This window comes from Corylus avellana, chromosome 10 (genome assembly GCF_965113065.1).
Source record: "Corylus avellana chromosome 10, dhCorAvel1.hap1.2, whole genome shotgun sequence".
Classification (NCBI taxonomy): domain Eukaryota; kingdom Viridiplantae; phylum Streptophyta; class Magnoliopsida; order Fagales; family Betulaceae; genus Corylus; species Corylus avellana.
The window spans coordinates 15,094,837-15,166,925 of NC_142499.1; the positions used below are offsets into that span (position 1 = coordinate 15,094,837).

At 36.9% G+C, this 72,089-nt stretch overlaps 4 protein-coding genes, 1 non-coding gene and 2 pseudogenes across 5 annotated transcripts in view; 4 read left to right on the forward strand and 3 right to left on the reverse strand.

The window, feature by feature from the left end:
• The first annotated feature begins 3,258 nt into the window (after positions 1 to 3,258).
• Positions 3,259 to 19,042, forward strand: LOC132191425 (uncharacterized). The gene is made up of 20 exons (XM_059606438.2): positions 3,259 to 4,538; positions 4,840 to 5,043; positions 6,259 to 6,363; positions 7,741 to 7,806; positions 7,893 to 8,057; positions 8,221 to 8,295; positions 8,433 to 8,584; positions 10,730 to 10,865; positions 11,004 to 11,073; positions 11,156 to 11,283; positions 11,428 to 11,484; positions 14,742 to 14,927; positions 15,044 to 15,136; positions 16,312 to 16,397; positions 16,481 to 16,547; positions 16,632 to 16,698; positions 16,768 to 16,904; positions 18,011 to 18,102; positions 18,193 to 18,259; positions 18,381 to 19,042. The coding sequence occupies exons 1-20, from the start codon at positions 3,330 to 3,332 to the stop codon at positions 18,543 to 18,545; spliced, it is 3,327 nt and encodes a 1,108-aa protein (XP_059462421.2). The 5' UTR covers positions 3,259 to 3,329; the 3' UTR covers positions 18,546 to 19,042.
• A 5,458-nt stretch (positions 19,043 to 24,500) lies between these two features.
• LOC132162049 (ethylene-responsive transcription factor ERN1-like) lies at positions 24,501 to 25,552 on the forward strand. Its single transcript, XM_059572297.2, has one exon. The coding sequence runs from the start codon at positions 24,608 to 24,610 to the stop codon at positions 25,430 to 25,432; it is 825 nt and encodes a 274-aa protein (XP_059428280.1). The 5' UTR covers positions 24,501 to 24,607; the 3' UTR covers positions 25,433 to 25,552.
• Positions 25,553 to 33,125: 7,573 nt separating this feature from the next.
• LOC148583390 (glutathione S-transferase T3-like) lies at positions 33,126 to 34,200 on the forward strand (annotated as a pseudogene).
• Positions 34,201 to 39,962: 5,762 nt separating this feature from the next.
• Positions 39,963 to 41,070, reverse strand: LOC148583391 (uncharacterized; annotated as a pseudogene).
• A 13,467-nt stretch (positions 41,071 to 54,537) lies between these two features.
• Positions 54,538 to 59,679, reverse strand: LOC132192162 (tubulin alpha-3 chain). Its single transcript, XM_059607415.2, has 5 exons — positions 59,479 to 59,679; positions 57,687 to 57,901; positions 57,393 to 57,592; positions 56,410 to 56,918; positions 54,538 to 55,056 (listed from the first exon to the last, which is right to left on the reverse strand). Exons 1-5 carry the CDS (start codon positions 59,589 to 59,591, stop codon positions 54,744 to 54,746), a joined length of 1,350 nt encoding a protein of 449 aa, XP_059463398.1. The 5' UTR covers positions 59,592 to 59,679; the 3' UTR covers positions 54,538 to 54,743.
• On the reverse strand, positions 55,645 to 55,747 carry LOC132162690 (small nucleolar RNA snoR109). The gene has a single exon (XR_009438267.1). It is a non-coding gene; the product is annotated as a small nucleolar RNA snoR109 (small nucleolar RNA).
• Positions 59,680 to 71,041: 11,362 nt separating the features above from the next.
• The window catches only part of CSD3 (copper/zinc superoxide dismutase 3), an 8,362-nt gene continuing 7,314 nt past the window's right edge, over positions 71,042 to 72,089 (forward strand). Inside the window, exons 1-4 of the mRNA XM_059607416.2 lie at positions 71,042 to 71,220; positions 71,300 to 71,401; positions 71,547 to 71,642; positions 71,737 to 71,768. Of these exons, the coding sequence (XP_059463399.2) occupies positions 71,139 to 71,220; positions 71,300 to 71,401; positions 71,547 to 71,642; positions 71,737 to 71,768 (312 nt within the window). The 5' untranslated portion in view covers positions 71,042 to 71,138. The remainder of the gene's footprint in view (positions 71,221 to 71,299; positions 71,402 to 71,546; positions 71,643 to 71,736; positions 71,769 to 72,089) is intronic.

Here is a 72,089-nt window from a genome sequence, read left to right on the forward strand (position 1 = left end):
CACTATTAGCCCGACTGAGTCTGACCTCGGGTGGCCTACGCTACTAGTGTTGTATGTCCTGTAATGACCAACCATTTGGTAATGGCTACGCCAGTCACGAAAACCACTATATCCAAGGCCCACACATACACACACTTGACCATAAAGTTAACCTGTATAGTAAGCCCATGGCTGTTATCCCGCACGTATCGGTACCATGTCATACGATGTAATTAATCTTATCCGTCTTTTACATGCATAGTTTTACAAGCCTCATTATTATCTTATTAATCAACATACGTTTTCACAAAAAAGAGTTCATAGTAGTTCAAAAATGTATTTCATGAGAGTTGCAAAATATGCATGTTTGATATATATAAAATAATTATGCAATGCGGAAAAAATAACAATAAGTATCCATGTGAGTTTGTACTCACCTAGGTTGTAAGGCTCCTCCATAAAATCTCCTTGAGGCTTCATAACCTTGAATACTGAGAAAAAACCTATCATTAGTTTTAAACCCAAGCTAAAACAAACCTAGAACATAAAAACAGGAGTTATCGGACACCTGGCCAAAGTGGCGTTCCCTGGAACGCTTGGGGTCGTACGTCCGGGCTCATGGTCATACATCCGGCCAGAAGGTCTGAAATTTCCAAAATGTCCATACAGCTGTACCTAGTGACCCAAAACCCAATTTAACCCTCTAACTAAGTTACCTAAACTTAGTTAATTATTTGAGTCACTATACCCATGGCCTAGGGGTGGCTTACACGGGCCACCCCCAACCAGATTTGAGAGTGGCCCAACGGCCACCCCAGGGTGGCCGGGGGTGGCCGCGTGCCACCCCCGTGGGTCAGGGGTTGGCAGAGAGCCACCCCTGACCACTTCTGAGGATGGCTCGTTGGCCACCCCCTATTTTTTTATTTTTATTTTTTAAAAAACTTAATTTATAATTTTTATATATTTATATTTTTTGTTTGAATTTTTTATTCGGGAGTATTTTTGTCTTTTAATGAGATTTAATGTCTAAAAGAGAATATTTCATCCAATTTAAGGAGTTTGACTAACAGAATGATGGTTTTGGGAAGAAAATGATAGTCTGATAAGGTCGGATAGTAAGGTTGACAGTTCATAGAGAGATATTAAAATAGTGTGATAGTTCATGGGAAAAAAAAGTAATCACCCCTTTTTGTTGTGTTTGAGAAAGAGATGAAAAAAAAAGTTGATAGGAAAGTAGCAGGCGCGGTCTTCAAAGAAAAGGGAAAAAAATTCTTCAGAAGAGGGTTATTTATTTTTTTTAATGTGTGTTGTTGCTACCTTGTGCTCTCAATTCTATACAGGGCATCTCAACCGGGCTTCAATTTTAGACCAAGAAGGGAATTTCAAGTACAAGATTTTCAAGACCTTGAGGACAAGGTCCTCTTAAATGGGAAATGAATGTTACAAGAATAGAATTTTATTCGAAGAAGTTATTAATGTAAGAATATATTAAAATATATTATATGGTATGATATTTTATTTATATTAGAATATATGTTATGATAAGATATTTACCTTATATAATAATTATTTTTTAGAGGAATCGTTGTAATTGATGGTAATCATATATATTAGGATTACATTGTCATTGCATTCTAATATATTACGGTTTTTTGGGTTCCATATTATATTTGTTGTTTGCATAATTATATATGATTAAAAATGTCTTGATTTACCCCTTTTGCTACTAATTTGAATTAGAATAAATTGATTGGACCAAATTACATTGACTAATATGTGATGTCTCAACCTTGTCTAGAGTTCCCAACTTTGGAAGCCACTCAAGAGGACAAAGAGCGATATGAGTGCTGGAACAAGTCTAATGAGATGCCAAAGTGATATATCTTTACACCATTGTTACTAGGCAAGACACAGTAAGGAGTCTACTTAATGTTAAAATCTGAAGGAATTCCAATACACGAACATTGTCTAAACATGATTGCATGTTTGAATGTAGTGGAGGCCTTGGATGCTAGCTGAGATTGATGCAGAATCTCAGGTGGATATGGGGGGCAACTAGTGATATACTAAATAATTACCTTAAGCCCACTCAAGTAGCCCTTACATGGAAAATCAACGGGCCATTAGATCACATAATTACTCTCACATGGAAGCTTAATCAAATAACTCTTAGAATTTTTTTCACACGGAAACTATATACTCCCATCAATTGCCAAACCACCATTAATGTGACCTACAAGGAAAAACACACTCTAAGTATCAATGCTACCATATTGAATGATGTGCCTCTCCCTTAAAAGGCTCACTACCCCCAAAGCCAAAGCCAATTACATACATTATTTCTCTCATTGTCTTTTTATTCAATTTCATCTCATAAAGCTTTTACTGACTTAAGATTTAGAGGTTTTTTATTAACCCCGCTTACTTAAGATTCAGAGGTTTTTCATTAACCCCACTTACTTAAGATTCAGAAGTTTTCCATTAACCTCCTTTCGATTGGCGTAACTTTAGTGACTTTTTCTTTATTTTGCAGAAAGCTCTTCATCAGTTTGATCATCTAAAAATGTATTTAAAAAAAAAAAAAAAAAACTTTTATCATAACAAGCAATGATAAAACGATAAAAATAGAACTTCAAGTGCTTCGTATAGCCTTCACATAAAAGGACAAATGTAGGGTTTATTGTCTCTAACAATTCAGATTGCACAACCAAGTAAGAGAGTTATACACATGTTTTTTCTTTTGTAAAGCTGTCTGAAATGCATGCAATTCGAATAAATTGTAGCTAAGCTTTGTTCAGAATTTCCTTCAAAAAGAAAAATAGGCCCTTTGGTTATTTTCGTACCAAAAATCCCTCGAGTTGTCTTTGACCACGTCATGTTCTAGAATTTCTGATCAAGTATTCTTAGATGCTTTACGGAATAAATTCTCTCCAATCTGAAACATTATTTTGATATTAAATAATTTAATTTTCTTTTCTATGCAAATAATTTAAATTATATAATATAATAATAATTTTTATTTATTTATTTTTTATAATTTAGTATTTTATTATTTTAATATCTATTGAGGACTAGAGTAAGACGATTTGGCATTTCTCCTGTCCACGTGGCGTATATTCATTCGCCAACGATGGGCCAGTCCCTGCAAGAACCGCATCCAAGTTCCACCCTTCCAACCATTTAAAAACCTCCTCAACAAGATCAAACCCTCTTTAGTGTCTCCTTCTCTCTCTTTCTCTCTCCCTCTCTCCCGCCTCCCCAACCAAAAGAAAATCCCCCCCCCCTCCCCTTCTAGGCCTCTAATCCTAAAACCCTAAAACTCGCTCCTGAATCTCCCCCACTATCATCCGATGGCGGCCGATCCGACTCCGCACCAACTGGCCCTCCTCCTGGGGCCCGACGCTTCCCATTTCGAAACCCTAATCTCCCACCTTATGTCCTCCACCAACGAGCAGCGCGCCCAGGCCGAGTCCCTCTTCAACCTCTGCAAGCAGAACCAGCCGGACTCCCTCTCCCTCCAGCTCGCTCGCCTCCTTCAGTCCTCACCCCGCCCCGAGTCCCGCACCATGTCAGCCATCCTCCTCCGCCGCCAATTAACCGATCTCTGGCCCCGCCTCGCCGACTCCACTCGCTCCTCCCTCAAGTCCGTCCTCCTCTCCTCCCTCCAGACCGAGCAGGTCAAGTCCATCTCCAAAAAGCTCTGCGACGCCGTTTCCGAACTCGCCTCCGCCCTTTTGCCCGAGGACGCCTGGCCCGAGCTCCTCCCCTTCATGTTCCAGTGCGTCACTTCGGATAATCTCAACCTTCAGGAATTGGCTCTGCTAATTTTCGCGCAATTGGCGCATTATATCGGAGAAACCCTCGCACCGCACCTGACCACGCTCCATGGCGTGTTCTTGAATTGCTTGGGCTCGCCGCGAAGTTCGGATGTCAGGATTGCGGCGCTAGGCGCGGCCATCAATTTCGTGCAGTGCTTGTCGAGCTCTTCAGACAGGGACAGGTTCCAGGACTTGTTGCCGTTGATGATGCGGACTTTGACCGAGGCCTTGAATTGCAATCAGGAGGCGACGGCTCAGGAGGCCTTGGAGCTTCTGATCGAGTTAGCCGGGACGGAGCCGAGATTCTTGCGTAGGCAGCTGGTGGACGTGGTCGGGTCTATGTTGCAGATTGCGGAGGCGGATAGTTTGGAGGAGAGCACGAGGCATTTGGCGATTGAGTTCGTGATAACGTTGGCGGAGGCGAGGGAGCGTGCCCCGGGGATGATGAGGAAGTTGCCGCAGTTTATACGGAGGCTGTTCGCGGTGCTGATGAATATGCTCTTGGATGTGGAGGATGATCCGTCCTGGCACAATGCGGAGAGCGAGGACGAGGACGCCGGGGAAACCAGCAATTACGCCTTTGGCCAGGAGTGTTTGGACAGGCTGTCCATTTCCTTGGGTGGTAATACCATTGTGCCCGTCGCTTCCGAGACTTTCCAGCCTTTCTTGGCCGCTCCGGAATGGCAAAAGCATCATGCCGCCCTCATTGCGCTTGCACAAATCGCGGAGGGTTGCTCGAAGGTATAGAGCATTGCTTGTGAGTTTTGATAGATGTTTTGCCCAATATGTTGGGAGTAACTTGGAGTGCGGGTTAGTGTGGGCAATAGGTTTCGGGAAATGTATTTACTTGTTACTTATGTGTCGAGGAACAGTTGCTGATTCAAGTATTTTTATTTGACTGGAAACAATGTTCTGGTATTTGTTATTGCATTTTATGTAGTTCCGTTACAGTTTTCATTGGTTTTGGTTTTGCTATGTTGACCGAAAGACTTGATTTGTCTTGAAGTGTGGTGTTCTCATGGTCTCTCTTTTTTTGACGCAGGTAATGATAAAAAACTTGGAACAAGTACTATCAATGGTTTTGAAATCATTCCAACATCCGCATCCCCGTGTGCGGTGGGCAGCGATAAATGCAATTGGGCAATTGTCCACGGACTTGGGCCCAGAGTTGCAAGTTCATTATCATGCTCAAGTGCTCCCTGCATTAGCTGGAGCTATGGATGATTTCCACAATCCCCGAGTTCAGGTTTGTGATATAAGGAGTATATCCTATTTTTTGTTGTTTCCTCTCTCTCCCTCTCTCTCCCTTCTAATTTCTTTTTTTTTCCCCTGCAAATAAAGATGGATGGTCTTTCCTTTTCTTTTTTCTTTTTTTTTTTTGCCATTGTTTCGGTATATACCGCATCCCTTTCAAAAGGATTGTCATTCACGTTTTGCTAACTTAAAATTGAGGGAGGATGGTTTGCATTGATGTTTAAATTTGGTGAATGGATCATTATTCATGTAATAGTTAATTATATACTTTTGTTTTTATGACAGGAAACACTCTTTCAATTCACCTTGTTGTATTTATATATTGACTTTTTTAAAATGATTGGACTTATGTAAGTACCATACGCTCACTGACATGAAAAAAAGGCGTCCCCTAGTACTGGGGTTCTGAGCTTGCTTCTTACATGTTTCCCTAATAAGATGGGGTGGGATGACTAACATAGGATTTCAGTTTAATGTTAGTTCTAAATCTTCTCAGCTACAATTACTTTACAATTCAATTGCTTAATAAATCGCAAGGTGACATTTGATGCTTATTCTAATTGGCTTCCATGGGAGAAACACAGAATGGTTTTTGTTTATTGGGTTTGATGTAAATTGGTAGTGAAGAAAAGCTGATTCCATTTCTCACATGTTTATTCAGACCAGCTTATAAATATAAAACGTAGTTCTTTTGTTGTAAAGTTACATATGCAACTGATGGATCTTGAATTTACCACCTCACAATCTACCTTATTTTTATGAGCGGAGGATGTGATATTTGAACCATAGCCCGTTGGCAATGTAAGTTTAAAAGTTGTACAATAAAGTAATGCGTATATTGGACTTTGGTATGGAAGCCAAACCTTGAGTAATTGTAGAAAAATAAATTTGTTAACTGTCGAATGTTTGCCTCCTGATATTTTTATTAGTTGCTTTAAGTTTCTTTTGGCCCCTTGGTTGTGTAATGTATGCATCTTCATATAAAAGTGTTCCAATAACTCTCATGCTTTCTTAATACTCTTTCTTTGGGCTGCTGCCTCATATTGTAGTTTTTCGAATATTCATGCTATTTAGATTTCTTCTCCACTATTTGTTAGGCTTCTCTCTTGTATACTTGTTATATACTTGGGTTGGGCCTTTGCACTTTTTAATGAATTTGCTGTTACTTATTAAATAAAAAAATAACTGTCATTTCTGGTTGTCACAGGCCCATGCTGCTTCAGCAGTGCTCAATTTCAGTGAGAATTGCACCCCAGATATCTTAACACCATATTTGGATGTTATTGTCACCAAACTTCTTGTCCTCCTCCAGGTATATGATCATCCTCGTCATCAACCTATGCTGAGCATGTGTTCGCTTGTCCATATAGTACTGTTTGATTACAGTATTCAAAAATGTGTATATAGAACTCTGAACATATCTACTGAAGATGTTCTGGGACTGTTTGATTTTTTTTTTCTTTATTTTTTTACTCATATAAATAGAAAAAAAATTATTTACAAGGGAAAAAGGTGGGTGTAGCCCTAACAAGGAGGTACACAAGAACACTGGGAAAAAATTTCTAGTCAAAAAGAAAAATTGGGTGCAGGGAAAACAAGTTAGAACGAAACAACATCTAAAAATGCAGAGAGTATACAATTATTGGACTTCATTATATTATTATTATTATTATTATTATTATTATTATGCCAAGCATAAAATTATGGGACTTGTTGAAAATGCGACACACTTAAACTGGCAAATCAATTCATTATGTGAGGATGACCAAACTGATAAATGAACTGTTTCTTTCTTCATCATCATTTCAGTTAGGTGTTTTCTTTTGTATACTTCCTATGTATGTAGGGGCCCTTACGCTTTTAATAAATTTTTCGATTACTTATATTAAAAAAAAAGATAAGCAAGTTGGTCCAGATGGCCTAACTGCTGAGCAGCTTTAATTTTTATTTTTTTTCAGCTGTAATCCTTGAACACTTCTACTCAGAAACTAGATATTTACAAGCCTCTTTTGTCCCTGAGAGAGAACTTAAGAAATGACACATTTTCATTGATGTATACTATCTTAACTACATAAAAGTACAATGATGACTCAAAAAGGGGGTTTGAGAGGGAACTTGCCTGGATACATTTTTTACTAACTTGATTATATGTGATTGCAATGGAAACAGGAGAGAAAGTTGTGGCAGAGAGGATGGGGTATCATACCCTGCTTTTGGATATAATCTTGGGGACTATGTTGCATTAATTGTTTAAGCGTGCCTTTTTGTAGTAGAACTAAAGCACTAGTTATTGGAAATTAAAGGCTTTTTAAGGTGGTTGATATTAGGTGTTAGTTTAGGATGTTTGAAAGAAAGTGAGGAAAATGAAAGAATTGTGGGACAGAGAAATGATGAAGAGCAAGACTGGTGGAGGTGAGCGATAAGCTATTTTTTTAGCTGTGGTGCAAAGTATGCATGCTGTGTTCATAGTGTGCACACACACACACCCATAAGTCCTGTAGCTTTATAATATAACATTAGGTGTTTGAACTGTCCTTCATAAGCTTATTCTTTATCTTGCCATGGTGATATCCTGGGCTTTGCTTCTTTGTTTTTCTTATGGGAATTCTTATTTTCTTTGGTTAGAGGAGTTGTCATTTTCCCCTCTTTATTGAGCTTATATCTTTTGTGTTATTTGTATGCTTTCCAGAATGGGAAGCAGATGGTGCAAGAGGGTGCTTTGACAGCTTTAGCATCAGTCGCTGATTCGTCACAAGTAATTTAGTTACTCATACTCTACATAAATAGTCTCAATTTCATTTTAGAATCCATCATTTTAAAATGTTATTGTTGTTATAACAGGAGCAATTTCAAAAGTATTATGATGCAGTAATGCCTTACTTGAAAGCTATTTTGGTGAATGCGAATGACAAGTCTAATCGTATGCTTCGTGCCAAATCTATGGAGTGCATTAGTTTGGTTGGAATGGCTGTTGGGAAGGATAAGTTTAGGGATGATGCTAAGCAGGTGACAATTTATAACATTTTCGAGCCTTTGACTCTTTGATTGTTTTTGCTAACCATATACATGACTTATCAAGGGGTAGTGACCTTTTCTTTTCTTTGATTGATGCCACCCTCCTCCCTGAAATATTTTACTATGTCCTTACTGATTTTTTTCCTCTTATAAGGTTATGGATGTCTTGATGTCATTGCAAGGATCTGAAATGGAGTCGGATGATCCAACTACAAGCTACATGTTACAAGTATGTTCTTTCCATTTGAGGGAATAATGTGGAAGTCTACGTAAAAGATATCGTGCACTTTTATCTTGTTGATAAAGGTTTTATTTTACTTCTTGTTAAAAACTGGTGGAAAAACCAACTGCGTAATTATATTTCAGGCATGGGCCAGACTTTGCAAGTGCCTTGGGCAGGATTTTCTTCCTTACATGAATGTTGTTATGCCCCCATTGCTTCAATCGGCTCAACTTAAGCCTGATGTCACGATTACGTCTGCGGATTCAGATGCTGATATTGATGAAGATGATGACAGGTTTCCTTTTAGTTATAGTGTCATTAAATTTTAATATCCGGTTGTTTCTAATTTTGTGAGATTTATGTCCATATGATTTAATCTCCTTTAATATTTATCTGAATATTTTCTTTTTTCTCGTCTAAATTATATTCTTGGAGTGGAGATAAAGTTCATCATGCAGGTTTTATGTTTTATATGATATTAGGCTAGATAGAGGCACCCTCAACATTTTCATTAAAATGATTTGGGTGACACACATACACGCATGTACATACAGACGTCTATCTGAACTCTATACTGTCATTTTCCAGATTCCAAACCTTGCACCTACGCTTTGTTTTGGAGAAACCATTAAGTGGAATAACTGGCCTTGACTTAGATGGGGGGGGGGGGGGGGGGGGGGGGGGTTGTGGAGAAGACCATAAAATAGGAAAATAAAATTACCAAATTCATTTTGAGCACTCATGTATTGCTTTCATTGTTTAGGTCTTGTTCTTCTCAAAGAAGAGCACCAACTCTTAGGCTCAGTTTGTTAAACACCAACCCCTCCCTAAATACTATTCATTTCATTTTAAAAAAAAATCAACATTAAAACATTCACACTTTTTATCTCACATCATTTACTTTTTACTACTATTCAAATAAAAATTTTACTACAAAACAAAATTTTTTCACTTTTCAATACCACTTTTTCACTTTTCAATACAACCTTTTGACTTTTCTATACCAATCATTATTCTTTTTTTTTTTTTTTTTTTTTTTTTTTTACAAAAAGTGTGAACAATGCCTTGTTGTTTGACAACCACCATCTTAATGCGGCATTTGGTTTGGGGAATCAAACATTGCCTCGACATCCACATTTTCAGGAATATGATTTCTGAGAATTTGGATTCTTGGGAATGTGATTAAATCCATGTTTAAGAATGATTAGGAATTTGGTAGGATTCCTAGGAATATGAATTCTCATTGTTGGTTTACTCTTAGGTATCTTGTAGGAATTATTTATACTTTTCAAAATATCCCTATGTTTCTCACTTCAAGTGTATAAAGTTGTTTGAGATAAAAGTATTTAACAATTAAACAAAAAATGATAAGGGGAAAAAGCTATATATAAACTGTGGTTTTTCTTTTATTTCTCAATATATAAACTGTCTATACCGTTTGATTTATTTTTTTTATTTTTTTATTTTTTATTGATAATGAAATAAAACCTATTTTTGATGAATGATAATCAAATAAAATCTATTCATTTTTGTTTGAGGGGAATAAAATAGTTCACGACTTTTATGTACTTATTTTAATTAATTTTATTTATTTTTCATCTAAAACCAAATAAAACCTGTTATTTCCCTTTTTTTGTGTGGAATAAAATAGTTCCTTACTATTTTATGTGCTCTTTGTATATTTTGTAGGGGTTTCTCTTGTATATATTTTTGCACTAGGGTTGCGCCCTTCTGCACTTTTTCAATAATATTCGCATTAATTATCCAAAAAATAAATAAAATAGTTCGTACTTTTATACAAATTTGATTTATTTTTCCTCTAACCAAATAAAACCTGTTCATTTTTCGTATTTGTGAAATAAAATAGTTATTCACTTTTATGAACAAAATTTACAAATGGTCAGAGTCAAACTCAAAAAAAGTAGCATTAGAAAAATAACCATAACAAAATTTTCATGTTGTCTAACTTTTCTTAAGCATAACAATATCCAGTAAACAAAAAGAAAACCAAATTGTAGTATAAAAGAGTTAAATTTTTTTTGTAAGGTGATTGAGAAAGCGAGAATGTTTAGCGTGCGCACAGGTGTTTACCACGCTTTATGAATAATAAAATATGGGCTTTCTGTCTTTTAGATAAAAAAATAAATTCCCAAGGCCACGGGAATGTGGATTCCCACCTCTTAAGAAGGGGAATCTACATTCCCAGTAAAAAGCAGTTAAGGGTGAGTCCAGATTCTCTAGGGCATATGGATTCCCTACAGTAAAATACTAAAATGCAACCAAACGGAATTTTTAGGATTCTTAGGAATCCTAAAAGGTAATCCCCATCCAAATGACACATGCATGAAAAAAGAAAAAAAGAAAGGTGTCCTCAAAGAAAGATGATGCTTATGTTAGATACCATTGTTCTTACGAATATTTGCCTTGTTTCTTATTGCAGCATTGAAACGATTACTCTTGGGGATAAAAGGATAGGAATCAAGACTAGTGTCCTGGAGGAAAAAGCCACAGCTTGTAACATGCTATGTTGCTATGCTGATGAGTTGAAGGAAGGATTTTTCCCATGGATTGAGCAGGTTTATCTTCAAAATTTTGAGGATTTTTTTTTTTTTTTTTTAATCTTTTGATATGCATAACTTATAAAAACACTCTTTTTGGGGTTTCCTTTCAAGGATTTCAATAAACATTATACTGAATGTGAATAAGTAATATAGGTTGCTCCTACTTTGGTTCCCCTTCTTAAATTTTATTTCCACGAAGAGGTCAGGAAAGCAGCTGTTTCAGGTATGAATATGAACTTTGCTATTTCTGTTTACCTTGGGTGAGTTATGCAGAATTTTACTGAAATTCTTGATGTTGTCTATAGCCATGCCGGAGCTGTTGCGTTCAGCTAAATTAGCTATAGAAAAGGGGCAATCCAATGGTTGTAATGAGTCCTACATAAAGCAGTTATCTGATTACATCATACCAGCATTGGTGGAAGCTTTACACAAGGTTAAACCTCTGTTCTGGTTGTTGGCGGTTTAATGTCGTTTAAACCTTTTCTTTTTTAATTTTCTGGTATCAGTTTGTTTAAACTCAACACATAGCATTTATGCTTGTATATTCTGATTTATTGGAAGTGTGGCTAACTTTCAGGAGCCAGAAGTAGAGATTTGTGCAAGCATGATGGATGCTTTGAATGAATGCATACAGGTATGTACATCCATTTATGAGGTTGGAGTACATGTTTGTACAAAAAAAAGTATTCTTTTCTCTTTTTTCACCCTAGATGTTTTATATCCTGTGAAAGGTCCAATGTGTCTACTTGCAAATTGAACTATTGTAGATCCCAATGAGATTATTCCTGTGACATGTGACTAGGAAAAAAAAAAGAAAAAGAAGAGGTGATTAATTTTGCTAGTGATAGTTTTTAGAACTTCTTGCTTTTCCATGATGCATAAATTTGAGAATGTGATTTCGGCATTCCATGGACCCCATGTCAAACTATTTCTCTTATCCGAAAATAATCTTTCAATGTTGTTGCCACTTCATGATATCTAATCATGGACCTCGATTCTTTTGGTTTCTTGTGCCAAGCCTCATCACTTTCTCCACAGTATCATAGGTATTGAGTTCTGATGTTCTTCAATTCTTTATTTTAAAGTTTTTTGGTCAAGGGATGGCATTCACAAAATGGTTCTTTGGTCATGGAGGCCCTGTTTGTTTCGGTGTGTTAAATGTTTTCTATCAGTAAATATTTTTAGCTGAAAACATTTGAAGGAAAATTGGTTATTTTCCAGTGTTTGGTTGCAAACATGAAAATGATCTGGAAAACATTTTCAATTGTTTGGTTGGAACCTGAAAATGCTCTATAAACACCACCATAAATCACCATCACTGTCACCCCACACCCCCAAAATCAGCATACACAACAAGGGTTTTGGTAGAGAGGCGGGAGTGGACCATGGGGACGGCGTAATCAGAAGGGAGAGAGGGATTAGAGAGAGCAATATGGAGCTTGAGCTTGTCCATGACAGTGGTGAATACCTGGTAGGGGAGCCCATATAGAGACTCTCATTGGGCGTCACAGAGATGCACCTTGAGGGCCAAATGTGCTGTGTAGAGAGCCCGAAAGGCCGATACAGAGAAATCTGCATCAAGGATGACTAGAGCCGAGCAGGAGGACAAGGGGGAGAGTGGTTGGGAGAGAGGAGGGTGAAGGGTTTTTGGGTGAGACGAGGCGAGGAAGGAAAGCACATTGGCTATGGTGAAGAAGAGGAGGCACAGTGGAGGAGGGTGGAAGCAGCGAGATTGTGGAGCTGGAGGAGCCGCAGAGTGGTGAGGGAGAGGATGGGGTGTGCGGTGAGGGAGAAGGGTGGAAAAAATTTTGGGTGTAAAACATTTTACTCCCCATTAACCTTGTTTTCCTTGTTCAACCATTTTTTTTTTTAACCCAAGATTTCAGCTGTCCCAAATACCTAAAGTGGGGAAAACTTTTTCTGAAAAAGGATTTACGCAGAATCAAATGGGGCTAAGAGAGTTCTCTTTCCCTGTGGTCATGGAAATTTTGCTTCTGGCTGGTACCTTTAAAAAATATTTAAAAAAGGTAGGTGGACTTTTTGATTACTTATTTACTGTTTAAGTGGCTGGCTACCTAAGACGGAACTTTCAATGGAGTTCAGATGCCTGTGAAAGCTCCATATTTGATGAAAGAAAATGATATTGAGAACTATAGAATGACCCATTATTACGGAAGAAATTCATAACATGATTTAAATGATGCTGAGAAGTGTGTCCTTGATGTTTGTCGCGGCTATATGTACATTATGCTAAGTACAATGGTCATAGGACCGCATATTTCTTAAACAACTATTCGCAAAGACCCATATACTTGGGTTATGATTCTTGATGTATGAAAAAAAACAATGGTCATAGGGACCCCATATTTCTTAAACTACTACTCGCAAAGACCCATACACCTGGGTTGTGTTTCTTGATGTATTTGGGTAAGTGTTTTATGTTTTTGGTTAGAAAAAAATGTTTTGATGTGACAGAAGGTGAGAAGCATTTTTAGGAGTGTATTATGGTGGGGTCCACATTTGAGAAAATGTTTTCTATGGAGTACACCTGTTTATTTTTAGAAAACCTAAACAAATGTGGACCGACTATTTATATAAAAAAAAATTAAAAAGAAAAAAAGTGGTTGTGTGGCCACCCTCAGTGGAGGAGAGGGGTGGCTGCGCTCCTCTACTTAGGGTGGTCACACCACCACTAATTCTTTTTTTTTTTTTTTTTTTTAATTTTTAAAATTTATTTATTTATTTAATTTATTTTTTAATATTTTTAAATAATAAGTTAGCTCCCACCTCTACTAAGGTTAAGCACCTGGTTTGTCAAAATAGTTCTACAAGTAAGAATATAGTTTTATAAAAGGTGTTTTGTATTTTGAGGAGTGTTTTGTGTTTTGACTTGTTTGTTAATGTATTTGTTTTGAGAGGAAAACTCAAACTGCAAGTAGAAAACAAGTACGCTGACACTTGACACACATAGCATTAGTAGTTAGACTGTGTTTTTTTTTTTTTTTTTTTTTATAAGTAGTAGAGACTGTGTTCTCACTAAGATCTTAAGTTTAGTTATGGTGGTGACTTAGCGAGAGGAAATTACTTTGAGAAGGCGTACAGATTTATGGTTACAGTCAGTTAACCTGTAGTTGCTGATCTGATTATTTGAACTATGTTGTTTCTCTGTTTTGGTTTTAATATTTGAATTGTACCTATTATAAATACTTGTTATACTTGGTAAATAGCATTGATCTTCTTAGAGACTAAGCAAAAATATGCAGAGGTTCCTTGTATTATCTCCATGTGAGCATTAATGTTATGTGTCATTATTATCCTTTTCACTTTGATTTTGTACTTCACATCTCTATCACTAAATTCACTATCTTCTCCATATGGATCAAAAACATTACCATGATCACACCACTGTTTTGGCACCTGCAACATTGAGATCTAGCTCCAAACTAATTGTGACCTACTCTACTATTGAAACACTAATTCCAAAATTTGAACCATTCCTAATGTTGTGTCCTTGTAGTTTGCACTGTACTTGAGAAAGCTCAGTGTAATATACCCCATTTATTTGTGGGACATGATTAACAGATAAGCAAATGATTAGTAAATTTGTTTCCTAAGCATTCTTTTACTGCTACTTTTCACTTTTGTTGGCTATTGCATCACAGGGTCTGGATACATCTTTACTTATCAAAAAATTGTTTTTAGACTCGATTCACTTTTTTTTTTTTTTTGGTTAGAGAGGGGTGATTTGGTGGTATTTTGCTGACTTAAAGTCTTTATTTTCCAATAATTGAATAGTAAAATTTGTTCTTGTCCTTGAGTTTCATGGTTTCATTCTGCCTTATAATTTGAGGATTTCTAAATATATGTTAATTTAGGGTTATTTTCTCTCAGATTTCTGGACCCCTTTTAGATGTTAGCCAAGTAAGGTGCATAGTGGATGAGATTAAACAGGTAATCACAGCCAGCTCTTCCCGAAAACAACAAAGATCAGAGCGGGCCAAAGCCGAGGACTTTGATGCAGAGGAGGGGGAACTGCTCAAGGAAGAAAATGAGCAAGAAGAAGAAGTTTTTAATCAAGTATGTTAGCTGAGCATATATTTCATGGCAGCTGGGTTATGAGTTGATGCTCTAATTGATTTGGATGACCATTAAGTTATTATTTTTGTTTGATTTATATTTCTTTCTTGATCAAGGTTGGTGATTGCTTGGGAACTTTGCTTAAAACTTTCAAGGCGTCTTTCTTGCCTTTCTTTGACGAGCTTGCATCCTATGTAACACCAATGTTGGTGAGTTGTCTTTCTCAATTTTACATTTGAGTCTTTTCCTTTCTTATTTCTTATTTTTTATTATTTCGTTACTCTTCTTATATATAAGTTCTTTCTATCTTAGTTAAGGCTTTCTTGTTTCCTTAAGGCTTTGTTTATTTTGATGTAAAACTTTTTGACCTAAAATGCTCAGCTGAAAACATTTTCTGGGAAAACTACTGATTTTTTGGTGTTCGACTGTCACCTTGAGAACATTTTCCACTTCGGTTCACACTGAAAATGTTTTCCTACAAATATTTTCTGTCAGTGGAGGTGGCTCTAGCAGGGATTGGTGCTGCTGGGAGAAGGTGTGGTGTTTGGGATGTGTAAAATGGTTTAAAAAAATGTAAACCATTTTACTGAACATGATGGGGTGTTTTATGATTGACCAAAAATGTTTTGCAGTTGACCAAGTTTTCCAAGCAAAGCCAAACATCAGAAAATGCTGGAGATGTTTTACGGAAAACGTTTTACGTCTCAAAATAAACGGAGCCTAAATGTTAATGCAAGGCTTTTGGGTTTTAGCTGTTTTAATGCATGGAGGATGTATATTTCTTACATGCGGTATTTGGCCTTTTCACCTTGGGTTTAACGTTTTACGTCTCAAAATAAACGGTGCCTAAATGTTAATGCAAGGCTTTTGGGCTTTAGCTGTTTTAATGCATGGAGGATGTATATAGAAACATGCGGTATTTGGCCTTTTCACCATGGGTTTAAAGCAGAACCTTTTGTTTCCTTCGTTTTAATTTCTAATTCCTGATATATGTTTTTGGGCAAGGGTGTCGTTAAGCACTTGGTTCCTATGGTTGTGCTTGCATCCTTATTCCTGCACTAATACCCCTTTGTCTCCTCCTGGGGCTGTGTTGCAACTTGACCTGCAGGGGGGGTTGGCAGCCTCTTAATCAAAAGTGGAATTGAGAAACTACATTTTCTTTCATGCTACCGGCTACCATTCATAGAGCTTTTTTATATTATTATTATTATTATTTAATTTTGTAAAACTAAAGGAAGCAGAAGAAAGAAAACAAAGCTAAATTGTGTTTGTAAAGTTGGCTTTTTATTTTTTATTTTTAAAGTGAGTACTATGGAAATTCATGGCTGCCTTAAGACAGGCACTTGGGTTTTGACCTTTCTTATTAAACTTGTTGATCAAGCAGGGGAAAGATAAAACAGCAGAAGAGAGGAGAATTGCCATTTGTATATTCGATGATGTTGTGGAGTATTGCCATGAAGCAGCCTTAAAGTAAACGTTCTTTTCTGTTTTATTGAAATTGTTATTGGCAGCAGGTTCCTTTTTTGTATTTATTGAACTTCTTGTTTGAACAGATATTATGATTCTTATCTTCCTTTCCTATTGGAAGCCTGCAATGATGAGAGTCCAGATGTTCGTCAGGTTTGCCACTTTGATTAGAACTGCTTTATTGTGCTGTTCCAGTAATCATGGGTCTAATTTAAGATAAACTCAATTCCTTTTCAGGCAGCTGTTTATGGGATTGGTGTTTGTGCGGAGTTTGGTGGATCTGTCTTCAAACCTCTTGTTGGAGGTACGTTGCTTTACTTGCCTCTCTCCTTGGAGTTGTTGCCTTAATACATGTTCTTTTGTCTTTTTGCAGAGGCTCTTACAAGGTTGAATGTTGTAATACGGCACCCTAATGCACTGCATGCAGACAATGTAATGGCATATGACAATGCTGTTTCATCTCTTGGGAAAATATGCCAGTTCCATCGTGAAAGTATAGATGCTACACAGGTACATAGCATTTTATTGTGGCTTGTTTTTGCTGCACCTTCTTCAGTGTCATCAGTAATTTACTGAATCTAGATTGCCATTTCTTGTCATTGATAGTAGACCCTTTTTTGTCATTTTTCCCTTCAAAGGAGTGCTCTTGTTTTGGTCTTAATTCCTGCCAGCATGTTATTATGCAGGGTTAAGATTAAGTGTGACGTCCCACATTGCCTAGGTGTGGAAAAGATCATGTGTACAACACTCCGCCCTAAATGATATGATATTGTCCGCTTTGGGCTAAGCCTGCACGGATTTATTATTGGGTTTACCCCAAAATGTCTCATACTATTTAGAGAGAGCATATTCCAGATAAACACATCATCTTTTTCACATCCAGGCAATGTGGGATGTCACATTAAGCGAATAATTTTCTTGCTTGGGATTGTGTATAAGGTATACTTGCAGATTGCCCTTTTTGTATAGTCTGTCATCACCTCATTAGGAACGAATTAATTCATTGACAATTTCATCACCTCACCACCGATGAGTGAACTCATTGACCATGTTGGTTTTATGAAGGAAATATGATTTTTCTTGCTTCTCTTCCCAAGCAAACCTCTAATGCCATTATTTTGTCATATCTGAATTAATGTATTGCATTGCTGGTATAAGATCCACAAACCCCAAACAATTTAGCAGAAAACTTCTGCCATTACATTATTTCTCTAGGAGTTCTAGATGACCCAATAATAGATGATTTGTGCATCTGGTTACTGAAACAAGCTTTTCATTTTTGTGGAGCTTCAGCATGATCAAAGTATTTTGATTATTTGCTGGACAAGATTGAAATAAGTGCTAGTATAAGAAATGGTCCTAACTAAAAGTTGCTACTCATCATCTGATGCTCTATGTCAGGAGTTGATAGTAGGATCCCTGACATGGACAAGGTTCATTTTTGGAAAGCAATATTGAGCGTAGGGTCTTGTCCTGTTTGATAAAATCAGAGATTGGGTTGTTTCCCCTATGGAGTTTGCTTTCCATATCCAATACTTTTGTTTCTGTTTTCATAATGAGTTAGACAGTGGATGCATTGGCCCTACTATTGTTCTAATGTGTTTGATGTTTGGCAGGTGGTCCCTGCCTGGTTAAGCTGCTTGCCTATAAAAGGTGATTTGATTGAGGCCAAGGTTGTGCATGAACAGCTTTGTGCAATGGTTGAAAGGTAGAGATCTGGAATTTTTAGAACATGTTGACTTGGGTGATTCATTTTTCAGTGCACAGATGTACTGAAAAAACAATTGCATCTTCGCAGGTCAGATAGAGAACTTTTAGGGCCAAACAATCAATATCTTCCTAAAATAGTTGCAGTCTTTGCTGAGGTATAATCTTCCTGTATTCTGATGCCCATTTACTATAATCCACTGCCACAAGATTTTAGGTTTTAGTTTCTCTTGTTGTTTTACCTTTTTTGTTAACTTATTGGGAGAGTTGGTGGTGTAGGTTTTATGTGCAGGTAAAGATCTAGCAACAGAGCAAACTGCCAGTCGGATGATTAATCTGTTGAGGCAGCTTCAACAAACTTTACCACCCTCTACCCTAGCGTCAACCTGGTCATCCTTGCAGCCTCAGCAGCAGCTTGCACTGCAGTCCATCCTCTCGTCTTAGCTTCTTTTTAAATTTTGTGGGCGTGTCTTCGTTCGTCTTTTGAAGCTGCTGACCGACCAGTCATTTTAATTCATTTTCTGGATTGGTGAGCATGTCATTGGTCCTCTTCGGGGAAGCTGCTGCGTGAATTCAGTTCATGTCTGTGTATGTAGAAGAAGCAGCTGCGTCTGGTTGGTGTCCTTCAATTACCCATTCTTTTCCATATTGTATTCCATAATTTGTTTCGCGTGGTCCGTCACCAAGGCGATGTTTTTTGGTTAGTTGAAAGTTTTAAGGTGAGGAATAGAGAATTTTTGGTATAGAATATGTATACTAGCAGTGGTATTGATAAGTCAGTCCAAAAGGAACGAAAAGAAAGTAACAGAGATTTATGTAAAGATACCAACTTATGGCTTTTTATTGGTTGAGGCGTGTCATTGAATCAAACTTTTGGCAGTTTTGGTGCTTTGGATTTTCGCTGAATGTGGAAAAAAGGTCCAGTATTTCTTGTTTCAGTTGTTCCATGGATATGATATCATTAATGATTTGCTCTTCTCTGCTTTTGTGTTTAGGGTGTGCTTTTTCATCCTTTTGGGCGTGGACTGGTTCAAGTCGCAGATTAAGCTAACTAACTATGCTGGTGGTAGACTAAGCTAACTAACTACTATGTTGGTGGTTGGCACAAAATGCCAAACTGATAATCTAATCTAATCATCTTTGCCTTGTTAAACAATATTCTATTATTATTGCAAGTTTAAGAAAATTAGCATATGCAATATTTTTCTTTCAAAATTGTGCCCATATGACCAGACATCAATTAACCCAACATATTAATAGCTCAGAGCCTCAAGATGCCCAAAATTGGAAATATGAGTAAAAATTGCTCATGTTCTCTTTCTTTTGGCTGTGGTTTTGTGTATTGTGTACTATAGCGTCTATATATGAGTCATTTCTACAAGAAAGCTGGATAATACTATACTTGAAATGGTGTAAAATTATGAAGGGTTAAATATATTTAACTCGCATCAACTACCAGTCATCTGCATTAAAGCTCCACAAATTGATAGGTGTGACAATTAGATACGTAACGTTACCATTTTGTGACAAATATGCCACTCTGTTAAACTTTGCTGTAAGATTAGAAGGAAAAGTGGTCACTTGCCTCTAACGTAACCACTTTGACCAAAAACTTATTATTATTCCTTGACGTCTATCGGGTGAAATACCAAAAATTCTCATCGATTTATCACGTGCTTGTAACTGTTTTAATTGATCGAAAAGTCAAAATCACCCTTAAATATGAAATTAATGGACGCAAATGCCAATAAACATGGAAAAATGTTTCATGATCACTCTTATCCATGGGTGAACTTTGATCATCAAACTTCACCTCCACGACTTTTAGGGCCCCAAATTAATTAACTTGGAATGCTTCCCCATGATCAGAATTTATGCAATAGAAAGACTAATGACATATGAGTTTGTCTCTTTTCTCTCTCATATATTTTCAACAACTATACTCTTGTTACTCAAATATACAAACCAATCGTCCCCAAGAGGTAGCTCAATCGGCTGGGACCACGCCTAATGAAGCGGAGGTTACTAGTTCGAATCCCCCCTCCCCCCTCTTGTGCGGACATGTCAAAAAAAAAAAAAAAAATATACAAACCAATCATTTATGACTAATAACTTCATGTTTACAAGACAATGCCATGCTTATTGGAGTAGGGTCCTCTCAATTCCAAATGAAATTGAGAATATTTAGTTAAGAGGTTTCTTAATTCTCTTTTGGTTGGTTCGGGGCCATTGTTTGGGTAGCCCACCCATTTTTAGTTTAATTATTATCATGTAACCCCTTTCCCAAGTTGTATTAAAAAAAACAAAGGTTTTTAAGGGTGTAAAATTGTCATTTTGTGCCGTGCATAGAAAAGAAAAAGAGTGGTATTGTGACAGTGAGAGAGAAATAGAAGCTTGTCCTTTTATTTTCTCTTTCATTTTTATTTTTATTTCTACTTTTTTGTGGAAAGAATCTCTTTTGTGTAAATGTGAGATTTGAGTGTCTTAATACTTTGAGTGTTTTTTTTTTTTTTTTTTTTTTTTTTTAAACAGTTCAATCTCATTCATTGACAAACGAGTATAAAGTTCAAACAATACAGAGCAAAGCTCAGAAGCAACCATAGTCGAAGCTATGAGGTTACAAACGTAAAAGATGACATATTACATTCTACACTCAAACAAAATCCTCTAACCTATGACTAATTTTTAAATTAAACAGCAGATTTGTGCCAAACAGACTCAAACCAATGTATAAGTAGCTTTTGTTCCTGGGCATTGAGGGCAGAGAACTCCAAGCCAAAACTCATCCTCCTCGACCCAAAAGCTAGAATAACGTTCACATCCACAACCCAAAGGTTTAGATCAAATCAACTACCCGAAGGGTATCAGGCGGGCAGATCGAGATCGAGAGAGAGGACCGAGCATCATTTTAAGAAAAAACAAAACTGATACAGGGAAACAAAACAAGACAGAAAGAACAAAAAAAAGGAAAGCCTGACACAATTACAAAGAAATAACCAACAGAAAAAAGCACACTAAGAGGACAACAGCAACCAGAAAGAAGAGCCGATCACGTGCTCCCCGGAAACCGAAAATGGAAGGGGGAGTTGGAAGCACATCGCGGTGGGGGGTGTGAGAAAAAAGGCAGAGGACAGTGGGCGGCGGAGCAGGCGTGGAGGAGATTGGCGGCACACTCAAATGGAGGGAGAAGTTTGAGTGAAACCCCATGAACATCACCCATAAAGAGTACCTAAACAAGCAGAAACAACAAAAGCAAAAACAGAAAGAAATAAACACAAACTCTAGCAAAAAACAAAAAAATGAGACAATACAAGAAAATAAAACAAAGAAACAAGAAACCCAAAACATAAATCATGTTGAGGAGGAAGGTTGCCGGGGGAAAATGGCCGTAACACGAAGAACTTGGACGAAGCCGAAGAGGACAGGCGGAAGGACGAGCGATGATGTGAGTTTGGCAAGGACAGTAGATCGGGCAAAGAACGGTCGATCCAAAAGCCTAGAGCAAAAAAATAGGACCAAAGGAGGGGGAAGAGGTGAAGAGGAAGGGAAAGGAAAAATCGCCCAAAGAATTAGGGGTATTAGGTAAATAGGCTACCTCGTAAGAAAAAGAGGGCGATGGGATGGGAGGGGAGGGGAGAGGCAGAAGAGGGAGAGGGGAGGAGGGCCGGAGGGGGAGAACAAAGGTTCTCCCCCTCCGACGGCGCACTCTGCTAGAAATGAAACCCTAGCAGAGAGGGGAGTGGGAAAGATTTTATGAAGATTTTTTCTTGCTTTCTGTTTTAATACTTTGAGTTTTGAGTGTAATCTCTTCACTATTTTTATATTCCACATTCATTAGTAAATTCTTTCGTAATTGTCCACATAAATTTTAATGTTCTTATGTATGATTATTTTATCTTATTTATGTTTTACATGTCATTTTGCTTTGTTAATTCCCACAACATTAGTGTTGAAATATATATAAAATATATAAAATACTAAAATATGAAAGAGAAAGAAAAGAGAGAGCGGCAGCGGAGAGACATATGCTGGCTATATCTTATATATTCACTATATCAAACAGTATTATATAACTCTATATTTATAAAAAGACAATGAGTAGTAACTAAGAAACCCTAAAGTAGACCTAAACTAATTAAGGAAGAAAATAAATCTTACAAAAAAATATAATAATGGAGAATAAAAATATTCTAACATAAAAAAAAAAAACGTATTAAAAAAAATATTAATAAACCTAATTTAAAAAATATAAAATATCCCAACAGCCAGTAATCAGAAGAGCTGTTGGTCGTTCCATGCATGCTATGGGTCTGACGGTCCATTCTCAACGGGCATGAGAAGGTACGTATACACGAAATTAAGTAGTACCAAGTATTCCCAGAAATAACTGAATTTCGGAAAAGAAATTAAGCAAAAAATATTATAAAGATGTGGTAAACATTAACTTGCCGTACAACTATCTTAGAGATGCAATCACATACACTAAGGTGCACTTGTACCCTTAAAGACAGTGACGGAAAAAAGTAACCGATGTGGACACCCTAATTAAAGGCATAAAATTATTTTCTACGTGATTACCCACTCATAATTAAAATTAAAATTAGGATAACTAAGAATCTACGAATAAAGATAATTATTTTCTACGTGATTACCCATTCATAATTAAAATTAAAATTACGATAACTAAGAATCTACGAATAAAGATAATGCAAAGCAGAAAGTTTTGTTTGGTAATGGTGACGTAGGGAGTAGGTCATCAGAAAAAAAAAAAAAAAGAAAAAGAAAAAAGTCACAACGCAGCGTGCACGATAAGATATTCTGATTGTTTTGTATTATAATTATAATTATAATTATATATATTAATATATTAATATATGTAAGTGATCAGTAGCAGCTCCAACTTAAATTCAACCCTGTAGTTTTTGGGTTCTTCTTGAGGATTGTTATGGTGGCTCCAGGTGGCAAGCCTTCGTGCCCTCACGACTTTGTTGTCGAATGATTGAAAAGGTGAAAGACGACAAAGTGTAAGCATCTCTTACTGCCTTGCTTGGATAATATATACTCACCACGCTTGTCTTCCAAATTCTTTTTTTTTTTTCCATTTTAGGACAACCTTCTTACAACGTCAAAAGACTTTTATTGTCCCTGTAAATGTTAAACTTTCCCTATTAATGCATGTTGTCATTTCCCTTGACATCAGTTTTTATTTTTATTTTTATTTTTTTTTATAATTTACAATTTTATTTTATTTATTTTTTAACATTTCCACACAAGACGGAAATGTGAATTCAAAGTAGTAATCTCCGTTTCATAAAGTGTTGGCATGTTATGATTTTAAGTATCTTATATGGTTTAAGTATAATATTAATTATGTGTATATAAGTTATTAAATACTTTCATTTTATAAGTTAATTTGTAATAGTGAGTTCTGCTCAATATTTTCATCATAGTGATTCGTTCTGATTTGTGTAATTTTTATTTAATTTCAAGTTTTTTTTTTTTTTAATGAGAAATATGAACTATTGAAAAAACTTTATACCCTATTAATTATGTATTTATGTTCAAAATTTAGCTTTAAGAGCATTCACAATGCGTTTCCTAAATACCACTTTTAGTCAAATTTCAACTAATTTATAAAAATAAAAAATAAAATTGCTTCATTAAACTCCCTACTCGATCCCCTACCTATTTTTAGTTTTGTCAGAAACCACTCCGTACTCAGTTTGTTTTATGTTATTTCCTCTCATTCTCTCTTAACTATAATGCAAAACATTTCTTTCTCCAATTCTTGATCTTGCCGCAACACACTCTGAAACCAATAAAAAATAATATTTAAATAAAATAGCAGAGGCTAATGTAAAGAATTTGATATAAATTTGAAAAAGTAAATTTTTCTTCTCAAATTTAATTTTTGTTTGAAGAATTCACTAGCTAGGAACACTCTAATATATATCATGACTTTAGCTTAAGTGCTGTAAAAAAACTCAGAAGACGGATCTTCTATATATATATTTTTTAAACGGTTTAGATTTAATTTCAATTAGTTTTTCACGAGACACAAAGATAATGAAATCAAATATGGACCATTGAAAATACTACAAATTAATGATCTCATGTAATTTTTTTTTTTAATTAAATTTTTTTTTATAGCAACTTAAGCCATATAAAAAGGGCAGATTAGTCATTTTGCAAATGTCGAAGAAGGGTATATGAGGAAAAAAAAAGCCTTAATTGACTGATATTTTGTACACATTATTAATGATTCTTTCGTAAGATCGAAGATAAGTAAAAACAAAAACCTGCCATGTCGCTGTTAATACGTATTACACCAACTGCAGACACAAAATTCATATATAAATTAATCTCCGTAAACACCCAAACAAGAACAATATTGTAGACGAGCTCTCCACTCCCTTTGAGAGCTCAAAAAAAACCTTCCCTCTTCTTTCTTGTCTTCCTTCTTCAAATCGAAAATCCTCTGTAACCAGCAATTGGTTTCTTGTGCAATGGAGATTCAATTTCAACAGCAAAAGCAGCATATGAAAAGGGCAGGCATTCCAACGAGCAAAGGAGGCAAGTTCAAGGGAGGTGGAAGAAACAGAAGTGGCAGCAACACAAACAAGTTTGTCGGGGTGAGACAGAGGCCTTCTGGGAGATGGGTGGCTGAGATTAAAGACACAACGCAAAAGATAAGGATGTGGCTCGGCACTTTCGAGACCGCCGAAGAGGCTGCTCGAGCCTACGACGAAGCCGCTTGCCTTCTTCGTGGATCCAACACTCGCACCAATTTCATCACCCATGTCTCCTCGGATTCTCCTCTGGCTTGTCGGATTCGGAATCTCCTCAACAACAGAAAAGAAGCCAAAGAACAACAGCCCGCAGATGCCGCCGCCGCTGCTGCCATTTCCACAATTTCTAGCAGTAATATTACTAGTTCTAGTAGTACTTCTAGTTCTTCCAGAAGCAGCGGCGGAAAATCTGTTTCTTCAGAGGTATTCCATGACACCCAGATGTTTGATAATGTGTATAAACCAGAATTAAGCAAGTGCAGGGAGGAATTTGAGTTGGGTTCTTCTCAGAATGGTCCTTCGTGGGGTTTTGATCGGTTTTTGTTTACTCAAGAAGCGTTGGATTTGCCAAAGAATGTGGCTTTGCATGATGCAGCAGAATTAATGGAGATTGCAGAATTTGAGAGGATGAAAGTTGAAAGACAGATATCAGCTTCGCTGTATGCAATGAATGGCGTGCACGAGTATATGGAAACTGTGCATGATCCTGCTGAAGCTCTATGGGATCTTCCACCCTTGTGTGAATTGTTCTGCTCAATGTGATGGTTTTTATGGGCTTCAATTTTATTTTTCCCTGCTTCTCAGCCTTTCTTTTTGTTTCCTTTTAGTTTAACCCAAAAGATGGTATATGTGGCTGAGGATGGGTTGCAAGATTACAATAACAAGAGGATTTTAGATATAAAAATGAAATTTTTATTTGTCTAATCTGCAATTTGTTGTCAATTAGTAGTGGTTCAATTGTTAAGGTGTTTCCTACTATTGTGGTCCATTTATCTTATCTATTGAGTTTTCAATGGGCCAAAAAAAAACAAAAAAAACTGTGGAAATAATTAAAATCTTACATGATTTTAAAAGGCCTCCTCAATCAGCAGTCTCTATGAAGTTCAAATAATCATGTTGATGTATTATTAGGGTTTTTTTTTTTTGTTCAAGATCACCATCATGTTGATTTAAATATTCCCTTATTCCCCATTGTTTAAAATATATCCCTTTGGTTGGGAGTGCAGAGAATATAATCAATATTTTACAAAAAACCAATTGCATCTCAAGTAGGAAAGTTTTAGAGGCCTACAGCTATTAACTACATGTTGAAGTATATCTTACCAAGTGTTGATAATGACTCAAATTGTCAACAAGTGTGAAGATAATTGCTAAAAAATATCAATATTCAAGTTGGTGGGCTCAAGTCATATTTATCTATAAGAAGATAATGTTAGTTTTAAAAAGAGTCCAAGAACAACTGAAATTGGATTTTTTGGAGAAAACGCGTGTGGATAAACATGTGGGCTGTAATGCTTATCTTCATCATGGAAAAGACTTTGTATTCATGATGATTTCGTTTTCCCAGTAGCAATTGGATTAAAATTGTTCTCCTATTTTTCGTGATTAAGCCTCTATAAAAGGACATGTAGTCCTAGGTTAAGGGGGATCCGGAAAATTCAAATTGGTGAGAGCACTTTGTGGCATTTACAAAGTGTAGAGAGTTTTTCTTTACTGGGTATTTGAGAGGGACAGTTGAGTGGGGTGTACAAGGGGTTAAGGGCTTAGGTTTGGGATATTAAACTTGAGCGGTTCAGGCTTGTACCATTGTACTCAATATTTCTCAGTAGTAAAGAAGGAGACCGAATCATGCCCCGTGGACGTAGGCATATTGCTGAACCACGTAAACTCTTTGTGTACGTGTGTGATTGGTGTGTGTTCTCATGCGTTTTCTTTCTAAAGTTGTTTTTCACATAAAGGGCTGGTGGGAAATTGGTAACCAATTAATTATCAATTTTCGCAACAATTGGTATCAAAACATGGTTGCGAATTTCTACCCGTTAAGAAGAAATGCAGTCCTTGAAGTTTGAGATTGAAAGGTTTGACGAGAGAATGAACTTTGGCTTGTGGCAAATACAAGTCAAGGACATCCAATCTGGGCTACACAAAACGTTGAGAGGAGCAGGTTCAGCAGATTGCTCAAAAAACACTAATAGTGTTTCTCTCGCTGCAGTGAGAGATGATTATGATGATGCTCTTTGATAAGGGGATGTACATCCTCTGGCATGACCGCTAAAAATGTCAGGATAATGGATGTGTTCTATTAGCGGGTCCACATTTGCATACGAGACATTGGTTTGGTTTTTTTTTTTATTTATTTTTATTTATTTTTTTATATCGGGTATGTAGTTTAAAAGGGTGTCGATGGCTGATGAACTTCCGGGGGAACCAAACATGGAAGTTGCACCATATTTTTCAGCAAGATTTTTTCGACATGTGCCGAAAATGAAAATTCTTGGAATGGTTTAATTCTAAGTGCATGTGCTCTTTATGGTGGAGCATGATAATTCTTGTAGAATTATTACTGTTGGTGTAGACAGTGTTTTGTACGACATCCCAGGGCGTGAGGATGGGCATCGGTCAAGATGCGGACCTGAGGTCTCAGGTGGAGGTTGCCAAATTTTCGCCAAGGTGAAGATTGTTGATAATGGCTCAAATTGTCAACGAGTGTGAAGATAATTGCTAAAAAATATCAATATTCAAGTTGGTGGGCTCAAGTTATATTTATCTATAAGAAGATAATGTTAGTTTTAAAAAGAGTCCAAGAACAACTGGAATTGGATTTTTTGGAGAAAACGTGTGTGGATAAACATGTGGGCTGCAATGCTTATCTTCATCATGGAAAAGACTTTGTATTCACGATGATTTCGTTTTCCCAGTAGCAATTGGATTAAAATTGTTCTCCTATTTTTCGTGATTAAGCCTCTATAAAAGGACATGTAGTCATTGGCATTTACAAAGTGTAAAGAGCTTTTCTTTACTGGGTATTTGAGAGGGACAGTTGAGTGGGGTGTACAAGGGGTTAAGGGCTTAGGTTTGAGATATTAAACTTGAGCGGTTCAGGCTTGTACTATTGTACTCAATATTTCTCAATAGTAAAGAAGGAGACCGGATCACACCCTGTGGACGTAGGCATATTGCCGAACCACGCAAACTCTTTGTGTACGTGTGTGATTGGTGTGTGCTCTCATGTGTTTTCTTTCCAAACTTGTTTTTCGCATAAAGGGCTGGTGGAAAATTGGTAACCAATTAATTATCAATTTTCCCAACACCAAGCAACTACAAATTTTCCTTGCAACTGTAGCCACCATCTCTAGGTCGCCATCATCTAGTCTCTCTATGAGCTTCTCAAGAATACTTAGGAAGTCGTCTTCATCACTAGAACATTTCTGTATCTTTCTGTTACAAATTAAACAGCTAGCCCAAACATCTTCAGACGACAAGCAACTCCAAATACCATGACCAAGAGTATATGCTTCCAAGCCACAAATGGGACAAATTAAGTAGGTCTCGAACTATTCTATTTTATAAAGATTTTCCTTTGCGGGAAGAATTTTATTACATGCCCTTCATAGAAACATCTTCACTAGCTGCGGGCCATGAATCTTCCAAATCTCCTTTTACAAATTGATTATGGTTTGAATATTTGAGCATGCTCATTTTTCTTGTAGAACTCTACCTCTTTCAAGATGATAAGCACTTCTGACTGAAAATTATTCATTCTTAGTTTCAATCCACACCATTTGATCTTGTTGCATGTTGGAACAAATATCCATACAACATATTGTAACAGCCCACTTCAAGCGGTATAATATATCTGCTTTGGGCCTTAGTCCACATGGTTTTTATTCTTGAGTTTACTCCAAAAGGCCTCATATTATTTAGAAAAAGCATGCTCCTATATACTCATGAGGCAATATGTGATGCTACAATCACCCCCTCTTGGAATTCAGAGTCTTAGCTGATGACCCTCTAGGAACCCATGGTCCTAGCTGACGACTCTCATGGGTTTTTGCACACCGTCCAATCTCAAGTTGAGCTCTATCTCTAACATTAAATGTAACAACTTGCTTTAAGTTGTATGATATTGTCCGTTTTAGACCTCAGCCCACATGGTTTTTGTTATTGGGTTTACCCCAAAATGCCTCATACCATTTAGAGAGAGTATGTTCATATATATGCACATCCCCTTTCCCATACCTAGGCAATGTGGCATGCCCCAATTTGTAATAACTAAAGGAAAAATGCTAGCCACGTGGCACATCTGCGTTATCACCCTAAAAACACTAGTCAAATTGGAGCTTCCCTAAAATTTCTTAGAAATCCTAGTTTTACCTGGTAACTAGGCAATTTGAGACTTAATACTCTTAACTATTTTTATAAACCACTTACTCTATGTAGGCTACTCCTCATCTACTCAATATAGGTGTTACACAGATGCTTGTTGTCTACTCCTGGTTGAAAATTTATTCTATCAAGGAAACTTTTGACCGGTCAAAGTCGATTTATAAGTTCCTTTACTTTAGCATCTCTATCAAGAATCTTCACCAAAGATTGGAAAACATAAGAAATAGGAGATTGTAGCCATTTATCTCTTCATATTTTAATAGATTTCCCATTCCCCAATCTCTACACTAATCTTGCTTTTAGTAAATTTTTTGCATTCCAAATACTCCTCCATACATAAGACGGTTTGAGCCCCATACTAGATTCTAGAAAATTACCATTCTAATAATATTTTTCATTAAATATTTTGCTGCTAGTGAGTCAGGGTTGTGAAGCAATCTCCATCCTTGCTTTGGCAAAATAGCCATATTGAAATGTTCCAGATCTCCGTATCCCAAAAACCCATGAAATTTTGATATCCACATTCTCTCCTAACTCATTCAAGCAATTTTTGACTTGCTGTCTTTATGCCCTACCTGAATTTAAGAATCATTGAATTAATATCCCTACATCAAGTCTTAGGCAATTGAAACACACTCATAGTATAAGTAGAAATAGCCTGAATAACAACGTTCAACATAATTTCATTCCCCGCTTGTGATTAAAAAAAGAAAAAAACTTTATTTCCACCTATTTATTTTGTTCCATATCTTTCCCTTAAAAACCTATAAAAGTACTAATTTTGGATCTTCCTATTAGGGCAGGTAGACCCAAATACTTCTCACATCTTTGAATTACACTCCCACTAAAGTAAGAATATGTTCTTTGCTTCCGTCTTGGTATTCTTGCTGAAGAAGATAAACGTATTCTCTCTATTAAGCCCTGCCTTGATGCCTTCTCATACATCTCTAGGAACTTTTGCATTATGTCCCATTCAAAAATATTTACCTTGCAAAATAATAGGTTATCATCTACAAAACTTTGATGATTTAATCTAGTACCACCTCTAGTGATGGGTATGCCAATTACCATTCTCTCCCACTTCTTCTGTAAAATAGAACTAAGCCCTTTTGCACATAGAATAAATATATATAAAATAAAATTGAGTGATAAGGGATCTCTTTGCCCGAGTCCACGAGCATGAATAATTGTGTCATGCACTTTACCATTAATAAGCATTGAGTAAGACACTGTTCTGATACATGTCATAGCCAGTTGTATCCATCTCTCTACAAAACCAATCTTCCTTATTGTGGCCTCCAAAATCCGACTCTACTCTGTCATAGGCTTTGCTCATATCTCCCATGAATTAAGGGACTCTAATTTTGAGATATAATAAAAGGGAACACCTTCTTCAACCTATTAGCTAATACCTTTGCAATAATTTTGTACATAATGTTGCACAAACACTCTAGGATGAGCTTTTACTTTCAGGGTAAAAACAATATATGTGGAGTTCATAAAAGCATCAAATAAACCCGAATTTAAAAAAATTGAGAACAACATTACATACCTCACCCCATCACTGTCCATAATTTTTGGTAGAAACATGCCGCAAATCCGTTCGGACCCAAGAATTTTAAAGAATGCATTTGAGAGAGCGCTACTGTAACTTCCTCCACAGTAAAATAGTATGCAGTACTTTACTCTTCAAAATAATAATACTTCAAAATCTGATGTTACTATTCCAGTTATAGCCAATCATACTTATATATTTTGGTTGCCTTTTGATCACTCGCATTAGGCATGGCTATGGGCGGAAGCACATACATGCCTTGTCCTCCCAAGAATTTTGAAAATATTTTAAAAAACACTGTTAAATCCACTATTATTGCTAATATTTCACTTTCCGTCCCCTCAAATTAGTATTTTTGCCCCTAAAATGACAAGTTGAAGTCTACTCTCAAATCAAATTCTTTCTTAGTTTATGACCAATGTGGCTTTTCACAATGCACAAAGAAGTGAAAATGCTAAAAAGTCAATGGATAACAATAAAATTACATTTATTTTCACATTGCACAAGCTGGACGTGTGTGAAAGGAAATATAGCATCAAAGGCTTGTTTTTGTTTTTATTTTTTTTTCTTACTCATAGTAGTAAAATGGCTCATTAAGAGAGAAAAACATTATACTTCATAATCCACAAGTTTTATAGTTAAAAAAAAAAAAAAGAAAGAAAGTCCCCCACAAATTTAAAACACCTATCAAAAAATATTTTTTTTTATAAGGTAGGCTCTCAAAAATTAATTTCCCCCCCCTCAATTTGTTTTTTAGTTTCATCCCCCCTCACTCACAATTTTGGTTTCCACCTCTAGGGATGGCTATATAACCCTTATGTAATCGTTGCATTAAACATAAATAATGTATCTTTCTATCATCCTTGGACCTTGATATGCTTGTTACGAGACACCCTTAACAGTGGTGGAACCACTTTCAAGACTAGGATGCTGAGGTTGTATAACGCCCCCAAATCTAGCCCTGACTAATTTGGTAGGGTTACTGGCAATTACCCCAATATAGCTAATTGATAGCTAACTGGGGAACCGCCCTTTTAAGCATCATTAGAGTTAATGCATAAGAATGTGAAATGAATCTGAGAAATCTAATAACCATAAAGGAAACATATATTATCCTCGAAATCTAGACACATAGCAACTAATAGAAATAATAAGTTGATCAAACCTGGTAACAATGTGAAAATTTTAATCTTAAGCAAAGTCCGTAGTGGCAAGCTTGCCACTCTTCTCTTTCTAGAAATAGGTTGCCTACAAGATGTAATAACCGCATAAGTCTAACGACGTAATAAGTAAACCTCACAATTGTGCACGACTTGAGCCAGTTATTATTAAGCAGAAATAAACCTGTAGTTTGGCAAAGGTTTGCAAGAGGTGTTATCTCTATTAATACACCAACAAAATATTGTTTTTTTTTTTAGAGAAAGAGGTGTACTTCTAGCGACAATTGCCTAAGTGTTTTAGATTCCAGGAATTGACTCCTTGGGAAAAAGAAAGAAACGGAGGAGGGAAATGTAAGGATTTGGGGGTAGATATTATTGGGGAAGAAGTGAAATGGGTGGGAAGATATAGGGCATAGTGGTGGTATTTGCATGGATGTCCAACTAGGAGAGGCACTTGAAGAGCTACGTACAACTCTACTCGTCTTTGGGCTAGAAGACACTCGTCTGCCACTCTGAGTTTCTCAATTCGTGAGTGCTAAATTCTTTATGTGTTCTTTTAAATTTAGTAAGTTTTTGTTGATTTGATTGGGTTTTTGAATGAGTCTACAAGGTTGGTTGTTTGGATCTTAAGAAATATGGGGTTGGTGGAAATGTTTCACCTTGGTGCCGAATTTTACTTAGCTTTCAGGTAAATGAAAAACTTAGCTAGTCTGGGTATTGTTAATTTGAGATGAGAGGCGTCTAGAGGCCATTTTTTTACGTTTTAGTAAATTAAAAAGCATTAAGGATAATAGTCTAAATTGGGTTGAGTTTCGCTCAGATTTTGTAAATAGAGTATCCCCATTCAAAAAATTTAAGGACAAGTCAAATTTGTTATCTTTGCTTGGATGACGTGCATGGAGCACTTTATTGTTCATGGTGATAGTTTATTGACTATTATATACTTAATCAAAAAAGAAGAAGTGTTTATTATGTGTTCTATTGTAAAACAATAGTCCCTTCCGATTTACTATAAGACATGATGATCTTTTCAAGGTAATTAGAAACAATTGTCTACATATGCAGCTCCCTGATTGTTGTATGTAATTTGTTCCATATTAATATGAGTGCTATTCTGATGTTGATCAACACTTCCCAGTGTAATTATTTTCACTATTTATGTTGATGGGAAATTTTTTGGAAGAATCATATTTTTTCTGCAATTTTATAAGTTAAATTTGTTGATGTTTATTAGTTTCTATTGGTCAGTAGTTGAATGTAATTTGACCAGAGCTTATGCACGTAGCCCAAATCACTTTTCTCATTCAATGGACCCACTAACTATCATTTTATTTTTCCTGTGCTTTGTATTAGTATGGATTCCCAAACTCATCAAAGTGGCTTCTACACCAATCTTGTTTTAAATGACGAAGACCTTTTTATAGAATCCACAAACGAAGAGTGTGAACGCCAAAGGTCTCTACCTCAAGCTGAGGTTCAACCACCTCAAGTTGAGGTTCAACTTACCGGTAAAAAATCACAATAGGGTGGCAACTTCATTGTGAACTAGGACAATATGCTTGTGTTGGCATGGAGTTAAGTTGCCTTGGATGCGGTAACAGGAAATGAGCAAACACCCAAGACATATTGGGAAAGAATTTGTGCCCACTATCGCAAGCACAAAACCTTTGAATCTAACCATACGAATACATCTTTAATGAATCGGTGGTCTGTGATTCAACTTGCGGTAAATAAGTTTTGTGGTTACTTAGACCAAGTTGAAAGGTGGCAACCAAGTGGTTCAAATGAAATAGACATGGTATGTTATAATTATGGCTTTACATTAATTTATTTGAACTATGTTATATCTATTCCAAAAGATTTTAATTATGTTGTATTTGGCAATTTTTTTAGATTGCCCAAGCAAAAGTAATGTTCCTCAAATTTCGAAAAAACACCATTTCACTTTGAACATTCTTGGATTTTATTGAGGTTTCATCCTAAATGGAGGGCTCATATGGAAAATTTAAAACCGAAGAACAAATCACGTGTGATAAATTTAGGGGAAGACAAGGCCTCACTAGGAGCTTTTGTAGACTTGGAGCGACTAATAGGTCAGAAAGCCGAAAAGGAGAAACGCAAGACCAAAGAAAAAACGAATCCAAGTGTTGTTGTGATACTAAATGACATGAATGAAGATAAGCAGAAGAAAATCAAACTATTTGAAGAAGCACATGAACAGGACAAAGAGATGTTTTTTCTTAAGCAAGAGGAAGTGCTCCTTAAGCAAGAGGAATTGCGGCGTAAAGAAAGAATGATTCAATTGAAAGAAGAGAGAGAGGAAAAAATAATTTATGTTTATGGATACAAGTCTATTGGATGAAGATGTACGAGAATATGTTCGGCGGCGCAAAAAGGCAATCCTTCAAGGTCAAATTCACCACCCTTGAGGGTCCAAATATCACTCTTTGTTAGTTCTTTTACTATTTTTAGCCATGGGTTTTAGCATAAGTTCTATTATGGCTTTTGAATATGTATTTGAGAGGCTTAATCATATTTTTTTTTGTAGCCACTTGAAGGCCTAATTAGATTGGTTAAATTATGTGAAAGACATTGAAAAGATTAAATTATATAGATTTAATTGACTCTATATAGTTTTGGGGGTAGTTCAGAATGACCTTTCATATCATTCTCTCAGACATGGTGATTGTCTTGTTGATGAAAGAATCTTACTCAATGCAATTTAGGCAAGGAGCATCTTTCTCGCTATAGGGTGGTTTTAATCATTTGTGTTGTAATTATTGCCCATTTATTTTCTATAATACTCCAATTTTTGTATAATACCCTTGCCTTAAATGAAAAACCTTTCAAACAATAGAGCTACTGGCTTTAGTGTTTCTGACAAAAATTATGGGTTCCTCTCAACAGGTAATTTTAAAAGAAATATGAGGAATAAATGTGGTCTACACCAGACCCTTTTCTATAGTCACATTCTCTTTGTGCTGCTAATGGTTTTATGGCTAGCAATGTTAAGAAATTAATCCTACTCCCATGACCCGTGAGATGTGAAAAATAAGAAGAATGTGGAATAACAAAGATAAGCAATTACACACGACACAAAGATTTAAGTGATTCAGCTTAACAAGCCTATATCCACTGGCGGAGACGACCCGGAGAAAATTCACTATCAAAAGATAAGTACAAGAGAGTAACAGAGTGAGAAAACCACTGAAACCCAAAGCCCCTTTTACACCCAATTCTCACTTTACCCAAAGGAGAATAATAACAAAAGGAAAAAAAAAAAAAAAAAAACTCTCTCTTTTTCTTGGTGCTCTCACCCTTTCTTTCTCTCAATTGTTTTTGGCACATTAAAACACAAAGAGCTCATGCCTTTATATACTAGGCAAAGACGGTGCTATTTTCTCCTCTTACAACTAGGACTTGGATTCCATGTAGTATAAGGAAAAGCAAACTTTTCCTTCTTAGAGAAGGACAAAACCTTGGGGCTCACACAAAACTTGATGGGTCAAGGCACACTTTCTCAACAATCTCCCACTTGACTTGAATCCCACCAAGTCGCAACATAGTGAATCTCCTCCGGATGTCTCCTCCACCTATGTTCAAGCTCGAAGACCAACTGAAGCTGCGCACAACTTCAGTTTCTCAATAGTCACACCTTTTGTCAACATGTCTGCTGGATTCTTAGTTCCACGAATCTTCTCAAGTAACAATTGTTCACTTTCAAGAAGAGACCGAATAAAGTGATACCTCAATTGTATATGCTTTGTTCTTGAATGATACGCCAGATTCTTCGCAAGAAAAATGGCACTTTGACTATCACTGTGTAGAACGCCCTTCTCATTCTTTTTTGCCAACTCATCCAAAAAACCTTGTAGCCAAACCATCTCCTTTCCAGCTTCTGTCACGGCCATATACTCCGCCTTTGTAGTGGAAAGGGCTACAATTTTCTGTAATCTTGAGGTCCAACACACAGCAGTACTCCTAGAGTATATACAAACCCAGTAGTACTTTTCCTGCTATCAACATCACTTGCTAGATCAACATCCACGTAGCCCTGTAGCTTCAATTCTGCACATGTGAAGCAAAGCGACATATCTGAAGTTCCTCTTAAATATCGCAAAACCACTTGACTGCCTCCCAATGCTGCTTCCCTAGATTACTCATGTACATGCTCACAACTCCAACTGCATGTGCAATATCTTGTCTAGTACAGACCATTGCATACATCAGACTTCCGATAGTTGAGGCCTAAGGTACCTTGCTCATGTATGCTTTCTCTTGATGCGTTTTCGGTGACTGATCCTTGGTTAGTCTGAAATGACTCCCCAAGGGTGTGCTCACTGACTTCGCTTCATCCATGCTAAATATGCTGAGAATCTTCTTCACATACTCTGTCTGTGAAATCTTCAGTGTACTATTGGCCCTGTCCTTGATGATTCTCATCCCAAGAATTTATTTAGCAGCACCCAAATCCTTCATTGCAAACTGCTTTGACAGCTGGTTCTTCAACTTGTTGATGTCTTCCATACTGGCCCCTACAATGAGCATATCATCTACGTACAGGAGTAGAATAATGTAAGAGTTCTTAAGACTCTTGACATAATAGCAATGATCTGCATTGCATCTTGTGAACCCAGTACTGCACATAAAACTGTCAAACTTCTCGTACCATTGTCTTGGAGCTTGTTTCAGGCCATACAAGCTTTTTCTCAGCTTGCACACTAAACTCTCCTTCCGCTGCACTGCGAATCCTTGTGGCTGCTGCATATAAATTTCTTCTTCCAACTCACCATGAAGGAACACCGTCTTTACATCTAACTGCCCTAGATGTAAGTCCTCTGCCGCCACAATGCTCAGCATAATTCTGATGGTTGTCATCTTCACCACCGGAGAGAATATGTTTGTGTTGGAATCCCTTGACTACCAATCTTGCCTTGTAGCGTTTGCTACCATCATGTTCACCCTATATTCTGAACACTCATTTGTTGTGCAAAGCCTTTTTACCTGCTAGAAACTTAGTCAGCTCCCAGGTCTGGTTAGTCAATAATGAGTCCATCTCATCCTTCATGGCTAACTCCCACTTGATTGAATCTTCAACCTTCAAGGCTTTAACAAACATTTCTGGCTCACCGCCGTCCGTCAACAAAATATGAAATAGGGAGGGTGAAAAACGTTGTGGAGATCTAATGGTTCTAGTAGATCTACTGTGTACCATGTTCAGTCTCTTGATCTACTGTTTCTTCAACTTCTAGACCATCTTCAGTTTCTGAATCCTTATCAACTTCTGAATTCCTTCTCTGAGCTACACCCTTAGAAATTCCATCTAGGTTGATAAATTTAGGTTTCTCAGCCTCTGACTTTGTACTTACTGGTTCTGTACTTGAATTATTCTTATACACAGCCATCTCATTAAAAGTAACATTTCTACTTCTAATGATCTTCCGGTTTTGATCATCCTAAAACCTATACCCGAATGCCTCATCCCTATAGCCAATGAAATAACATTTTCTAGACTTAGCATCTAGCTTGCTACCAGCATTAGATTCAATATAGACATACGAAACACAACCAAAACTTTCAAATGAGAAAGATTTACCTCCTTTCCACTCCAGTCTTCTTCAGGTAGTCTATGGCCCAACGGAACTGATGGTCTTCTGTTTATCAAGTAAGCAACAATGCTTACTGCATCTGTCCAGAAAGTTTTCGGTAGTCCAACATGCAACCTCATGCTTCTTGCACTCTCATTGAAGGTCCTATTCATGCGTTCAGCCACGCCATTCTGCTGTGGCATTCCCGAAATAGTTTTCTCCATTCTAATCCCATTCACAGCACAAAACTGTTTGAAACCCCCGTCTTCGTATTCTCCCCCATTGTGTGATCTTAGACACTTCAATTTCAGACCAGTTTCTGTCTCTACCATGACCTTCCGCTTCTTAAAAACTTCAAATACATCAGATTTAAGCTTTAAGAAGTAAACCTATACCTTCTTGCTTGAGTCATCAATAAATGTGATGTAATACCGCAAGCCTCCAAGAGATGCCACTGGTGCGGGACCCCACAAATCCGTGTTTACCAACTCCAGCTTTCCTGGCTTTGGTGTTCTTCCAACTTTCGCGAAACTCACATTTTTCTGCTTTCCTAGGATACAGCCTTCACACAAATCAAACCCAACTGACTTCAGCTCCGGTAGTTTCCCCTTTGACAGAAGTACCTTCATCCCTTTCTCACTCATGTGCCCAAGCCTTAGGTGCCACAATTTTGAGTCAGCACCCATATCTGCAACATCAATTGTATCCCTGCTAATCGTCGTCATATAGAGAGTACCCGTCTTATGACCACAAGCCAAAATCCTGACTCCCTTGCTGACCTTCCACTTTCCATCGTGGAAATGAATTGAATGCCTTTCATCAACAAGATGTCCTACTGCAATCATGTTCTTTTTCAGCTCTAGGATATGACTGTCATTTTGCAGCTTCCATACCGAGTCACTTGGACTCTAATGTGAACATTGCCTATACCTACAACATCCAAGGCCGTTCCGTCAGCCAAGTACACCTTCCCAAAATCTCCAGCCACATAATATTCGAGAACTTCACGGATTGGTGTGGTGTGAAAAGAAGCCCTTGAGTCCAAGACCTAAGAATCAAGAAGACTGTCAACAGATAGAAGTAGGGCATCGTGCACTTCTTCTGTTACCACGACATTTGCGGGCGTCATTTTGGTCTTCTTCTTCAGCTCTCTGTAGTTCTTCTTGAAGTGGCCTGTCTTGCCACAGTTCCAACATTCAGGTTGTCGTCCAAACCTGGATTTTCTCCTACCTTTCCTGGACTTAGATCTACTCCTCACAGAGTTTCTATCTTGTCCTCTGCCCCGAGTTTCAAGGTTTAAAGCAGCACCAGAACAAGAGGCTTCACCCACATCTCTTTTGCGAACCTCTTCTCTAAGAATCAAATCTCTGACGTCTTCATAGCTCATTTTACTCTTTCCTACATAGTTACTCAAAGCCTTCCTCAATGCTTCCCAGCTATTTGGCAAAGATGCCAAGATGATCAACGCACAAACCTCATCATCAAAATTAATTTTCACTGAGGACAATTGATTTATGATGGTGTTGAACTCATTGAGATGATGTGCCACCGAAGCCCCTTCCGCCATCTTTAGGTTGAACAATTTCTTCATCAGATGCAAATTGTTGTTAGCCGACGGCTTCTCATATATGCTTAACAAAGCCTTCATTAGACCTGCTATGGTATTCTCCTTTACAAAATTGTGTGTAACTGATTTTGACAGTGATAACCTGATAACTGCTAGGGCTTTACGATCAAGCAGAGCCCATTCGCTATCATACATGTCGTCGGGTTGTTCTTCTAATAGAGGTTGATGAAGATTCTTCCCATAAAGAATATCTTCAATTTGTACGTTCCAATACCCAAAATCTTTTCCATCGAATTTCTCGATTCTCACATTTCTTTCTTCACTTGCCATTGCTCCCACTCAAACCAATAGCTCTGATACCAGTTGTTAGGAAATTAATCCTATTCCCACGACCCGTGAGATGCGAAAAATAAGAAGCATGCGGAATAACAAAGATAAGCAATTACACACGACATAAAGATTTAAGTGGTTCGGCTTAACAAGCCTACATCAACTGGCGGAGATGACCCAGAGAAAATTCACTATCAAAATATGAGTACAAGAGAGTAACAGGGTGAGAAAACCACTCAAACCCAAAGCCCCTTTTACACCTAATTCTCACTTTACCCAAAGGAGAATAATAACAAAAAAAAAAAAAAAACCTCTTTTTTTCTTGGTGCTCACCATTTCTTTCTCTCAAATTGTTTTTGGCACACTAAAAGACAAAGAGCTCATGCCTTTATATACTAGGCAAAGTCGGTGCTACTTTCTCCTCTTACAACTAGGACTTGGATTCCATGTAGTATAAGGAAAAGCAAACCTTTCCTTCTTAGAGAAGGACAAAACCTTGGGGCCCACACAAAACTTGATGGGTCAAGGCACACTTTCTCAACAAGCAATACCTTGAGAGGTCATAAAATATTTGTTGAGGTTAACACCCTCAAACAACTCCAACAAAAATAACAAAATAAACATAACAAATATATATATATATTAGTGCTTGATACTAATACATTATCATCAAGATAATGTGCAATTCAAAATACAAAACACTCCTAACAATACAAAACACTACTAAAAATATAAAAACAATTTTGAAAAGTTAGAAGTAGCTTCTATGCCTCGCTATGTAGTTGCCATAAGTGCTCGACTAGGTCCAATTGGAGTTGAGAATGAGTTTCTCTATCTCTAATACAATGATGGCATCAAATGAACTCACTAAAGTCATTTGTAGGTCCTTGTGTCACTGGCTCAAGTAGTTCATTGAGTTGTTCATATTCGAAGTCTTCTGCTTCATCATTATCCCGCTCATCTTCAATGATCATGTTATGTAGAATTATGCATGCCATCATAATGTCTTTGATGGTCTCAAGGTGGAAAAATCATGCAGGACCACACACTATTGCAAATCGTGCTTGAAGTACTCCAAAGGCATGCTCTACATCTTTCTTCGCTGACTCTTTGGCCGCAGCAAAGTGCTTTCTCCTATTCCCTTGCGAAGATGGAATTGTTTTCACAAATGTTGCCCACTGCGGATATTGCTATTAGCAAGGTAGTATTTCATTGTATTGTTATGACTATTAATTGTGTAGTTGACAAGAGGAGTACGCCCTTCAGCAAGGTCAGAAAATATAAATGACCTTTCTAGCACATTTATATCATTATGAGACCTAAGTAACCCCAAAAAAGCGTGCCATATCCAAAGATCATATGAAGCCACTGCTTCCAAAATAATAGTTGGTTCATGGAAATGGCCAGTATACATACCTTGCCATGAAGCCGGGCAGTTCTTTCATTTTCAGTGCATGCAATCAATGCTCCCCGACATGCATGGAAATCCACAGTTTTTGTCATCTGCAAGTAATCTAGCGATGTCTTGACTGTTGGGTGACCTTAAGTATTCTTCAGAAAAGAACTGATATCACTGCTTTGACAAACCTTTTTAGACTCTCTATTATGGTGGTTTCTCCAATCTTCAAGTATTGATCCACAAAATCAGTCGTAACACCATATGCAAGCATCCTAATTGCAGTGGTAATCTTCTGAAGGGAAGAACAACCGAGTCTTCTAGAACCATCTCTATTTTGGACAAAATAAGTATCGTGACTTTCCACCGCACATTGAATACGTTGAAAAAGAGGATGACTCATTCGGAACCTCCTCCAAAAATATTTGTGAGGATATAACGGTTCTTTAGCAAAATAGTCGCTTAAAATATCTTTATGGGCTTGCAATCGATCACGCCAGATGAACTTGCGATGTTGTTTAGAACGACCATTTGATGATATTTCTTCTTCCATAGCAAGTTTTGCTATTTTCTCCAACTCTTCATCAGAGTCTGACTCGATAAGAAACATTTTATGAACAAGAGAACGATCCATGATGAGAAAACAAAGATTGAAAGTGAAGGCTTACAAATTGCCAAGAAGAGAGATAAGTTGAAATTGGTTGTACACCAATTCTAAACCGAGTCTTCAATAAATAGTGTAAACGCATTAAATTAAAGTGGTTGGCTCGTTGGTTCATTGATTGCCTATTAAAAAATGGTTCTAATTCATTGACTGCCAATTGAATGCACTACAAAGTTGTTGGTTCATTCATTAGTTGAAAAATGGTTCTGATTCATTGATTGCCAATTCTGATTCATCAACAACAATTCACCTGCACTCCCCTTTTCCCAATAAATAAAAAAAAAAAATATAAAAAAAAAATTGATGAGCATGCACAACCACATTAATTAATGCTTAAATACACAGTTGCATTAATTGATGTCCATCGATTAATAAATTAAATGCATTCATTAATGAAATCTCTTGAATTAAAGATGCAGTTGGGCACAAAATAATTTCATGTATGTGAGCATCAAAGTGAGTTTCACGGTAGTTAGTTTTACCAATAAAAAATAATATGCAGTTAAAGTAGAAAAATATTTAGAGAGTTTGATATTTGGTAGTCTTAAAAAGTGGCTAGCTATATCTAAAAAAGTATAGTTTGAAAGTCAAATTTAACTAAATTTTCAAGAGCTTGATGTGGATGCTTATGCTTCTAGGGTGTGGTAAATCTCATCCTAGGCTCCTAATGGACACAAGCGCAGTACAAAAACATGCTAGCATGATTTTAAAGAAATGAAAGGCGGGTTAAAAACTCTTTAAACATTCTTGGTTCTTTAAAGAAAATGGATACAAGAATTAGTCAAGGTATCTTTAAAATTTGTAATGCTAAGAAAGCAATAAAGACAATATGAAGGATAAGGGAATGAACAAGAAATTACCTTAATGACGGCAAAACTCCACCAAGCCTTACTCTTTCTCCCCCCGAAATCACTCCTCACTCTAGGGTTAGGATTTCTTGGTGTAAGGAGGGGCTGAGGGTCGAAGTGAAGGGTTTATATAGGGGCTTGGGGCATGCTCTCCTCTGAAAATGTGGAGAATGGGTTAAAATTATTTTTCAGAGTTGTTAGTGAACGTTCGGGTACTATGGGGTGAACATTTGCATACTATTACCCAATGGATAAAAGGGTTCAGGCGTACGTTTAGGTATTACACCCTGGCTCAAAGACTAGTCAACGAACACTCATGGTGGTCCCCCTAGCGTATGCTCGCACTCTAGGTCAAGAGCGTACACTCTGGTGGTCCCCCTAGTGTACGTTCGGTTAAGGAGTGTCTAGGGTTTTGCTTAAAAGGGATTCAAGGAGTTGGGCTACTTATAAGGGGTTTGGGCCTTGGGTTATGAAATTTTGCTTTTAAGAAAATATGACTCGCTTTGTTGTAAATTATCAACCTTTTAAAAACTTGTGTTTTATTGGAATACTCTCTCCTCCTTATAAAAATTTCATCATCGAAATTTCGTGTCTTTGGAAATCAAATCCTCCTTGCAGGGAGGGTTTTATCATGGTTAAAAGTTGGATAGAGGACAGTTTGAGAAGAGAAAGCACATGAAAGACAATAAACTAAACATGCATACACAAGTTAAAAACAAAAGCATCCATAAACATTCAAAATTTCCACCACCAAGGTGGACTTATAATGTTACAAAATATATACAATGCAACTATACAAGAAAGCCTAATATAATAGCCCTAAGAGCGGGACTGTCTAGTAGTTCGAGGACTACGCTTTGCCAATCCTCAAGCTGGGGTGCCTTGTGCGCTAGGGCTCCTTCTCCCTAGGTTGACGCTTGGGCTCTAGAGTTCGTTGATTGTACCCTGGTTGCGCTCAAAAGTAGGGTCGCTTGCCTGCGTGGATGAGGAAGCTCCATCTGCTATACGTCCTCTAGGTGCCGCCCTAGGTGCTTGCAGCACCCTTGGCCCTGGCTCGGCTCCACATAGGTGTGACTTGCTCTCATTAAGGAACCGAGAGGTGAACGGTCTCTAGGCTCAAGAAGCGTCTGGCCCACCGAAGATACTCCGGTGCACTCAGCTATCTGGGTGACCAAGGCTCTATATGGCAGGGAGGTGACCTGATCGGCCAGCCGTACTCCCATCATCGTCAAGAGTACGAAGGAGGCAAAGTCAATGGAAGTCCTCGTCAAGATGGCATAGAGGCAGAGAGTCCTCTTCTATGTGATGATGGCTAGGCTCTTGACCGAAAGAACCTGGCTGATCATGACGTGGTAGATGAGCTGGTCATCATCCCTTAGGGCATTGATCTGGAAGCCCCCCTCCCCTTCCATCTCCACCTGGTGGGGGCACTGTCTGCGAAGCGCTCGACCATCTGCCTAGGACTGGGAGTGCTGTCAATCGGCCATGGAAAACATGGGTCGGTTACCCTTGGCACCCCGATGATGCTACTAATGAGGTTAGGAGTTACTTTGATGCCTTTTTCAATGTCATCTTCAAACTATAGGTGAAATGGCAGTTACTGTTAACGATTATTGGTTAAAACCGCTCGTAACCACCTCCGCTAACAACCTAGGCGGTTAGCGGTTAATAACCCTAATAACCACTAACTGCTTTTTAAAATTAAAAATTAAAAAAATTTTAAAATTTTAAAAATTAAAAGAAAAAACTAAAATGATAATACCCCACTACATACAACATTGTTTCTATATATATATATATATATATATATATATATATATATATATAGGCGGTTAGCGGTTAGTGGTTTTGAGAAAACCTAAAACCGCTAACCCTAATCACCTAGGCGGTTAGGAAAAATCTCTAACCGCCTTCAAAAGCGGTTAGCGGGCAGTTATTAACCACCCACCTTTTCACTCATACTTCAAACTATCAAAATTTGCAAGTACAGTTAGAATTTTCTATTAAATCCCATGCAGTCATGCATGCAAAAGAAGTGAATGCTAAAGTTCATTTTGACTGAAACTCACTTCTATATCCTAGATCAAACGTTAATCATCTCATTCTAAGCAAAAAATCGAAAAGAAATCAATCTAGCTGTGCTTCGTCAGTGACCCATGACCACGCCGTGGGTCATCTTTTTCTTTTTACTTATTTTTCTATTTTTATTTCTATTGTTTATTTTTAATTAAGAGTATATTTGTATTTTTATAACTTTTATAGGGATGTAAGAGATATTTGACCTGCTAGCCATTGGAGAACCATTAAGTTATGTAAAGGTCACGCCCAAGCTTGATTATGACATAAGTGAGGTCAGGCAGGTGGCAAGGGAAATGCCTTTAATCGATTCAAATGCACCATTGCAGAAGATACTTAGGCTGGTCACTTTTTTGTTTTTGTTTTGAAATTCGTATTTTTTGATTTTGTAAAAAATTTTGGTTCAGATTTCTGAAATGTAAAAATTTTCATGTTGAAGATAAAGTACAATTCTAGTTTGAAAACCACACTTTTTTGGGTATTCACAAATTGTTGGTTGCCTTAAATGCAAATGATTAGTCATTGATGACAAATAATTTGCATGAGATGTTGTCATAAAATATTTAAAAAAATAATAATAATAATCAACCTGGGTTTTGGGAATCTCTCACTACACGTAAAGTAACAAATAATAAAACATAAATTGGTGATGCTCTTGTTTTTGTCCGTAGGTGAAGTGCACAATGCAGACCTATGTAAATTGATTGCTTCATTCTATTTCCTTTCTTTTCGTCAACCGCGCGTGTGCTGGGGGATAAGGCATTGCATCTTCATTTCTAAAAAAAAAAGGCTTGTACCTTGGGTTAAAGCATTGCATCTTCATATCTTTTTTTTTTTTTTTAAAAAAAAAAAAAACATGCAGCTTCATTCAAGCATTCTCTTAAGCTACAACATTCAAATGTGATCCTACCAACAGCAAATCATCCAAACGTAAAATAAATTACATCCTTCCAAACAAGGTTTTTGGCAAAAGACAAGCGACAACCGGCATAACGAAAATGCAATGCCAACAAAAATATATTCAACCAGTGAAGGGCACCAATAGTAGGAGGAATTCTAGGCAACATAATGTGCAAACGACCGAACCAAAATAGTAGCGTATAGCAGTCTTTTGCCATTGTTTTGCCAATGAGTGGTCATCTTCTTCGATTGCATTATCATCACCATTCCAGTAGTTTTATTGTTCCATGTCAAGTGGAGTAAAAAAGTTGGTCACAGATTTGACAAGTGAGATTTGGAGTAAAACAGTAAGGAATATTGGAGTAAAAAAGGTTGGTCTGAGCTGAGATGGGATTTGATTTGATTCATTTATTGTGAATTGTCCCATTTGATGCCAGAAATCAGATCAAATCTTCATGCAGGGGGCATTGAAATTGCCATCCATTTCGAGTCTTTAATGGGTAAAGCTTCCACATCCGTCAGGTTTTGATATTTTCCAAATTGGTGTAAACTCATCACATTCTTCAATGCTTTATTGATAGATGATCTTGACAATCCGCAAAAGTAGGAAAATGTGTAAACTCATAATCTTATATTTTAAATAAACAAATAATTCCTCCCTTATTATATTGTTCAACTTGATATGTTGGTTGATTTTTTATACATTCAGTATTGAATCTGAAACTGCTATGTCTCATATTGCTTGGCGTAATGTCATAGTTATTATTATTTTTTTCAAATCCACATGCAAGCTTAATGAAAACAAAAGAAAAAAAAAAAATACCAATTGTAGCACAACTACATCAATCATATTGAGACACATTTCAATTACAATTAAAAATTAAATTATAAAAACAGCCAAATAAAAACAAAGGGGTGGTCCCTTCCTTGTTTGGCAAGCACTTTTTTTTTTTTTCTTTCCCTTTTTCAAATCCAAATTTTATGATTTTGTAAATTATTCTGCTTAATATTTCTAAGTAAAAATAAGTTTACAATGCGCTTGGTCATGGTGACTCCCACTACACGTTACACTAACGGTCAAAAACCATTCCCCTTATTTTTCGTTAAGGAGCTAACATTGTGGAAATAGATATACACATAATACAACAAATAGGCAACCATCTTCAATAGATTTTCAAACAATGGTGCGCCCGAGCTACATATAATATCAAACCATGCATTACCGTGATCCTACTAAAAAGAGATCAATTACCCAAAAAAAAAAAGAAATTATCCTTCCAGCAAATTTAACAGCAAACGACATATAAGTTTAACAGCAAAAGACTTGCAACAACCAGTTCCCATTAATGCAATGCCACCAAAACACACTTCAAGCAAATAAGAGCACTACTATTAGGAGTACTCCTAGGCAACAAAAACAACACAAGATCGAACCAACACAGCATCGTACTGCAGTATTGAGCCACTGGTTGCCCAATGCACCGCTATTACCATGTTCACCCTCTTCTAAGACATCAGCTGACGGTGTTGATACATTTTCCAACTCATCTTCCCAATCTACTCGCCCTTGCTGGGACGTGGGTGGCGGCAAATTTTGTAGTAGCTCATCTTCCCAATGGAAACTACCTCGATGATTCTGCAAGAACACCAATTGAGCATGGATATAATACCAATGTATTAAAAAATAAATATAAGCATATTAATAGTTGAAGCAAAAACATTGCATACCTTGTAAAGGGGACACTTGTAAAATCACCTCATGTAGTTTCTGTCGGTCCTAGAAACGAGTAGTTTCATCGGTCCAGCACCACATGGACATTGCATCTCAAGCTCCATAACTAATTTATTTAACACATTCATAAAGCCAACCAAAATGACATACATGTACAACATAAGGAGTACGACCAGATTGCGGAATACAAGAACAATTTTTAAAATGGCATAGATATAGGTATGAGACCACAAGTTTTGATAATTATACATAGCAATCACCAAAATGACATAGTCATATATGCGTCCACAGCTGACATAATTATACATAGCAAATACCAAAATAACGTATGCCATCCATAGCGAGCATGTTGGCACACACAAAAGTAGTTTAGCACAAGTAAATGTGCTATGATGGCGAGTCATACAAAGAAATAGTCCCATTACACAACACATACCATAAACTAATAAACGGTACTGTAGGTACCGTAACAAAACATGAACTATATCACCATAGTTCCATTGCAATACCCAACACCACGTCAATTCGGCCCAGGCCTATTATCCCACATCAACTGCGCAATTTGGTCCCTAGTGTTTGCCATGTTCAAAGCAGAAGCATCAGAGAAGTCATAGTGGTTGGGGTAATCAGCACCATCGCCAAGAATCACAGGAGGGGCATGTTCAAAGAACATATCATTCCGGTCAGCTTGTCGGATGAAGTTGTGTAGTGTGCAGCATGCATTGACTACAAGGGGCTGGCGACAGACTTTGTACTTAGGCATGCCGTTCAAAACATGGAAGCGTGTTTTCAGCACTCCAAAGCATCGTTCAATCACCATACGGAGTGAGGAATGATGGTAGTTGAACAATTCCTTGAACCCCTGCGGGTCCCCACCATTACGGAAATCTTGTAGGTGATATCTCTCCCCACGATAGGGCGGAAGATAACCCATATAGCATGGAAACCCCGAATCAACCAAGTAGTAGTGATCTGAAAATTACCATGCAATACGTGTCATGATTGAGACCAAAGTTTAAAACATAAACATAGTTAATAGAGTTGGTTCGTGTAGTGAAGAATGCTCACCTTCAGGCGCTGTAGGAAATTCATTTTCAGGTCTCGTTATAGCATCGTAGAAGACCCTCGAGTTATTAGCGGTTCCCTCCCACCCGGTATACACGAATGTGAACATCATGTCGAAGTCACATGCGCACACCACATTTTGAGACACGACCCCCTTCCTCCCCCTGAATGCATTTTGTTTCTGCGCCGGGACCCAAGCTTTGATATGGGTGCCATCAATAGCTCCAACACAATTCTACCATACCAGTAATTGTCAATCAGTGTAATGATAAAGTATGGCCCCAAAGTCAAGCATATAATTGAAATTACATATTACTATTGTTTCATACCTGAAACCAGGGGTAATATTTCAGATTTTCTTGGATGTATGGGTGCACACCGTCAACATTCCTAGGCCTTATAATGCTCTTGCCCAAGTTGCATAAAGCCCTCATGACACACTTGAAATGGCGTGAAATGGTCTCGGTGGAGTGTTGGAACCTGTCCGCCGCAACCCTCATCCCTTGGCGGTGCCCAACTATCAAGCAAAATATGGCTAGCGATTCTTCCACACTAACGGTGCGAGTATCTTGTATGTAGTTCGCCCTAAGGACATCTGCTAAGGAGATAAAAGTATCTCTTTTCATGCGAAATAGCTCGTAGCAAGTGCCCGGATGCCCATGTAATACCTCATGCACGAATGCAGCACCTGTGAGGGCTAACGTGCGCTGGGGTATCCTGTCCACTTCGTTTTCTTCATCACACAAAGCCTCAATGTGAAGCAAATTCAAGAACATCTCCTCAAACCAGTCATCGTCATCCATGACATGGTCAACAGCACCATAGAAAACAAAATTTGGGACATTTGGGTTCATCCTGTTCGGAAAATGTATAAAATGGCAACGTCAAACACAAATGATTGTAATTACATGGTCATTACCAAATATTTTGCCATTTTTAATATTGTTGTTATCTCTCTTTTTTTGTTTTTTTTTTTCCCATCTGCACAGTAAGGAGATAGAACAATTTATTAGTGCAAGTATGGTTCTTTCAAATACAACAAACGATCGGTGTTCCCTTTTGATTGGTGGTATGTCTGAATTTGTGTTAGTCGGTACTGTTATATCTATCAAGTGACCCACAATTAAATTAAATTATTAAATAATAATATGTAGTAAGTCATAATGTGACTTGTAACATTAATTTTTGAAAAATATATAATAAGTTATTATTTTATGAATAAATTAATACATAAAAAATTTCTTGAACCGAATTCTTAGACAAAACAGTTGTATGCTTGTCAAATGATCAATGTAAGTATTGATTATTCAATATTGGGTACAGATGGTTTAACCCATTTTACACAATTTCTTAACTATTCTCATTTTAACACGAGTTAAGGTAATAACAACAATTAAATAAAGTAAAAAAACCAAAAAAATTGAATTAGGTTTTGTAGTGCGAATATAATTGAATTAGGTCTTGAACAATTTTTTTAGGTAAAAAATAATCCTAACAAATGAATATCAAAATAAATTTTTTGATATTGTTATAATATTAATATTAATCAAATAACTTAATTTATTATTTGTTTAGTATTTTTTTTTTTGGGGGGGTGGGTGGGTGGGTGGTGAACATTGATTTCATGCTATTAACACGTGTTGGGCGTTACGGGTTTAGACGATAATTTTTTTTCCCATCTTGTAAAATGGGCAATTTAAACACAAGGTGAAGTATACTTTTCCTACTCCTATGAACTTCAACTATTGTGTGGTCATTTAACATGTGTACCTACTAAAATAGCAGCATACAACAAAATCTATTGCAAAGTAGAACTCAAAACAATCACAATCAAAAGCTTTTAATTTCAAACCACGTATTTATATTAATTTTGGTACTTGGATATTCAATAAGTGTTAATTAGATAAATTTTTTAAAATGTTTTGCATATCCTTTATTATATATTGTCAATTTTCGTTTTTAAAAATCACAAAATTTTTTTTTTTTTTGGATTTTTTAAACGAAGGTAGCAAATCTTTCTTTTTTTTCTGTTTTTAAGAATTTCTATAAAATTTAAGATATTTTAACATATATACACTTAAGATTATTGATACATTACTCCGTAGCTACAGTCTTAAACTAACGCTTATATTGTTTTAAGCATAAATTAACTAACTCTAGAAATTGAGATACAAATAGGCAAAGTAAACACAAGGTGAAGTATACTTTGCCTACTCCTATGAACTTCAACCATTGTGTGGTCATTTAACATGTCTACCTACTAAAATAGAAGCATACAACAAAATCTATTGCAAAGTAGAACTCAAAACAATCACAATCAAAAGCTTTTAATTTCAAACCACGTATTTATATTAATTTTGGTACTTGGATATTCAATAAGTGTTAATTAGATAAATTTTTTAAAATGTTTTGCATATCCTTTATTATATATTGTCAATTTTCGTTTTTGAAAATCACAATTTTTTTTTTTTTTTGGATTTTTTAAACGAAGGTAGCAAATCTTTCTTTTTTCTGTTTTTAAGAATTTCTATAAAATTTAAGATATTTTAACATATATACACTTAAGATTATTGATACATTACTCCGTAGCTAAAGTCTTAATATAACTCTTATATTGTTTTAGATAACTCTTATATTGTTTTAAGCATAAATTAACTAACTCTAGAAATTGAGATACAAGGGATAAAATAAAATGGGAAATGATAAACACAAAGTGAAGTATATTTTGCTATTCCTGTGAACTTCAACTATTTGGGTGGTAATTTGTGTTTAGCTCTTATATTGTTAAATAGGCATAATTCCTATGAACTTGACCTATTCCTAATTTGTGTTTAACTCTTACATTGTTTTAAGCATAAACTAAGTCTACAAATTGAGATGCAAGGGAAAAAATAATCATTACCAGACAACAATGTTCATTCTAATATTAATATAATGTACTAGAAGATAGAAGGATACAAGTATTATTAACAATAATCATAGGATTTCCAACCAGACATTCTAGCAAACCATAACAAATGGAGAAAGTTGAAGATAAAACAGGAGGTAAACAAGAAGCAGCGTATAGAAGATAAATCAAACATGTCACATTAGTTAAGTGCAAGAAGTTCAAGCAAATATAAAAAAGGTGCCAGTGGCACTAATATTACATGCCAATTGTTCTTGCAAATAAGCAAATATAAAAAAGCAATTATAAAGGTGCCAGTGGCACTAATATTACATGCCAATTGTTCCTGGAAATAAGCAAATATAAAAAAGTGCCAGTGGCACTAATATTACATGCCAATTGTTCTTGGAAAATAACATAATAAAACAAGCCGACAAACCCATAGAAACATGCTGAAAAAACAAACAATGCCATAAGTAGCATTAGAAACGGTCCAACACTGGACTATGCAGTCAGCATGCATACAAACTTAAACCACAAGCCCAACAACATAGTTACAGCTTCTCAATCCAAGCCTTCTTCCTTTTTGGAGGTAGTGCAATAAAACCATTACGGACATTCTCATCCCTAAAGAGCTCAAATGCCCTAAAATACCTATCATCATCTAGGTTGGGGGCAATCTCATCCAACATGCCAATGGCCCTACTCATGCCATTGGAAAAAGATGCACCACTACCCCCAGCACCTGCACTACCTTCCCCACTACTCATTCGCAGTTGATCTTGTAACAAGATTTCTTTCTTCAAACGGCTAACCTCGGTAAACTCTTTTAATGCATCACTACGAAGAGAATCTATATGAGATTTACCCTTACCTTTCCTCTTGTGTTCTGTGCTAGGCCCAGAACTATCAACTGGACGCTTACCACGTCCGTTACCCCCAATGACTATACCCCTATTTTGAGGAGGAGGTTGGCCACTCCCCTGACTCGAACCACCCACAGAACCAAGAAAATCCCCACTCACACTGTTATCAACAGCCGCATTGGTTGCTTGACTAACATGCATTCCAAACCGCAAGAGTTGCTCATTCAACTCGTCCTCTTCGTCACTACTCGGTGGTGTCCTAGCGGATGAATGGCGGAGGACCCTAGTGGCTGTTGAGCCATTGAAGAGTAGACCCAACATTTCGTAGTTTGGACAGCCCTTCCTTCGAAAACGACTAGCCTTCGGCTTGATCTAGGACAGACGAAAAAATAAAAAATAAGAACGCTTCTGTGTGACCTAAAATTAGAGTGTGGGAACTGATATATTAGGCAAGGGTTACCGAACTTTACCCTAAGATACTGCTGCCACTGGGTCTCCATCCCCTGGACTGTGTTTGATACTGGGTCCCAACCAAATCCAGTTCTGTGCTGGAGTAGGTCAGAGAAGTCACGGTGGTTCATCCTAAGTCTGGAAAATTTAGTCCGACACTGTACGGCAGTGTAGGTCCGACCGGTCATTGTAGAAAGCTGGGAAGCTATAGGCGACCACAGGTTCATATTAACTGACCCATTCACTATTCTCCCCGTATTGGACAATTCGACCAACATTTGCACAAACATACGTTCAAACTCAGGAGACCAAAGTGATGGGTCCTCGCCTTCAGCGGGTTCCATCTATGCATAAATATACCAACGTAAAAAAAAAAAAATGTTCATGTCTACATCTTATGAAGAATTGCATTTCACTGCCAAACAACAAAAAAAAAACCCGAATAGCTCGTGTGAGGCATACCTTACGCCTTTTGTAGGAGATGGGTGTCTCTGGGTCCCGAGATCGCTTGCTACTCCTTGTCCAATACGCCTGCACAAATATAGGTAACAGTGTGTGTAAATGATATAGAAATTAAACAAATTGAACGAAAAGGAGCATAGAAATTGAGAGGGAGTGCGATTATAACCTTCCAAGACCGTGTCTTCGAAGGGGTGCCCGTGTCCGTAGATGCTGAAATGATACAGGGTCGCCGTTGCTTACGAGGTGACTGCGGAATAGTTGTAACGGAGTAGCTATCGGAGGATTTCACAGACCCCTCTGAAGAAAGGTCTATGAAGATGGGCTTCTGCATGTCGTTGTGGAGGAGGATTATATGGACGGGTGATTACTATTCACATATTAGCTCAGCTCCAGGGAAAGTGTACTAGGTATTGATGAGGACTCCATTAGCGCGCGGCTCGGGGTGGAAGAAGTTGAGGGCATACGTACTGCAGAGGACGCTGGAGAAGACGGGTGTAATTGCCCATTGAAAAAATGCATCGCAGCTCTGGTTTGTGGAGATAAGCCAAAATGCTTCAGACAATAAACAGATCAACGACGATTGAAAGGGCACGTTGTGCTCACATATCTGGTATGGACGGCCCACATTTGTTCAAAAAGAAATGGACGGTCTGATGAGCATGCACAAATCAAGATGCCACTAGACATACGCGGTTCGCAATTCACGCAATGGGTGTGATTCGGTGTGGTGTAGGTGCATGGCAAAAGTCTGCGCGAATCTTTGACATACGTTTGTTAGGCACAAGTTACATGATGGGTGAGGTGGCGTCCATCCACGAGTCGATTAAGGGAATTTCATCCCTTTACCGTGAGTGCAAGTCCATCCTAAAATTCTCTAGCTCTGAAAACGGACGGTCAGATGAGGTTTGAAAGAAATCGGACGATGCTCAGCTAATGTTGGAATTCTCGCACATCAGTTGTGCTTTTCGTTGGATTCGCCAGCTTTCACGGCAACCAACGCATGGAGAACGTGCGTTGGTTGCCGTTGTGAATCTTGCAGTGGATTTTGTTCTAATGTCTATTAACTTTTGACAGCAGTGGCGCATGATCCCGTGGGTCGCAGATTTGAATGGAATTACAGGGACCTGCCACATGTCACCCTTAGCATTACCGAATACCGACTGACGGTTAGGATTAAAGCACCTCATTTCTTACAGATGCATCTCGTCTCCCAAGCCGAGTTCAGCGTGACATTGGGTACAGGTGGTTTTAATTCATTGTTGCAGAGCCGCCTGACTTTAGTTGATCTTCACGCCAAGCAGTAAATCTGCTGCAGTGGGTTGGTGTGTCGGTGCGTGTGAGTCGGTGGGCAGTAATTATTGGGCCTTGTTTCTGAACCCCTGTAGGTACTGTAGAACACTGGCCTTAAAATCAGGGCTGGTCGTGCTTGGGGTTCGAGTGTGCGAACGGGCCGGTTTGAGAATTTGGACTTGGATCACATTTCGGAATTAAATTCCAGTTGGGTTTTGTGACGAACGGGCCAAACACCAAATCTGCATGGGTTTTTTAAAATATCCAAAACAAAAACAAAATCTAGCCCATCCAAACAAGGCCTTAGACATTTTTTTTTTTTTTTTTTTTGAGATGTTTGCACAAGAGGGTGAAGGAAATTCGAACTAGTTGCCTCCGCTTTATTAGGCATGGTCCCAATCGATTGAACTACCTCTTGGGGACCTTAGACATCTCAATTTCACTAAAAGCATGTGAAAAATATCTTCCATATGGTGGCACTGTCCTTTTAACTCCATACATATGGCATCAAGAGACCTGGAAAGTTGCCAAATTTAGGAAGATACGAAGGGAATTAGCTGAACCTACTACACCTAGGAAAGTGGGTTGTGTTTTGGCTCCATTGCTTGGCATGTCTTACGTTAAAAAAGATAAAAAAAACCGACAAAACAAACAATACCAATGAGATTAGCCAGTTCAGAAGAGAGGGCCGGGGAAACCTGAGTCAAATTTATGTCTTACGTTAAAAGCAGACAACATATAGAGAGAGAGAGAGAGAGAGAGGATTCGCCAACATGGACAAAGTTATGACAATCCACAACTAGAGAGGCCGAAGTACAGAAAAAAGAAGTTTTGCCTCTAAAAGGCTACTTTCAGTAATCTTCTCCTTCATCTTCCTCATCAACTCCTTCTGCCCCGACCTCCTCATAGTCTTTCTCTAGAGCAGCAAGATCCTCACGGGCTTCCGAAAATTCACCTTCCTCCATGCCTTCACCAACATACCAGTGGACAAATGCCCTCTTGGAATACATAAGGTCAAATTTATGGTCAATTCGAGAGAAAACTTCAGCCACTGCCGTATTGTTGCTTATCATGCAAACTGCACGCTGCACCTTGGCAAGATCACCACCAGGTACCACTGTCGGGGGCTGGTAGTTAATACCACACTTGAAACCAGTTGGGCACCTGAAAGTACACGTAGAACTGTTTAGAGTAATTCTATCATAACCCTAAATATATCACCACCACCACTTAATATGTATGATTCCTACCATGTTACTTGAAAGCGAACCTAAATTAACATATTTAGAGTACATATCATCATCAATGACAGGAATCACACTCAAAAAAACAGCAACCGAGTTCTTCTTCACCAAACAGATCTCAATTTAGGTTGACCCACCAGTCACCATGTAAGAGACCTTTTGGATTAACTTGATCTGATCATCTGCTAAAATGACAGTTAAAAGTATTGAAGTTTCCAGTAAAGCAGCTTTTTGTCATATTGTTTTTAGCGATCACAAAACAACATTTCATGCAGATACCTAGATAAATATATAAAATAAGATAACTATAGATTTTGTGCATCCACTGCATGGCACTTTCATAAGGAAAGGGGCATAGAACTGCCCTAGTGCTAGATTAGAGAATTAGGGAACAATCAAGTCTGCTTTAAGTAATTTTATGCTTCTAAATCAGTGAGTATGCCACCTTCTAAATCAGGAGATTTCTCCATCACTACAACAGGAAAAAATCAACTTGATTGTACGAAAAGAATATAAGAAGTTCGGTAAGCAGATTAGTCGACGGAGATCAGAAAGATCTCACAACAACCGGCCAGTAAACTTCTCTCCGATGTTTGATTTGGCTACAGCTGCTTTGGCAAATCAAGATCAAGGGTACTGATCGAAGATGACACCCTTCCCTTGGTACATGTAGCCTCACCCAATAAATCAAAGGGTTAGAACAATAATCTAATGGGAAAAGAGAGAGCAGCGACAATAACTCTTGGCAAGCTATTGTGAACACTCTCAAACAAGAAACTGACCGCTTTAATGGGCTAAAATATAAGGTTCTACTCTGCATTTTCCCTGCATAATAGCAATTGAGAGTGCAGAAAACTTGAGTTATTAGTTTGTAGTAACAGAAAACTTGTACTCCTTCCATCCCATATAGTTTGTCCAGAATTTCCATTTTGGATGTCCTAAAATATTGTCTATGTAAGAAAGCCAATGAACACAATTTTAGTCACTTTCCTAACTTATCATTTACTTTATTTGAAAAGTAAATGCTTTCATATTTGCATTTAAATTAAGGAGGGTGATTCTAGAAACCAGGAATCTTTTTTCCAAAGACAATGCATTAAATGATGTCCCCTTAAAAGGTTAGATTTTCTAAGATGGACAAACAATTTGGGTTAGAGGACATAATTTGCAAGTTTAGATGTGTAAGATGTTTCTTTGTAACATGTTTGGATATTTTTGCTCTCTTTAATGAAAAAAAATTCTTTACCAATCCAAAAACAAATAAAGAACTGACCAGTCAACAAATTGAACTGTCCGCTTTGTCTTAATGGTAGCAACAGCACCATTCACATCCTTGGGCACAACATCCCCACGGTACATCAAGCAGCATGCCATGTACTTCCCATGCCTTGGATCACACTTGGCCATCATACTTGAGGGCTCAAATACTGCACTTGTGATCTCAGGAACTGATAACTGCTCATGGTAAGCCTTTGCAGCTGAGATCACTGGGGCATATGATGAGAGCATAAAATGAATACGAGGATATGGTACAAGGTTAGTTTGAAACTCTGTGATGTCCACATTAATGGCACCATCAAACCTCAAGGAAGTGGTCAGAGAAGAAATGATTTGGGATATTAAGCGATTCAAGTTGGTGTAAGTTGGCCTTTCAATATCTAAGGATCTCCTGCAGATATCATATATAGCTTCATTGTCAAGAAGCACAGACACATCTGTGTGTTCAAGTAGAGAATGAGTGGAGAGAACACTGTTGTAAGGTTCCACTACAGCCGTAGATACCTGCACATTTTACAAAGGAAAAAATTGTTGTATTAGTGCATAGCATGAAAACCGTACACCAAAAGAGAAACTAAGAAAGAAAAAATGATGTAGCATTAACTTCGAAATCTGTCAGATTTGAAAATAGCTATCTCCCCTAAATTTCTGCCCATGTCCTGTTTCCAGCATGACGTTATTTAAGTATTTTAACACTCTTCAAAATTCAGAATGCACCTTACTTAAAATCTGAAATACTCTTTTTAGACTCGGATTATTGAGAAGGCCATTTCTCAAAATTTATTAGTAAGCTCTCCCTTCATATTTTGATCGGGGAGGTAAACACAACAGTTTCTTTATGCATACAGAAAGAATCAGGTGCTGCATAAATTTAGGGAGTAAAACTTTTAAAATATGTTTGGTTTACTATTTCTAGGAGCCAAACATTCCTCCATCTGGCTTTTCCTGTATTTTTTCAAAAGGCTTTTGAGGATGTACCTGAGGCGAAGGATAGATGGTGAAGCCCAATTTCGACTTCTTCCCATAGTCTACTGACAAGCGTTCCAAAAGTAATGAACCCAAACCAGAGCCGGTACCACCACCAACAGCACTAAATACCAAAAACCCTTGCAAACCAGTGCAATTATCAGCCAATTTCCTTACTCGGTCAAGGCATAGGTCGACAATTTCCCTCCCAACTGCAACATACAACATGCAATAAGTGGTTTATAAGCCAACAAAATAAATATTCTGAAATTTCCATACTTAACAGCGCAATAGAAATGCTTATACCAGTATAATGTCCTCTGGCAAAATTGTTAGCAGCATCTTCCTTGCCAGAAATAAGTTGCTCAGGATGAAAAAGTTGTCTGTAAGTTCCAGTCCGAACTTCATCAATGACAGTGGGTTCCAGATCAACAAATATAGCTCTAGGCACATGCTTGCCAGAACCAGTCTCACTGAAGAAGGTGTTAAAAGCATCGTGTGCAACACCTACTGAGGTGTCACTGCATGAACATATTAATGGAACTCATTAGGTCAAAAAAGAAGAGCAAAAGATCAGAAACAAGAGAGATCTATTCAAAATCCCGTACAGAATTTTCTATGTTCGGACAAATGAGTTTTAAAGCTAATATCTACAGGTACAAACAGGACAGTCTGTAGTGGCACTATAAAGGATTTCTAGAAAGATGACTTTATGACGATCTAACCAATTATCCAATATACAACCCAATGAGGAGTGTTGAAAACGTCCAAGTTCAATTAATCTTGAAGACCCTGTCAAGGTGCCACATCCTTAACTTAAATGACAAAAACAAACTAAAAATAAAAGTTTTATATTGAACTAACTAGTTCATCAAATTAAGGATATTTTCGTGGTTGCCTTGCCTGGCCTAACCACTAACAGCCCGTGGACCGTACACAGCAGTAGCAAGGCATTCATTAGACAATGCCCAAGGGCCACCAAAGCATCATAGAAATGGATCACCAAAGTGTGTTTCCTGGCCACAAGGGTCCTAGCGATTTCTGCACATTCAATGATGCAGACTCAAAATAGGAACTCCTGTAGGACAAATAACCATGTAGTCCTGATGACTCTAGATTTATACATGATATGGGCCTTAGCGTATTTTTCACAATGCTGACAGGTACATTGTAATTGATGGGGGAAAGGTCCACTTCCATTATTTCACCAAGGCAAGCCACTTAGGCTGGACAAACCAACACCTAAATTATTAAATTACATTGGCTCACACTTTCTTAATTTGCACCCGAGGATGTGAATATGTAAAGTCATCAGTAAATGACCATCTTTAGATGAGTAAAACCAATTAATCCTAAAGCAACCAATGGGATAAGATCAACGTAGTTATAAATGACCACCAGTTAACACACCTACTGTCCTATTCCCCCAACTATCAAAGAAGGAACAAGAGAAATGACATCAAGAACAATAGCCAAGTAGCCTACAAGAGAAAACAGGACCCCTCTTGATCTCAAACTTCAAAAGAATGCTAGCAAATAGGAACAATTGGAAAAATCACCCACTACCAGAAGCAGCAATAGCTTTCAAAAAGCCAAAAAGATAACGACTCCTCCATGGTGAAAAACAGAACCACTAATTCAATGAAAAACAACAGAGAATCGTCATCCATCAATGAATTTATGCCCTAACATTGCTAAATAACAGATATTATATGAGTTCTACTCGGTAAAGAACAGAAATTTTTTTTTAAAAAAAAAGTATAACCTAATATATCCAGAAATATCGAGCAAGAATACACAAAACCTTAAAGTCAAGCGCTAAACCAAGCACAACCATAAAATTGCTGTATAATTCCTACGACCAAGCCAAACCAAGAACAATCGAGCAAGGATCACATAAAGTTGCTCTCTCTAATTCCTACGACCAAAACTAAAACCGTAACTCCGGACATAAACAATGATTTCGAATTCCCAGAGATTTGAAATTTCTTCTTCTTCTCTCAAAAAAACACATTAAAAAAAAAGTTGAAAAGCCAAATCGATAGAAAAGCCTGTAAACAAAGAAAAATGAGCAATAGAGAGAAACAGATGTATATACCTGGGCATCGTTCCGTCAGGTTGAATTCCATGTTCGAGGCAGTAGAGCTCCCAACAAGAATTCCCGACCTGAATCCCTGCTTGTCCAATGTGTATGCTTATGATTTCTCTCATCTCTCTCGATTCGCCGGCACGAAATTGGAAAATGGACAAGCAGAGGGAGAAAGAGAAATGAGATGTTGCTCGGAAATAGCACAACTATTATATATATATATATATATATATATATATTCAACACTCAATGATTTTATTTATTTATTGATTTAGCTTAACTGCTGTAAAGAATATACAGCACACTTTTTGAAATTTTTTTTAATGCTTTATATTTTATTTTATTCTCTTTCTTTTTCGTATTAGAAATTTCAACGACTCAGATTTAGTTTGGTTCTCTTTAGATTTAAATCTAAATCATTAAAAAAAAATGTGTTGTATTTTTTTTTTTTTTAAGCACCTGAATCAATATTTTTAGGGATCTGTGAGTTGGAGCCGGCGGATTAATGATATTGATAATGCCCTTTTGGGAAAGATTGGGGACGGTTATGGGTTGGGGCCCTTGGGGCCCGCCATTTTGACGCTAGCTGTGTCGTGGGTTCAGCATTTCTTTATTTCTTTATTTTCTTTTTTTAGTAGTTTTTCTTTTATTAGTATTTTTTTTTATTTTTTATTTTTATAACATATCCACATAAGAGGTAAAGAGGAATTCAAACTAGTGACCTCCGTTTCATAAAGCATAATCTCCAGTCAATTGAACTACCCTTTGGGAATAGCACTAATGATAGTTAAGATATTTTTAATGTTTTTAACCAACTCTATTTTGAAGAAGCACTAAAAATAATTAAAAAAAAATGTGGTATATAATTATTTTAAAAAAATTTTGTTTACATGCAAAATGTTGAGATTCTAGTGTTGATTTTTTTTTTTTTTTTTAGTTCATCAAATATTACATGTAATTAATGTAAGATAGAAAATTTAAATTATTTAATTTAAAAATAGTAATTAAGATTTAAGAAAACAAAATTCTCTAAGAACTTTAAAATATTTTAATCCCAAATAGGTATGGCTTGGCCGGCTTATGGTTCCTCAAATGAACCCAATTAGCTGCATTTTCGAGTTTATTTATTGAAATGAAAATTAATATTTAGTAGGCTCTTATATTATTACCATAAATAATGTTCCCTACTCTTTTGTCTTTATTGCCATGTTTTAGCATGGTTGTTTCATTTGAATTTTTGGGATTTTGACCGTTAAATTGGCAATGCTAAAGATTCTGATATTATATTGAATTTGAGATTTGTTTTGTGTTGAGATTCTCTCAAGTTGTGGAAGTATACTTGTATTTTTTACTTGTAAAATATGTTTTGTTTTATAATTAGCGCTAAGTTTGAGTATGATTAGGTGTGTGAACAACACACGAGACTCTATTGACAACTTAGTTAGAATCTTCTTTGTGAATAATCTGGAATGTTAGAGTACGAGGAAATGTTTACTTTTCTTGGACTCGTGTACGCATGGTATTGTACCTTTTTTTGAGTAGGCAATGATTTAGACTGTAATATTTATCTGTTTGACTCGGTGATTGGTCCTAGACCATGACAATTAATGAGTATGTTTCATTTATGATATGCTATGTTATATGCTTTTAGCAAACTTTAGTTATTACTCATTTATGGAAGTATAGAACCAGCTATCCTATTGTTTTTAGTGAAAAAGTCTTTCGCTGTGAGCTCTTTGATGAGAGTCTTAAATCCATTGGTATTATTCTTTGGGGGAGACTTACACGGGGAGGAGTACTGATGAGTTAATTAATTTTTCAGGGCATTACAATCTCAAACCACCAAAATAGCTAAATCAATCACACAGTAATACAATTAGGAAAATAAAAATCAGGTTTAATGACATTTGAATAGTGACATTTTTAGAAAATATCACTAAAATGCGACGTTTTACTGTTCAAACATCACTATTCATAAAATAGTGATGTTTGCACTATTCACACGTCGCTACCCTTTAAAAAATTATAAAATAATAATAATTTTTACCAGAAAAATGTTGCGTTTTCCCTACATTTTCACTATTCAAATGTCATTAATTTGGATTCCAGTCTATGTAATTGAAGTCATTTTGAAAAAGTCACTATTTGAACGTCACTAGTTTAATAATAGCGTTTTTTGGGCAAAAAACGTCATTATTAAAGAGTCATTAAATGTGAAAATGTTTGTCGTGATAACATAAGATTTTGTTGATGAAATGGAAATTCTTTGAACACGTAAAAGGTAAAACTACTTCAAGGTAGTTAAACCCAAAAAATTACTATAACGTAAAAGATTCAAATACATGCATAAACACTTACAACCATTTGTAAAGTTAAGACTCCTTGCTTACCTTCGCTCTAACTTTATGCTAGCCAATCTTCTACAAGTGTCTTTCTATACCAACCCATCGGTAGACTTCTTTGAAATTGAAGCATGTGTATGATATTATTTGAGCAAAACAACTCCAAGAGATGTAGCAAAGGAAGCTTAATACAAAAGCCCTATTGGCTCACAACAAAGAGAAGGTTTTCTAAAGGCGTAGGCTTCTCAATGGTTTGAAAAGCTAACCAGAACCAAGAAGGAGGTTTAGAATGTTCAGGCTCAAGCATGTATGAAACCTCTCCATAAAAGCTCAAGAACCTACCTCTCTATCTCTTAACTAGTCTAGTTTTGGGGCTTTGAAAGCTGGTGGGAACAAGGTCGTGCAATATTGATCCTTACATAGAGAGGAGGAAAAGTAAAATTTTGAAGTTAAAGTTGGGTAAAATAAATCTGTTGGTGGTGAATTTTGGTCAACTGAGATTAATGGTACTTCTGGGATTGCGATTTTGCAAGAGTATTCTGTATTTTTAAAAGATATCGAAAAACATAAGGCGTTTAACATTACGATTTAAAAAACACTTAATTTAAAATAGGAAAAAAAAAATCTTCAATTTCTATAAGCAAGCTAGTAGGTGCTTATTTGAAAAAGTACGAATTTAAGCAAAAATCACGATTTTGCATAACAAATATTTGTAAAAAAATATTTTTTTAACATGTTTTACCAAACACCTTTACAATTTTAAAAAATAGCGATTTTAAAAACGTAATTTTTAAAAACCCCTTCTACTGGTCTCCGTTCCCGCGCATGCACCCCACTAGCCGCTATGGCGCTCATGGGATGCACACACCGGCTCCTCTTTTGCTTTCTAGTGGTGGATCAGGCTCCACCACCCCTTTGGCTCCTTTGTCTCTTCTTTTGTAGATCCAGAACGATGACAAAATTTTGCTTGTCATTGATCATTCTATTTGTCTTTCGGTTCATAAAGGGGTTTCCATTTCAACTTGCTCTACCTTTTTTTGATTTCATCAGCTCGTCCAAGAACTAGTTTGAAACTAAGAGATACAAGAGTGCTAACAGTTTTGCACTCACAGCATTCCACTAGAACCTCTACAATCAACTCTATTGGTAACTTTTCCTCTCACTTTCACCACCTCACGAATTCCCCATAGCTATAAAAAGGACCGACTAATTTGCCGTTAAGAATAGTTTTATTTGATTGGTATGTAATGCTTACGATTTCTGTACTTCCTTTGTTATTTGGTTTCTGTAAGATTGTAAGATTCTGTTGATCTCATCTAAAAAAACGTACAACTTGATAATGATTAATGGGTACCCAAGACAAAACTGCAATTTCAATGGGACAAAATTTTCTTATAAATTGGATGTTAGTAATTCGTGTAACTCTTTCTTTTCTTTCTTTTTTTTTTTTAAATTTTTTTTACTATTATTATTATTATTATTATTCAAAGTGAGGAGATGGAGAGGGGAAAGGGAAATTACACGAAAACAAATGACAAAGGCGACAGGTTTCCTAAGAACAATAAAAGGGAAATTACAAGAAAACAAAACGATAAAGGTGACAGAAGTTTCCTAAGAATAATCAGAAATTGGTCAAATAAATAATCCGGCCCATCAAACGAACCAATACGGCCAAAGGAGGCTGTTATATATGGCAATGTTCCGTAAACAGAACAAAACCCCACATGGTTACCAACATGACTATCAGTAGTCGGTAACAAAGAACAAAGCTGACTATTTGATGGTTTAAGGGGTGATCACACCATAACTAGTGTGGTCATTCCCATAGCCAATCACAACCTTCCATTGAGGTTATGATAAGGTGACAAGATATAACTCTTGGTGAAGAGTTATATCCTAACTCTATAAATAGAGTTGGATATTGAGAAGAAGGTACGTCAAACTTCATTCTCTTATTATCTCGTTACTTTTGTCCTTCATTGGATATCCACCCTAACGGGAGATCCCTACAAACAAGACCATACATTCATATTCTATCAGTGGTATCCGAGCGACAAGGTTATGGAAGACAAAGAAAAAAAAGCAGATTCTCATGAAGAAAATAAGGAGTATATGAAGGAAATTTTGCAAACCATCAATAGACAAAGTTTAGGTTTGGCATCTTCTGTGGCATTTTATAATTTGCATTTGATAATCTCAAACCCACATGAAGAACTTCTTAAAATTACTGCTGGTAAATCAAAATTTACTGGAGATTTTCAAACTTTGAAGAAATGCTACTTACTGGAACAAAAATACTGGAAGGAATTCTTTACAACTTCGTTTGATGCATCTCCTTCGGTGGATCTTCAAAGCCAAAATTCTCCTCCTCCGGGTTTTGACGTTGTTGGTGAATCATCCCCAACCAAAGGTGCGGTTTCTGAACCTTCTTGGGAAGGAAATGATTATAGGGTTGATGAAATAAATAGTTCTGATTTTTTAGAAAATAATTCTGAATTTTTTTCTAAAAAAATTCACTGTTTTGGGAGTTCTTTTGGAGAAGAAGACCTTATTGATCAAAACTACATCGTTTCGATCAACAGGGAATGGGATAAAACCCCTGTGTCAGATAACCAGAACGACGCCGTACCATTTAATTGGAACGACGCCGTTCAAGCGTCTGACCCAGGGGCGCACGACACAACCCCTCTAAACGACGCCATTTTGGCGTCTCCAAGGGGGCGCGCCCCAGCCTCTCCAGACGACGTCATTCCACTCCACAGGAACGACGCTGTTTCGTCCTCATTAGAGGACGTTTTCAGTCCCATTAGGGATGACGTCGTTTCCCACCGAAACGACACCGCAATTCGCACTCTCGAACAAGCGTGCAAAAAACGACATGACGTCGTTTTGGATATTCCAAACACAACGTCGTTTCGGATTTTCACAACCCGACCCAAGAAGTGACCCTAACCGGGCACAAGTGGAAACATACCGCCCGGAAATCTGTACTGAGAGCCCAAGCCCAAGCAAAAAAGTGCCCAAGCCCAATCGGGTCAAGTCCATATCTAGCCCAACAAAAGCGGATCAGAACCGACTTGTGACTCGAGTTTCGGCCCGGAACACCGAGCCGACCCGCGTGTTTTCACTAACACGCGCCAGCACATCAACCTGCCACGTGTTAGATCTGTGTAGCGTGTGGCACACCAAAAGGCCCGACCCACCCGACTCCGGTTGGATCCGACCCGGTTCGGCTCAACAGTACCGCCAATACCATCATTTTCGACCTCAAGGTAGTTTTTTGACCCATTCTCACTCAATATAGCTCCGATTTAACTCATTTCAAAAGCATTGGAAAGATAATTTGAGGGGCAAGAGTATTACAGGGTTTTCAAACTATAATTCCCAAAAATATAATTGGGAAAGGGGTGAGTCTTCTTATCAAGGTCAAAGGCAATCAAATCGGAGGTTTGTTCGCCTGTGTTAGCTGTCACCAACGGAGCATAAGGAAATGGAGTTCACTGTACCAGATTTGGCTCAATCAGAGATTTCAAGTGATAAACGCTTGAGGAGTCCACGTCCTTTGAGGATTGCAAGGATAGTTGAGCAAAGTCCAAGGAATTTGTGGCCAATGGGCAACAATCGATACACACTTCCACCTAGAGGTGACCAGTTCATACCGGTAGTTCCAAACCGTCCATATTACAGGGCCTATATGAATGATTACCAGGCAAGGCTAACCTATCCTAGAGACGACTGATCTCAAAAATTAAAATAAATAAACTTATCTATTTTTATTATTATTTGTTGGTTTGTAATAACTTAGAAATACATTTTTAATTTTTCTGTTGGTGTGTATGTAATTAATATCTAAAATATTACAGTTATTGTAAATAGATATTTGTATTTGTATTAAGTTTATCGTATCCATATTTTAAAATGGCTATTAAAAGCGGTATAGATTCCTCAAAGGTCGAAAGCCTTAATGGAATCAATTTTAGAATGTGGAAACGACACATCTCTTATGTACTGACGCATGGGAGAACTTTACACACCCTTACATCAAATAGACCTGAAGTAGAAGATGATAAAAATGATGATGCTATGAAGAAAAAAGGAAAAATGGATGGAAGATGACCAAATGGCAAAGGCCACTCTCCTCCATAGCATGAAAGATAATATCATCCCACTCTTTGAAGGATACGAGACTGCTAAGGAAATAATGGAAGCATTAGATGAAAAGTATGGTCCTAGCTCTAATACTCACATATAACTATTATTAGATAAATATAATAGTGCACGTATGAGTGAAGATGACTATGTGGGCGACTTTGTGAACCAAATGGAACTTATTGCAAAGGGACTTGCATCTGTTGGTCATCCAATATCCGACAAAATGCAAGTAACCACAATACTTAATGGTTTTCCTCTGTCTTGGATTAACCCATAGCGGAAAGGATATATCCATAATTTTCTTACCAGTTTTTCTCATGTTAGAAGAAGAAAGGATGAAAAGAAGAAGGAGAGAAGGGCAATCCAGCAACCTCATGATGGCTCAAATCAATACTCAGACTTCACGTGCTCCAGCATTCAAAGGCAAGCCAAAAAAGTTCAAAAAGAAATGGAGAGGTAAGCCGAAAGGTAAAAGTAAAGTCAAAGGAGTATATTTCAAATGTGGTAAAATTGGGCATTTCAAGGTAAATTGTCCAAAGAACAACGGTGACAAGAAACCGAAAGAAATAGCTATGACCATTATTGAAGTGATGATGGCAGAACCGACTTCAAATTCTTGGTGGATCGACTTGGCAGCAACGAGACACATTACAAGAGACGAGAATTCTTCTTAGATTTCAAATAGAAAAAAGTCAGTGAACACAGAGTGTACATGGGCAACAATACTTACAGTGATGTGCTAGGCGAAAGAAAATGTAAGATTTCTGTTAAAGGGTCTTTCGTTGTTTTAGATAATGTTCTATATGTGCCAAATATCCAGAGAAATCTAATATATGTTCCCGTATTAGATGGCAAAGGATATGAGATTAAGTTTAAATCTAGGAAGGTCTATTTTTTTAAAGGGAAAGTATCTGTTAAGGGTGTAAAAATAGACAATATGTATTTACTCAAAGTTGATAATAAAGTTCCTATTTCACAGTATTCATGTGTCTGAAGATAGTTCTTTCTTATGACATTTAAGATTAGGCCACATCAACAAAAATAAAATGAAAAGAATGAGTAAGAGTGGATTACTACCTAGCACTAATTCTGAAGATTTTAATATATGTGAATCATGTATTAAGGGAAAAATGATTAGTAAATCTTTTTTCAAAACACCGGAAATCATCAGAGTTACTGGAAGTAATTCATTCTGACATATGTGGTCCTTTAAGAACTAAAACACATAGAAGAATGGAATACTTTATTACCCTTACAGATGATTATTCAAGATATGGACATATCTACCTTATCAAACATAAATCTGAAGCAATTGAAAAATTTTAAGATTATAAATTAGAGGTAGAAAAACAATTGGGTAGGTCCATTAAAAACTTGAATAATGATAGGGGAGTTAAATATGAAGCCATGGATTCTTTCTGCAAAGAAAGTGGAATAAGACATTTGTATACAATGCCTTATAAGCTTCAACAAAATGGGATTGCAGAAAGAAGGAATAGAACTTTAATGGATATGACAAGATCCATGATGGCATATGTTGAGTTACCCACTCATTTTCGGGGTGAGGCTTTATCCACTGCAGCATATATTCTTAACAGAATAAAAATCCAAATCAAACCTCTTACACACTATGAATATTGGACAAGCCTAAAACCAGATTTTTACAACCACAAAGTGTGGGGATGTAAGCCACATGTACTTATTCCAAAACCCTTAAAGGATAAGTTAGAAAGTAAAATATGGGAATGCAAATTTATAGGATATATAGAAAATAGTAGTGGATATAGATTTTACCATCCAGATAAGGGATTAATAGAAAGCAGGGATGCTGCATTTCTAGAAAACACCAATTAGATTACTCCCATGGATGAAATAGGACTTCTACAAGAAGAAGATTCTGAATGTCAAACACCACAAGTCACTTTGAAAGAAAAAGAACATAACACAGACATTCGGAATAGTGGGAGCAAGAGAAAATCCAAAGATCCACCTAATTTGGATATAGGTAATCAATACAGTGGGAGTAAAAGACAAAGACGACCATCAACCACACTCAAAGATCATTATGTACTAAGTACAGATGATATAAATTTGCAAGAAGATTCAACAAATTTCAAAGAAGCTGTAAGTAGTCATGATGCTGAAAAATGGATTAAAGCTATGGAAGAAGAACTTGAATCAATTTAGAAAAATGATGTTTGGGAACTCACAGAATTGCCAAGCCAAAGAAAAGCAATGCAAGTGGGTTCTAAGGAAGAAATTCAAAGCTAATGGAAGTCTTGACAAGTACAAAGCTAGATTGGTGGCTAAAGGGTTTACTCAGCAATCTGGTGTAGACTTCGTTGACATATACTCACCTGTGGCAAAATTTGCTTCAGTGAGAATAATCATGTCCATTGTAGCCATAATGGATTTGGAATTACATCAATTGGATGTTAAGACAGCCTTTCTCAATGGAGAATTAAAAGAAGAGATTTACATGCAACAACCTGAAGGATTTCAGGTCACAAGACATGAAGAAGAAGTCTACAAATTAAAAATGTCATTATATGAGCTTAAACAATCTTCAAGGCAATGGTATTTGAAGTTTCATCAAGCAATACTAGAAATTGGTTTCGAGGTAAGTCCACTAGATCACTATGTTTACATATATAATGAAAATGATAAATTAACAATATTATCATTATATGTAGACGATATACTGCTAACTGGTACCTGTCCAGATATGATAAATAAAACAAAATCCTTCTTGTCATCCAAATTTGAAATGAAAGATATGGGCACTGCTATCTATGTCTTAGGAATAAGAATTTCTATAAATAAAAATTTAAAGTTATTATATTTGGATTAAGAAAAATATCTAGAAAAGAAACTTAAGAGGTTTAATATGGATAAATGTAAACCTTTAAAAACACCTGTTTCAAGAGGTCAGTACTGGAATAAAACAATGTGTCCTCAAAATGAGATAGAGATTCAAGAGATGGCATATATCCCTTATGCCTAAGTAGTGGGAAGTCTCATGTATGCAATGATAACTACAAGACCTGATATTTGTTATGCGGTAGGATTAGTAAGCAAATATCAATCTAATCCAGGGAAGACACATTGGCAAGCAGTAAAACGTATACTTAGATATTTGCAAGGTACTAAAAACATGGGCTTATGTTTTGGTATAAGTGATCTAGAAATTACAAGATTCACAGATGCGGATTTTGTTGGGGACGCTGATGATAGAAAATCAATAAGTGGGTATGTGTTCTTGTTTGGTGGAACAGTCATTTCTTGGTAAAGCAAGAAACAAAATTACGTTGCAAAATCCACTATGGAAGCTGAATATATATCATGCAGCACAACAATTAGTAATGCAGTATGGATTAAACGTTTTGTAGAAAGTTTAAATTTAGGATTAAATAGTAAGCCAGTCAATATGTTTTGTGACAACAAGTCTGCTATCTTTTTAATAAAAAGTTGAGCACAAAGCTCCAAAGGCAAACATATTGATGTAAATTACCACTATATTCAAGATATAGTGGAAAGAGATGGTGGCCAATCCTATGACCAAAGAATTATCTTTGGAAAAGTTCAAAGAGCATGTAGCTACAATGGGATTAAGAAACACCTAGGTGGTAGCTACATATATGTTTAAGCACAAGCGGAAGGATTCGGAGACGCCTGAATGAACGATTTTGTGCAATTCTATTTTTTTTATAAGGGAAATAATTGGTCAGGTAATAGACAGAAGACACTAAAGAAATACAAATATTACAACTTTCATAAGTGTAAGGTTCACCAAGAGACATTATGTTACAAGTTGGTAATATATATGATCTTATAGTATAAAAGACATTGATAAGGAGTATCAAGGAAACACTTGATTAGGAATATCAGTGCAGGTTAACCCATAGTTTTGTGTATGGCTGAAATCGTCAATTGTGGAATAGGTGTGAACCAGTGTTCCTTACCACAGAGAATTGATGTCATTCGTTTAGTTAAATACGAAATGAAGTCACCTTAATATATAATCAGTGTGAAAATATATGGAAAAAGGTGCGATTAGATAAGATGACAAAATTGTATATACATTATAAAATGTCATAATCTAATGCCGATCTGTAAATTAAACAGATGAGAGTTGACATGTATAAAAATTATATTTGGTACCAAGGTGATAATGTTCAACTAGATTACATAATGTTAAAGTGTGATCAAGTGGGAGATGACGGTTTAAGGGGTGATCACACCATAACTAGTGTGGTCATTTCCATAGCCAATCACAACCTTCCATGGAAGTTATGATAAAGTGACAAGGTATAACTCTTAGTGAAGAGTTATATCCTAACTCTATAAATAAAGTTGGATAATGAGAAGAACGTACGTCAAACTTCATTCTCTTATTATCTCGTTACTTTTGTCCTCCATCAGATATCCACCCTAATGGGAGATTCCTACAAACAAGATCATACGTTCATATTATCTCACTATCAGTAGTTGGAAAAGAGGGGAAATAATCTGTCAAAAATAGAACGGAGGCCAGGATGAAAAACTAGCTAAAAAATGAAACATAAAGAACATAAACATAATAAAGAGACAGTAAATAAAATAACCGGATAGCAGCACCGACATTGAACATGGCGGAGGCAGGCGGCCTGACCCGGTTCATGGGTCATAAAAACCATAAAAAGCATTACTCATTACTCATCTTTTAAATAGTAATAGGTGTAGCACATAAAAAGCATATATAAACGTCACATTTGTCTTTGTTGTGTCCACTTAAAATTGATATGGTTTTTAAATTATTATTAAATTTGTAATAGTTTATTAGTGAATTTTGATTTAAATGTAATTTTAAAAACTATATAACTTTTTGTCTTCAAGTGGTAGCTCAATCAACTATGAACTACACCTAATAAAGTGGAGGTCACTAGTTCGAATCATCCATCCCCTTCTCTTGTGGGGATATGTTAAAAAAAAAAAAAAAAGCTATATAATTTTTAATAGTACGTCTTTTTTATATTTTTTTTTAATAATATTTATAAATAAAAGAAAAAAAAAAAAAAATTCCATTCGGAATGCTCCAAACTCCACTATCCAAAAAAGCCATCGGCAGTTACAAGCGGCTGCCACTCGTAGGATTGACACACGCAGGCCCGCGCGCACGCATAACATCCTTCGGCCATGAGTGCAGCTAAAGCGGTGGTTCTCATCTCCGGGAACAGCAACATTAGAGGCTCTGTCCAGTTCATCCAGGAACCCAACAGTCTCTCTCTCTCTCGCCGCTTTGTAGGCTTTGTTGAATTTGTGTTTTTCAGCTGATTTTTCATTTTTGTATGTTGTAGGCGCAACCCATGTGAAAGGGAGGATTACAGGGCTCTCACCAGGCCTCCACGGCTTCCATATCCATGCCTTTGGCGATACCTCCAATGGTTGCAACTCTACTGGTATTCCTCTCTCGCTGAATTTTGGCTTGATTCTTAATCTTTCGCGCAATATTCTTTTCATTTAGGCCCATGATATCTGTCTTTGTTAATGGGTATTGTTTAATTTGTGGGTGGATGCTATTTTTCTAATTTTAATGTATTTTAGGCCCTCATTTCAACCCCCTGAAGAAGGATCATGGAGCTCCTACTGATAGAGAGCGCCACGCTGGTGATTTGGGAAACATTTTTGCAGGCCCAGATGGTATGTGCAGTTTATGTTTTCTGCAATATGTAATTTGATATTATAGATGAAATGAAATAGCTTCTCATATATACCTTAAACTTACACTCTTCAGGAGTTGCTGAGGTTTCCATAACGGACAAGCAGGTAATAAATTTAAGTTCTAGTATCCGGTTCCAGATACCAATTCTATCAAATATCTTCTGTTTTCTGTTCTTTCCTTGATTTCGTTACACAAATCAGATTCTTTTAATGAATAATAGGTAAAGAAGGTGATTTACTATCCTAAAAATCCTGTATTTATACAATTTGACTCATCTATAATGCTTGGTAAGTCACAATGGGATGAATTTATGTTCTTGGAAGCTGCTCTTAAGTTGTATCCTCTGAGCTTTTATCATTACTTGGTGTCATTATGGGTTTTGGTTTACTTGAGTTGTTTTCAAGTATCTTAATTTTCCCTCTCGC

What these genes read in the sequence shown, in the direction of transcription:
- LOC132192162 (XM_059607415.2), bottom strand. Translation starts at nt 59,591, where the DNA reads ATGAGAGAAATCATAAGCATACACATTGGACAAGCAGGGATTCAGGTC. An exon ending in CCTGACGGAACGATGCCCAG is followed by an intron (nt 57,902 to 59,478) that starts GTATATACATCT and finishes ATGTTCATGCAG; the next exon opens with TGACACCTCAGTAGGTGTTG. An exon ending in TGCCAGAGGACATTATACTG is followed by an intron (nt 57,593 to 57,686) that starts GTATAAGCATTT and finishes TGTATGTTGCAG; the next exon opens with TTGGGAGGGAAATTGTCGAC.
- LOC132191425 (XM_059606438.2), top strand. Translation starts at nt 3,330, where the DNA reads ATGGCGGCCGATCCGACTCCGCACCAACTGGCCCTCCTCCTGGGGCCC. An exon ending in CTACAAGCTACATGTTACAA is followed by an intron (nt 8,296 to 8,432) that starts GTATGTTCTTTC and finishes ATTATATTTCAG; the next exon opens with GCATGGGCCAGACTTTGCAA. An exon ending in CCTATGTAACACCAATGTTG is followed by an intron (nt 15,137 to 16,311) that starts GTGAGTTGTCTT and finishes TTGATCAAGCAG; the next exon opens with GGGAAAGATAAAACAGCAGA.
- LOC132162049 (XM_059572297.2), top strand. Translation starts at nt 24,608, where the DNA reads ATGGAGATTCAATTTCAACAGCAAAAGCAGCATATGAAAAGGGCAGGC.